Source organism: Caloenas nicobarica, chromosome Z (assembly GCF_036013445.1).
Source record: "Caloenas nicobarica isolate bCalNic1 chromosome Z, bCalNic1.hap1, whole genome shotgun sequence".
Classification (NCBI taxonomy): Eukaryota; Metazoa; Chordata; class Aves; order Columbiformes; family Columbidae; genus Caloenas; species Caloenas nicobarica.
Genome location: NC_088284.1, coordinates 96,777,975 through 96,850,063, shown reverse-complemented (window position 1 = coordinate 96,850,063; position 72,089 = coordinate 96,777,975). Strand labels below are relative to the sequence as shown.

The 72,089-nt window shown below is 39.0% G+C and overlaps 1 protein-coding gene across 1 annotated transcript; it reads right to left on the bottom strand.

Moving 5' to 3' along the window:
- Positions 1-24,242: 24,242 nt before the first annotated feature.
- LOC136002276 (vitellogenin-1-like) lies at positions 24,243-66,255 on the bottom strand. Its single transcript, XM_065657179.1, has 36 exons — positions 66,216-66,255; positions 65,876-65,896; positions 65,500-65,651; positions 62,621-62,872; positions 60,297-60,458; positions 59,458-59,609; positions 56,622-56,772; positions 56,365-56,522; positions 56,086-56,251; positions 54,900-55,022; positions 53,016-53,234; positions 50,681-50,898; positions 50,497-50,594; positions 47,373-47,497; positions 47,185-47,286; positions 46,980-47,099; positions 46,551-46,740; positions 46,369-46,462; positions 46,071-46,256; positions 40,842-40,986; positions 39,064-39,283; positions 38,013-38,182; positions 37,157-37,372; positions 36,527-37,057; positions 36,387-36,443; positions 35,332-35,529; positions 34,057-34,263; positions 33,118-33,260; positions 32,446-32,584; positions 31,128-31,263; positions 30,230-30,416; positions 29,692-29,789; positions 28,967-29,061; positions 28,704-28,863; positions 27,350-27,511; positions 24,243-24,361 (listed from the first exon to the last, which is right to left on the bottom strand). The coding sequence occupies exons 1-36, from the start codon at positions 66,253-66,255 to the stop codon at positions 24,243-24,245; spliced, it is 5,712 nt and encodes a 1,903-aa protein (XP_065513251.1).
- Between the last annotated feature and the right edge of the window lie 5,834 nt (positions 66,256-72,089).

Below are 72,089 nucleotides of genomic sequence, written 5' to 3'. Positions count from 1 at the left end.
GAGGAGATTATTTTCTTTTAGAAAGGGAGGGACCCATGAAGGAAATAATTGATAGTCTTAAATCCTGTACTTTGGAAATTCAAGTTCTTTTTTATAATCTTCACAGAATAGGGAAAATGACTAGCAACTTCACAATACTTAAAGCACACCTGATAATGGAGTAATTATTTTACACAAGAGCACATTCTTTATTGCAAAGATGAGCGTTTAGTTCCATCTATACACAGCTTTGTAATAAAGGTAATAATTTCCACCAGAACATGTATGATTAACTGAGCAACTCAGTATAGAGTTGTCAATCCTGAATGTTCTGGCAGCAAGGAAAGAACAAGGACACCTTGTCTCTGATTATTGTTATTGGGGTGGGCGGAAAGATCTTATGAATAGTATCCCAACTCACCTTAGGTGTATCCTTTATTTCCACGAAATACTGAATATAACCAAGAATGGGGAGTAAGGGGAATAAAGAAGCTAAAATGCCTGCCTGCCTGCTGCTGAACAAAGCTGTCCCTAGGAAAAATCAAACTTGAGGTAGAAGGAAAAGATGGGGGAAATGCATGATCCATACCTGAGAAAAAAAGATATGGGAGTAGAGAGAAAAAATTAGCACAATCCAAAGTTTAGGGGAATAGCATTATCTAAACTAAAATTACAGTGCATTGAAGACAATAAAGAAACTTTAAATCACAAGTTTTCCAGTTATCTGTTGGGGGTTTTTTTCTTTAAAGGAGGAAGAATCAGAAAAGTGAAGTTCTAAGTCATTTTATTGAAAGATGAAGGAAGCAATGTTATTCTTTGTAATGGTATGTGTGAGTGGATTAATGTAACTTTAAAAATACATTGATTCTATTTTTTGCTGCTGCTTAAATGGATAGTTTCATTACTGGCTTATAATCAATTAATGACAATGTTACTTTCATGTATTTTGGGTAAAAGGCACGCTCCAAAAAAATAAAGCATGAGAGATGTGCAGTATAATCTTCAATGTGCTGGGAAAATACTTGAATGGGACATAGTGGAAACGAAAGCAAATTTTTAGGAACAGATATTTGTAATGTACAATTTATGTCAATTCTGTGTCCTTGGAGAGTGTTGTATCACAGCAGCAGGAACTACTGTGCCTATTCAAAGTACTAACCTGGTAGCACCTTTGGAAGGCAACCACTGCAGCGCACTTTGGGTAAGCAGCTTTCTTGAGCCGAGTGCTGCACCTGTCACTGCAGTACAGAAAATAAAAAAAGGTTATTTTTCTCATCCTTGAGGTTTTACTTTGCATGACACGAATTCTGATTAGCTTTTGCTTGCACATTGTGCAAGCAGTGAAACTATCTGGCAGTATTTCAGTGGTTGATGTACTGTGGCATTGAATTCTAGACTGCATTTGCGTAAAGTGGGTATTTTCTCATTTCTTTGATTTTTTTCCTTTTTTTTTTTTTCCTTATTTCTGACTCTCCTGTTATTTCTCACTTTGAACATTAGTTTGGGAAGACAAAAGAGTGTGATCCCTGTTCCCTGAGCTCTGTTGCAACAAGGGAAGTTGTTTTACAGGAACAAAGCACAGGCGGAGGACAAGGACAAGGATGTATTTGTTGGTGAACACACAACTGTAGCAAAACGTCAAGAGCTGTGAGTAGCTGGAATGCCATATCAATATTAAATTTGCTGATTTGCAGTTGTCCAGGTTCTGTCCCCTTGGCTGGGAGAGATGGGACCTGAATGGATGGCGCTTCTCTCTCCATTCTCCTTAGGGCCTCTTGACTTCTGAGGTGTTAGTACTTTGCAACCTATGCTTACAAAGGTGCTTATGTGGTAATTAGCACCTCACAAGTAAAGGAAATATATACATTATATACATATTGAATAGTATTGCTAAGAAGAAACTAGATGTTTCTTAGTACCAGGTGTTCCTAGCATGTAACTTAATGATTACTTATCCAACCTCAGAAGAATTGCTATGGCACGTTTTATTATAAGAAGAGAGGACCAATAATATTTATCTCTATTTAGAGGACCCAAGCTATGTCATAGCACTGTGCCAGTAAAAGAATCAGTACAACCATTCAGTCACCTCCTCATTAGGTTTGAGCTGCTCAAAGATGTTGCCCTCTGTAACATTTATCATGTTACCCATCTGGACTGGGCTGGATGTAAACAAACACATTATCACTACCAGACTGTCAAACCAGGTTAATGCATGTTTGTTCTTTCTTTGCAACTGGCAGTTGTGAAAGCCACCTCATTTTGGGAATCTGTTATTAATTCTCTTATTTTCTGTCCCTTCTAGCTGCTGGTGGTTTCATTTCTCTATTGGAAGGAAACGTACAGATCATCAGGAAGTCCGTGCCAGACCCCAGCACTCACAAACTTGCTTCTGCTCATTCAAAGGTACAGGTAAGTGCTATAAAGCTGTGGATGTGGAGTTTAAAGAAATCTAAGCCCCACAGTGGAAAAACTACCCTGTGGCACAAATACAAAACCCTGATTGCTTCACAGTCCAAAGCTGCAAACCAGTCTGGGATATAACATACTGAAGGAAACTTCCTTAGATATGTACCTTTTTTTGACACAGAGATGGAAGAAATCAAGTGGTGCCCAGATAAATGCCAAACTCTTTCTAAAGAGGATATACTAAATGAAATAGGTACTGTAAGTTATGTGTCAGAGGAAAGCTAAAGAGCCTCCCAGCAAACCTGATGTCCCTAAAACCAGAAAGGATTTGCCATAGCTGTATAGATGCTATGTAGATGTGCAAAGGGCTGGGTTTGAATTTCATACTTGTTAAATCCTGTTATAAATGCATAAGAATGGGCTCTGAACCCTTGAGTTTGTTGGTTCAAAATCTACTTAGATGTTTCGATGTGTATATATGCATAGAATTGGTGACTGAATCTTTAACATTGCTGCTGGACCCTTTCAGCCATCTCAGGGAGAGTTTTTCAACATCCCATTCTCTGATTAGTTAAAGTCTTACTGAAATCCTGTAATTTCTTCAGTGATAATTTTAAGAAGGGATGGGACATAATGAAGCTGATTTTTTTAATCTCCCAGTTTGCTCAGAGTGGAAAAATACACTTCTGTAAATGCAACTTTGCATGAAGAAGCATGATTTTCCAAATAAATACCCCTTAAAAGAAATATTTTTCAAGAAACACTGAGTGAGATCTGTCATCGTATAGTTGAACCCAATGTTTGTTTTTATGAAATCATGTTTGTAGAGGTATTTACAGCACCTATGATGAGCCCGATATATTTTATTCTGAGCAGAGTTACTGCCTTTTTCTTAATTCAAAGTATTTCTGTTTCTATAGCATTGTTGCAGTACTACCAAATGCATAAGTCTACAGAAAGCTGCTCATTGTCCGCTGCAGCTGGTTATGAGAATCTATTATTTTGTTTTCTGTGATTTTGTTTTCCTTGTGTTTTTTGATTCTGCTGATCAGTTGATCCTCTACAGTGAGATAGCTAAAACTTTGTATAAATCAGTTTAGTGAGAAGGACTGAATGACAGACATGCATAAAGAACTTTGAAAATAATTGATTTGGCTTTTCAGGGAACGATTTATAATTTCCTCATTTCAGATAGCGCCGTGTCCAAAGGAACTTGTGGGTCCCTCTTGTTGAGCACAGGGCAGGACTGTACCCGTGATCATGGTCTGGTGGTTGTGTCAAAGCATCCCTAAGATATTAATATTTTCATTTCTTTGGTTAAAATCTCAGCAAGGTGGGAAAATGTTATAAAATTGCTCAGGGAGTTACTCAAGCTAAGGCAATCAGACTCTGAATACATCACTAACTGAGCATTTTAGTGTCATGCCAGAGGCACTGAGGAGTGGTTAGTGGCAACAAGACTAAGGGGCTGAGTGAAGATGCAGTCATCTTGCTGTTTGCAGGATTATTTTCTGCTCCCAGAGGAACTTGTGTTAACTTCAGCAGGAGCCTATGTCCTCAGTTCATAGCAAGGCTTTCAATTTTTTTTTTTTTTTTAGTGTAACATAAAGAAAACTTCAACAAGCAGGGCATGTTATTTATCTATTGGATTTCCCTGTAAATTCATTGAGTTCATTTTTTTCTCTTTCTTACAGAATAATCATTCTATATAAAAGTGCTCTTGAGATAAGAATACATATGCCAATACTTATAGCTTACTATCTTTCTTCCTACATTTTTTCACTTAATTGTTTGGAAAAATATCATTTGAAGGTTTACTGTATAAATCCTTTCTAATTCTGTGCCAAAAATCTCTTTTCTTTCTTCAGATGATAGCTTTGTTGGGTCAATATTTGTGTTCAAAATTATAAGCGATCAGAAAATGGAAAGTAAAATCAGGTTCTCTTTTTAACATGCATGTCTCAGCCACCTGCCTCAGGCTTAGAAATGACAGAAGTGTCAGAGATACTGAGCAGACTTTCAGTGCTGTAAAAACAGTGAGGTGAAATCAGCCACTAACCAGCAGAAAATAACTTTTCTGAATTTCTTCATTCCATGGCAGCAATACTCAGAGTTTCCTATCAGGTGAGAAGTTCCTGGTCTGACGCTCTTCTAGTCTGTATATACGGAAATTCAAAAACGTTTTCCCAAGTTACAACTATATGGCTGAGAGTAGAATGTTCCTTTGGAAATGCTTGTTTGGTTCTGCACATGCCAAGCTAGGAGCCCCCATCCCGCTTTGTCTGTGAGAACTTGGTGCTGAGCTTCAGATAAAGTTCATGCACATAACTGTGGGGAACTCCGTCGAGATGTTAACCACAGCCCTCTCTCTCCATCTGCAGGCTAGGTGCTGAACTTTCGAGTGGCTGTAATGCAAGAAATTAAAACATGCCCTCAACTGCAGAGAAATACAATAAATCAGTCTTTTTTGCGGGTGAAAGCGCACACTCGCTCATCACTGCAACAGAAGTGATTTCAAAACAACAAGTGTTAGGGAGCACTCCATGGCCTACGGTGAACTACAGGTTTATTAGCTTTATATATTTTGTATCATTTTTAATGTGTCTGGATTCAGATTACCCAGGAAATCTTGGAAAGAATATTTTAAATCATCTGGGACTGAGATAATATTGTACATATTTGAGGTAAAGTAGATGCATGGTGCCAGATGAATATTTATTTTTTAGAATCATTATCAAAATTTTGGCTTACTTACAGGTAGGTGACCTAATGATTCAAAGATACCTTTTGGGAATAAGATTAAGAAGTGTGAAAACAGCCTGAGACACTAGTCAGGACTTTGCAGTCTGGGCTAGGCATACCTAACCAAAAAAGGACAGTAACCTTGTTTGCAGGCTCCTTTCACATCTGGCTGAACAGCAAAGATTTATTCTGGCAAAGCTGTCAGTATGGAGAAAGGCAAAGGGCATAGTCAGGGTGCAACAGAAAAATAATTCAAACAAGAAAACCAACAGCTTGTTTGAGTTGGGTCAATCCAAATACCAGTTTATGACACCCATGCAAAAAGAGGAGAAGGCAAGATGGCTAGGAAAATACACAGATAAAATTGCTGTGCTCTTTAAGGGTTGCAATTTGGTGGAATTCCAGAACTTGAGAGGTTTTTCTGACCATAAAAATGTCACCAAAACTGTCTGCTGTATGATCAGTCTTTATGCAAAGTGCTATTTAAAATATGTCTATAACAATTTTATAGGTAATGCAAAAGATAAGTGAGGACATGGATATAGTTTTGTTTCTGCAGGACCGACTAGTCCAATGTTTTTTGATGGCCTTTACCATCCTTGATACAGATAAACAGTCACTCCAAACATGGCGAAGTCCATGAGTCTGTACTGATTTATACCAGTTAAAGATTTGTCTTCCTGTGCTTCTTTCCCTTTATCTGAAAAATGCAGACAAAAACCATTTTCTTCTACGCTTGTTTGTCTTGTGTGTTCCCACTATGGGCCTTGAAGACAAGGACCCACATTTCTGTTTAGGCAGCTCTGTTACCTCAGTAGCCCTGACCTCAGGCTGGTGGTTCCAAGCACCACAGTTAAAGCTGTATCAGTACTAATGTTACCAGTAATAGGCATGGCATCTGACAAGGGAATATATCTGTAAATATTTTTTTTTTCACTTTCCCTTTCAAGAAAAAATAAATATCTCCAAATTACTGGGGTGTAATTTTTTATCTCTTCTTTATAAGAGCAGTGTCCATGGTTATCTTGCTGCTGCCAGTCACACCAACTGTTATTATCAGGGTCTGACTGTTGCAGTCATACATGATAGAAGTGATTGTGTTTATTGAGGTTTTATTAGTCAAAATTATATTTCAGCTGAAAGGTTTACTAAAGATGAAATGGAATTTCACTTTGCATTAAACAGGAAAGAGCACAGAGGAAAAAATCCTATTGCAATAAGAGACAATGCACTGTGTGCAGGTTTATAAATTTGACCCTAATTTTGGAAATGGATCTCTAATCTTGCTGTGCAAGCAACACATGCTGCACAATAATAGCACAGCCATAACATCAGATTTTTAAAACTGCACATTCAATGTGGCAGACTTCCTTAGAAATGTTCTAACTTCCATGGACTGAGAGTCAAAGGCAGGTTAATGTCAAAAAGAGATGTGTTTATTGGGGAAACTGTGGTGACCTACTTTTAGTGTTGCACCACTGTATCTCCTGGTTACTTGCAAGTGTCTGACATTTCTACTGAAACAAATTGCACCGTAGTTAACCCTTGCAACAACTACTCATGACTATTTTTGGGCAATGGGCTTCTCTTGAGAGCTAGCTAAACTAGACTCATGTTCTCCTAGGAGGTCACCTGATTGTCTTTGATACTTGAATCTTAGGTACTTCTCCATCTCCATGGAATCCAAGTGCCTTACAGGTTTAAATGCACCTACGCTCAAACTACTTCAGTTAGACAGGAAATTGCATAGAGTAAAACTGAGGGCTAATTCTCTAAGGAGATACAAGATATTTTATGCTTGGAGTCGAGGTATCTAACTCTTGGGTGCTCTGATAGCCCACAGGATCAAGCAGGGCTCAGGGATGGGATTCATGAAAGCTGCTACGCTCAGAGTCACTTCAACAGACCAGGGGGAAATCCATCGATAGACACTTGACTCTGGCTATAGGCAGAAAGCTTTGTACACGAAAGCCTCCATCCAGGGAGGAGGAATGAGGCAGTGCCTTTTGCATGCTCCCTGGTCTTAGGGTGCTGACCTGCAAATGCAGATGTCCAGCAAATATCATCCCCATTGTAGTGAGGGTGAGATGTGTTAATAAAGACAAGGAGAGATGAATTATAATATCTTACTATTCTTTGTCAAATAATCTTTACTCTGAAATTCTCAAGGATATTTGTTCTAAAATCTTTTGGGGTATTAATTTCTGGGTAGGGGATTCCCAATTTTACTTTCCTTTTTCTTCAATCTGATTAAATATTACTTGAAAAGGGGGGATGATGCCCCAAGTAAATGGATGACTGCTGTAATCATGGAACGTATTTGAAATTAAATGGGAAGAATTCCTGCTCCAGGTGCAGGCAGTCTCATGGATACCGAGGATACATACAGTCTCAATTTAGAAATGCATAATAATAGTGAAGCAGTTGTAGTTATATTAATGTTACTGGCTATTATGTGTAGTGTCTCTCTGACTCAGGGAATGGTAAGGTAGTTTGTACCAAACTGCTTCAATAAAAGATAAGACAGTATGTTTGCGCTGTGCCATGGAGGAGCAGCACAGAGACATACACCTCGGGGCATTCAAGCTCCTGCAGAGCTGAAATAATATAGTCGCATCAGCACGTTGCAAATAAGGTCTGCCAAGAGAACTGGCATCATTATCTAATCTAGTGATTATGGAGCTTGGCCAAGAGTGATGTATTCTTGGTCCCAGTCTCTATGTCCTTGATTATTTCTGGCTTGTATTTGTTTTCCAGTCCAGATGCCATCTAATGTTTGAATGCTTGAACATCCCAGGGAGCAGAAGCTGGGTCCCACATCTCTTCCACTCGGATCCATGTTTGTGCTTCTTTGTAGGCTCTGCCTGGCCCAGTCCCTCCTGCATTTTCCTGCAGGAGGTGGAAGCCATAGTTTCAGCCGTCCTCAGCAGGGAAAAGCCTGGAATCCAGGTCTACCCTTTTCTAAGCAAATACTCTACTGGGGTATTATGCAAAATGCCATGGCTGTGAATAAAAACTTGGCATGCATTAAGACTGCTCAAAGCATACCAAATAAATCAGACTCTTCAGGAGGGACAGCTAGTTTGTAAATCCCAAACAGCCTTTGTTGACAGAGAAGTGCTTATATTGTCAGCTCAGCTTGGATTTTTCAGAAATCTAGTGCAAAATCCCTTTGTGTCTTTGGTTTTCATTACACCCTGAGCTATAAGGCAGAGTATTTGTGTTTGGCATTCAGGATGAGGTGCGTTTCAGCTCTTTGCAAGTCCTGTGCACCTACAGCACCTGTGCACCTGGAACACCTTGACTGTAAGAGGTTTTGTGCCCAGGAAGCAGGAGCAGAGTGAGAGCAGGAGCCGTGCAAGGGCTGTTTGAGGACACAAGCCCGGCAGCGTGCAGGACCCAGTGAATCGGGATTCAGCACAGGAGTCTGGTGAATGTTTCAAGAGGGAAAGCACAAACAGATTCCCCGTCTGCCTGCATGTTCAAAAGCTGCTTCTGAAATAAAAGCAGAAAAAAGGTTGTAGATAAAACAAAGAAGTTAATTTTCAGATAATCGTATGAGCACAAATGGGTGGTTTGAGTTCAGCTCTGAAAGGAAACAGCCTTTTAATACATACTTGAGCAGTTAACGTCTGAACCTTACTGGTTTCTTGAAAAGTGATGCTTATTGCTTGCAAACTGAGTGCTCAGAGTGACTATCCAGAGGCTTTGAATCATACCTAAGCAGTCAGATAACTTAATAACAAGCAATAGCAATTTCTTTTGTGCAGCTATGCTGCACTTGGGTAACCACTCAAGTTGTCCTGGAAAATGATGTCTAGTGTCAACAGCACAGGTGAGACATTTGTGTCTTGGTTCTTGTTTCAGAAATGTGAAATTAGAAAGCTTGACATCACTGTCTTGGGTCACCTCATACGACTCAGAAACTTCTTACTACACTGGCATATCTTTTCCTGGACAGTATTAATTCTCCAGTTATGCTACACAATGGCTTATGTATGCTAAATCTATGTATTCACAGTATAAATCTTGCCAGGCCTTATTTGCGTTTGTGGTTTGTAAAACCTGAACGTGATTTCCTGAATGCATGATGGCGCCATATATTGTCTCCTGATATACTCTGAAAACCAACCTCCTAATGACTTTTAGCTTATTCCTAAGGCGGCTTACAATATTGTAATGTTGTTGAGTTACCTCTAACAGAGCCAGCAGCTCACTACGGAGATTTTATTCCCTTGTGAGATGGCAAAGCAACTCTTTTCCTCAGCTGCGTTAGTTGTCTCACAGCAGATAACTCGGCCCAGATTTGCATAGGTGTTGAATGTCACAGCTGCACATCCCAGTTGCTGCAAAAAGCACTGGGGAGTGCTCAGTGCTTTCTGAAAAGTGAGACTATTCAGATTTCAAATTTACCACTGCAAATTAGAAGAGTGGAAAGTATGAGGCAATGAAGGATGGGATTTCTTTACATTCTCCTGATTCCAGTATGCTGGTGTGACTACTAAATATATTTTGAGATCTCCTGAGTCTTTGAGAGCATGTAATATTTTTGTCTTAACAAGGAAATGAAGAAAATGATGGATGAAATCGGATCATACAAATTTTATTTAAACACCCTGTCATTGATTTGCATTTTATTTCTTGGTCCAACTGGAACTGGTTTTTCAGCTCTGCAAGTTCTATGATTACATGGGAACCCCCTAAAGAGCTGATAAAACAAGTGTGACAACTCAAGATAAATAATTGCTTCTGGCTAATTGTTTCCAAACTACAGATGCAGTCATAGAGTCAAAAATCATCATGGACAGTTCATGGAACAGCTGTTTTGTATAGAAATGCTGTGATTCATTTTGTATTCCTGTCCATTATGTGCTCTTGGTGAATTTAGTGCAATTACATGTAGAAAAAGGTTATTGCTTTTTTGAGGAAGGCATTGGAAGCTGCCATTTTTCAACAGTGTATTTCTGTGCTGTGTTATTCCCCCCGACAAAAAGCAGACAGAAAGGTATATCAGAAAGACAGATTATCTCCAAAAAACCATGAAAGGTGGCAGTCTGGTTTCAACGCTGTTCTGTGTAATTTGTAATTGTTTTCTGTCATGTTAACTATTAACTGTCCTATCTGGTAAAGATGCATGTTGATAGGAAAAAATCCAAATAAGAAGTGACAGGATATTCTGAAGAAAATCGCTAGAGAGAAATTTTGCTGGGCTGTTCCATCTATAGCAATGAATAAACAAACTACGACACAAATAGAAGAGATTCTGCCCAAATTTGGCTCTTCACTCACGGGAAGAGATGTAGAACTGAAGCCACAGTGATCCTGGCTGTTAATTTTCCTGGATGTTTGCTCTGTTATCTCACTTTCCTCCCTGCAAATTGGGATATTAATCCTTCCTTCTTTCAGAGAATTAGTTAGGTTTTGTACAGTCCTTTGGCACTATTAATGAAGGATTTCTTCTGCAATTTAACTCGCCTCTCCCCCTTTGCACAGATAATCCCGACTACACCAGGAACCTTTCTCTGCAGAGTCAGGTTTGCTGTTTTGCATTAGGAGCTGATGAATGTAAAGCCGAGATTTTCCCCAAGAATCTGGAAGAGAAGCTGAAATCGCTTCAGTGAAAAGTGAGCCAGCATGGTGAGTTTTATATCCCTAAATTAGCACTGAAAAGAAGGGGGAAACTTAAGAAGCAATTTCACAGTAAAGCCTCAGTGTGCTGGTGAGTAGGAAAGTAAAGTATTCTTCATCCATGAATCATGCTCGCTCCCGGGGAGGAGAGATGGATACTTATTGCTCTTGCCATTTACCCTCTAGCCAGCTATCTGAAGAAGAGTCATGCACCTATAGCCACATGTTGAAAATATCTTCTCTGCTCTCTTGAGTTGTTATAATGGTTAGAACAGAGAGGAATTGTGAAGGACTTCATTATTCTCACCATTTAATTTTGCAGGATGCCCTTTAGTGCTTCTGCTCTGTGGTAGAGCAGAGTTATCCTGATTGATGTTTACATCTGGTTTACACCAAAATAAGGCTACTGCTACTAAGAAATACCGACTTTTATGTCATGAATTAAAAGAAAAGAAAAAAAAAGTACGAAGACCATTTGGAAATACAAAGTAGCAATGCCTATTTATTTAGCAGCTGTAGCACAGAAGGAGAACACCAAAAAGCAAATAAAAACCCCTTAAAGTATGGGAGTCTAGTGTTAGCGAGCCCCAGTTCAGTCTTATCTCCTATGGATACAGTTGGACACAGCAGCAGGAGTGTTATTTTCTCCCTGCATGATACGAGTCACTTCCACAGGAGACAATATGCAATCCTAAGAGCTAAGCACTAGGTGTTTCATATTTGCTGCATCTCTTGCTTTGAGTCATTGATTTCTTCACATCGAATCTCATCTCTGGCCCAGTTAGTGAGCCATTAAGTGAGGAGTCTACTGTGTTGATGAAATAATAATTCTGTTTACAGAGTGCCTTCTCACCAAGTCACTGTAGGTGCAGCACAGTATCCACTTAATTCGTACTCTTTTAATAATTAAAGCTTTTCTACCTAATGCCTCTGTGAAAAACTGAATTCTCATGCTGTCTTCAACCAGAAGCAATTGCAGAGATGCTGTTTGGGGAGTAGTTCCTAGAAGGCTGCCATTTGTTTGGCACTGGATCATCCTTTCCTCTAGAATGAAGAAAACATTTCCTTCTTTTTAGGACAGTGCTCATGCCATGTACACAGACACATCAACTGAGAAGCAGAATGTGGTGGTACTCCATTTCTGTCATGCTTTTGTCCCATTAGGGATGGCCGTGTTCTGAAAACATAATTCGTGTGACACTTCAAAGTCTTTTTTCTCCTTCTAAAAATTTAAGATGTGCTGAAATTAGACATATCCCTTAAAGAATAAATTGGCTGATGATAGTAGAGAAAGATACCAGAAACTTAGGAAAAGTAAGGACTAGGATGACGTGTTGCTTCCAGCCCAATCCAGAATGGCAGCAGTTCACCCACTCAGCTCAGAATACCCTAGAGGGGAGAAGATCTTGTTTGTACAGTTTCAGACGATCACCTTCTATAGCTGTCACTCTTTTAAAAAATCTTATTTATTAATTTATTTATCAATTTATTTATTAATTTATTTATTAATTTATTTATTTGTTTATTTAGGTATTTATTTATTTTCTCTTGTCTAAGTAGAGGAAGGAAGGAACTGAGGTGTACTGGCTAAGCAGCCAGTGTGCTGTCTCATTCCCTAATGCTTGCACTTTTCTGGCTTAACTGTGAACAGTTCCTCAGTGCTTCACTTAGGAATCCATAGGGGCACTTGCAAAACCTGTCCAGAGATTTGCTTCCCTGGCCCGCGAAAGCACATTTTTTATGCTCAGTGAATCCAACTCAGGAGAGAATAAAGGTTAGTTACAAAGGCAGAAAAAATGCCTTTAACCATAAAGGCTTGGTTCTCCTTTTTTTTTTTTTCACCTGTGAACATTCACAAAGTTTTTGTAAAAAGACATGTTAGGGCTCTTTACATACCTTGTGTAGGTATAAAAATGACACAAAAAAGAAAGATGTAGAGGATCAGCTGTCATAATCCTAAAGTGCCATCACTAGTGATTTGCATCTGTAGACCTCTAACACATAACAATAATTTGGTTATATTGGCTGGATACATCTCTGAAGTGGTGGTCTGCAACATGATGTGAAAATGAAACTGAGAAACCAGTTATGAAATGTGGTGACTCCCGCACCTGCATGACATGGCTTCCCTTTGCCTGTGGGAGGGGATCCTGGAAGCTTGAACTCTTGTAGCAGAGTTTAGGCTTTAGGTCACATCACTGCTTGTGTTTGAAGCACGCTTTGAGCAGGAAGAAAGACTAGCAGGGAAAAGATCACAATCCTTGTTGGCAGGAATGAATTAATTTGCTTCTTGTACCCGTGTGAACATTGGCTTCAGGAAGCAATGTCCGTTCCCACTGCCATGGCATGTCCCTTGGTGGCTGTGCCAGCATACTTGGTACTTTACACTGGTTAAGCTGAAACATCTTGAAAGTGTCCAGCTTTCTCTTAATGTGCTTGTATTTCTGTGCCCTCCCTTCTTAAGTTTGAAGGGTGTCTGCCTAAGGAACTATGTGGAGATAGACACAGTCTTTTTCAATAGGCAGCCATTTCAACTCACTTTGCATAATCCCAGACACTTTTTCTGAAGGTAATAGGCTGTAGTAGAAGACCAACAGTTCTGGTGGTGTTGGCCTGCTTCTGAGTAGTCTCTTTCCTGAAAGCTGTTGTGTGCCGTGGTGTCTGGGTGCTGACAGAGGGCTGGGGCTCATGAGGAAGTGTCACCAGACCCCCAGGAGAGGTGGTGACTGAGAGCAACCTGCCACCGGCCAAACTGCATCCCAGTGGTCCTATTGCTGGTATGAAGGCATGGGAACAACTAAAACCTACCATCTTTCAAACAATGCCTTTGAAAATATTTTCCTGAGATTTTTACTTCTCTTCTGTCACAAAAAGCAAGACTAGAAAATAGTTTGAGAGCTTTTTAAGATAAATCCTTTTGTGCTTTCCTACAGATGCAGGTAATTGCAGAGAGATTTGGGATCTGTCTAAGTCAGATCCTGCCCATTAAAAATATATATCTTGGGGCTGGATTTGACATGCAGTGTTGACATCCTTCTTTCTATGGTAAGGCAGATGATATGTTTAGCAGACAGCTACTTTGACAACTTCCCTTCTGAGGAACTGAAGGAAAATGCTGAAAATTTCCTGTAGCTTTCGATATTTTGTGTGCTTGCTGGGCTAATCTTTATAAAATCCTGATGTGTGGGGGGTGGAGGGGGTCACACTTACTGCTACCAGAGACAGATACAGATACTCGCCAGCTTCTCCTCGTAGTTCAAATTACATCTTGAGTTATTCTCTACTCATTGTGTGTTCTTTACTTTCTTCCTTTCACCATTTTACACTAGGAACTACCTTCTATATCCTAGTGTTGAATAGCTAAATGCCCATATTACGTGATAATGACTAACTCCAGAAACAGACCCTGAAGCCATTATAAAGAGCTGTTGAACGAGACTTGAACTTCCAACGTGCTCCTTCAGAATGAGATGAAAGCCAGGCAAGTGCCTCCTAGACGGAGTCAGTCTAGGTGTTTCATTGTATCACCCCCTCCTGTAATAGGAGGTTCCCAGAGCAGCTTCTCAACAGTTTTCTGGAAACTTTCCAACTGTTACTGTGAATCTAATTTTTTTCAAAATAATTATTTTCCACAAGGTGTAATGTATCTAGTTTGTTTTCACTTGTATTAGTTTGAATCATATTGGAATGTATACCAGATTTTTACTTGGTTATTTGAGAAGAGTGTTTGACTTCAGCATTTATAAAAATTTAGGGCCACGTGCAATGAAGTGGCAATGTGTTTTGGCACAGTTGTAACTGTGAATACTTTTAGAGTGTGTGGTAAAAGATACCATTACTGTACATTTTCTGAAGGTCCAGTTAGAAAAAGAGGCTTCTTCTCACACAATAAGCCATAATTTAAATTGATTAGATATTAAGGGAGAGAGATTTCTTTTGTTACATGACTTGCGCACGTTTTCCCTCTGGTGGCAGTGACTTTGCAAACAAGGGATCCCCAGGAGCCTGGCAAGAAGGGCCCTCTACAGAGAACGTAGTTCTTAATGGATTTTACCTAACCCCTGTTTTTCATTTATGGTTCCATCTATTTATCAGCTTCTACTGTGAGCATACAGGGAAGGCTTCTTCTCAGCTGGAGGTCAGGGTGGAGAGTCAGTAAGCCTGCTTTCCCACTGCTCCGTTCCCTCACCAGCACGGCCACAGAGGAGATCACCAAGTCTCTTACCCAGAAGAAAGCGCAGCAGGAGCAGAGGGGACTACAGTTGGGTTTCCTGGGGTTTTTCTGTAGGAAATTGTTCAGCTTGTTGAGACACACTCGATTATGTAGTGCTTTCATTGCAACCCTGCTTTCTGCCTCTAAGCTCTAAGCTCTACAGATAGTAATGAAGAATTCAGGTAAAGAGAAGAACCTGAAATAGGAAAGGTCTTTTCTTATGAAGGAAATCTTTTGGGGAGGGAAGTGGGTAATGAAACCCAGTAGCTGTGAAATTGCTGTGTGATAACCAAGTAAGCAACCTCTCAGTCTCTCATTCAGAAAAATTATCGCAGTTTTCAGGCTTGAGTCATTGGAATAGTATGGCAGACTATATCACGTGTTTTATTTCTCATACACTGTTTTAAAAGATGTACCAACATTTTTGCAGCAGAAGAAACTTTTTTTTTTTCCCCTAGAGTTCACGTTGATGTGGAGGAAAACGGTGAGGTTCAATTATTTCAGTGCTGTTAGCACAACTATTGAGGAAATGATTGAAATTCAAGGATGATGTAATGTGGAAATTATCAGGTATCTTCCTGAGAGGGCTGACCCTGGGTGATCCCACTTCATCTGTATTCCTAACACCCACTAACTCGAGGTTGTTGGTTTTAGAAAAGTACTATTTTTTACCATATTGATTGCCTTAGGTTGAAATGCTTGTAGAACAGTGGAAGTGTAACAAGAGCCTTATTGGATGAAGGACCTCTCAAGCTAAAATATGAGTTTTGGCAGCTTGGCCAAACAAATATATTACAGCTAGCAGTGGTGAAAATCTCACATTGTCTGCAGCACAGAGGTTATCGGAGATTATGCAAATGTAAACTGTTGTGGCAGTGCAATGCTTATCTCTTGTGCTCAGTATGGAGCTGCAGTTAAAAGGGGACTTGATGACTGGAACAATGGTGAATGGGTGGGCACAATTACAGAACAGATTTCTATTGCCATTTTAAATAGGGCAGTTCAGGCATACAGTGCTGATCACCTAATCTCAAACCAGATCAGTTGCATATATGAATTGTTGAAAAAAAACCCAAGCAACTTTAAATTGACATTTTTAAGGAAGAAGTGTTGTCCAAAAGGATGTTGATGGTAGGGCAATAGTTCAAGAGGAGCAAGACCTTAGAAATTTCAACCACTCTTCAGTGCCATGCCTAAAATGTGCAGGAGGTAAGTGAAGGTGACATTCAAATGTTTGTACCATAAAGGATTTAGCTTTAGAATTGGTGATAGAAGCTTTGAAAGAAATGGTAAATCCTTCTTAATGATATTTATATTTCTATTGATAGGATATAAATCAATATTGTAGTCTGAGCTAGGACTCTGCCTTGGTGTTTGTTCATGTAAAGCTGCAGATTTGGTAGGACTGAATAGCACATACAGCACAGGAATTTTCCTGTGCCAGTAACCTGAACCCTGACCTTTAATTCAGCTGATCTGTGCCTACCCACCGAGAGAAAGCTGGAATGGGATTCTGAATGATGTACAGAAATTTAGTGTTTTGGTCTTCAGATTCTTTGAAAAATACAAACGAACTAGCCCCATCACACCACACCTGAAAGGCTCCTCCATCCACTGTGTGAGTAAAGAAAGTGAGGCAGAGAGCAGTCCATACTCGCTGCAAAAGGGAACTGTGTCCCAGGGGGGTTTTGGGCTTTCATGTTGTGTCTCACTCTGCACAGGAGGGAGATGCCGGCATCCCAGCATTTCTCATGAGTGGAGCAATCCATTTTGTCGATCCACCAGCTGGCCAAAAGGTGGGGGGGATGCCAGGTTCCCTGTCTGCCTGGTGCTAACCAGCTGGCCCTGGGCACGCTCAGGAGCCCGCCGAGCCAAGCTGAAGGCAGGAGGCAGCGCAGGGGAGCTGGCTGGTTGCTGGATGCGGAGCTGGCAACCTTACCCAGCCCAGGAAGCTGTGTAATCCGTAGGGCTGCAGCTGGGGAGCTGAGGACTTGGCAAATGGGGCAAACCGCCTGCCAGATTTATTTTGGTCTGTCAGGCAAGGTCACCAATTAATTCTTCCAGAGTATTTCAGTTTGGTTGCATCAGGATTTTTCCAAAGTGACGCCGTAGAATTGTAGAGGCTGATGCCCAGCTTCACAAAGGAAAGTAAAAGACAGATGCAGTGTAGGTGCTTATACTCAAGACTGAAATCCTTAATGCCCCCTTCTATAAATGTAAATAGCAAATTCTATAGGTGCCTAATTTTTACACTCTGTGCAGCTCTTCAGCATCCTGAAGAGCAGCCTTGCCTCTACTCAGAATTGATGGAAAAGCCCTGGAGCTCAGCCCCTTCTCCCACCTCAGACAGATGAAAAACCCCACAAAAGATGTTTTTCCCTCTGCACCCCTTAATTTCTATCAGTGAGCCCCACAAGAGCACAGTGTCTGTGGTTATGCTCATTCAATGATACTACTGTGATTCCCACTTATTTTCGTACAATGATTTGATGTGCTGAACAATCACCTGAGATATGAGAATTACCCTGGCCCCTCACCCCATTGTGTTTCAGAAGGGGCAAGGTAGCTGCCAGAACATAAAAGATGATTTCAAGTGTGGAAATTCATTCCCAGGGAGCCTGGGGCCCTGGGAAATGGAACGTCTATGATGACCTTTTCAGTGTTTCCTGTTGATTAGTCTAGGGAACTATTAGGCTGGAGAGGGAAGATCCTTCAGATCCCACCTAAGGTACATAACTTTCCTTAATATATGGAAATTAGTACATCATTCCAGGGAGAAGATTGTACTCTGGCTTCAGACATGAAAGTCAAGTCTTGTCATACAGCGAATCATAACATCAGGGACAACTGGGTGACTCATGGTGCGGAGATGTGCAAGTTAGTATCAAATGGAAGTGATAGAACCGCATTTCACAAAGGTGAAACACCATTCACATACCAGCATATCTGCGTTGAGTCTGAAGAAATGTAGACAGGTTAGTGTCACAGTGAGATAAACATTTGACTGTCAGTTCTAGCCCCAGCCTAAGCCTGCATCAGTCTCTTATGCCCATAGTGAATCTAATCTGTACATCATTTGCCAAGTCTCATGCTTGTGAACAGATCTTGAATATTAGTAGTTTTGTTTTGACCACATAAGCAGGAATAGAAGTAGAATTCTTGCATGTTAGCTTATTCAGCACAAATTCTTGGCTCAATTTCTTTGGATATAATTATCTTTTTATCAGCTGGCAAGGAAACGGCATCAAAGCAGCTCTAGTAAGAGTAAATTCTCAACCGCATGAGACACAGATATGACCGTTATTAAATAAGGCACTTAAATATTGTTTCATATAATGTCTATAATGAATGTTGAGTTACTTCTACTTGCAAAGGTTAAGAAGGTACAGGGAGGAAATAATGTAAAAAAATAACGGAGATAGGTTTGAGGCAAGCTAGTCACAACATTTCATGCATTTGTCACCACTTAGTATGTTTTGAAATTCATTTCATTACCAAGAAGAAGATTTTAAGAATCATGAAAGTGCCCTGAAGCCTCAGAACAAAAAGAGACTATAATTGATTTCCCCAGTGAGACAAAACAAAGATGTGGCAAAAGCCTGAGGACTGTAATTTCAGCACCCTAGTTTAGCACTATATTTGTTATAGTGACCCTTGCAGAATTTGTGCAAGGGTTTGTGGGGTTTGATGGTGCAAGTCTTCAACTAGTATTCTTTCTCCAAAGCATTCACTTTTTACATGAAAGCAAAATGCATAGAAGACGATGGAGAAAGTGGGTGTCCAATAACAGGACCCAAGTTTACTTGGACTAACATTATGCAGTTAGCTGCTGCTGTAAAGATTTTGATTTGATTTTGCCTCCATTCCGCAGATGAGAATTGGAGTACTCCAGGATAATCTGTACTGGTCTTGGATGTCCAGACTCCTTCTGGGCCCTGAACTCCAACCTTGCCTACTATAATGTTTGTAATCATAGATGGGTGAAAGATACTGCAGAAGGAAAGCAGAGAGCAAGTTCATAAAGCTCCAAAAGCTTCAGCAGGCTGATGGTTTAACGTGGGGTGCAATGTGAATTTTGAAGCTGCCCGAATAGCTTTTAGATGGGGCCAGCTGTAGGGTAGCCTGCTCCCCCAGAAGGTGGGTGAAGGTGTGCTGAGGTGCCCACGTTTGTCCTGCTGAGAGCTGCTGAACAGGCCAGTGGACACATAAATAGGGAAGAGGAGTGAGGAAGGCGGGAAGAAAGAAGGTACAGATAATGAAGGGAAGTACTGTGATCAGATCTACCTCTGCATGTATATAACTCCTGCTTACCAAACCCCATCTGAAAGTAAACTTAATAATGTTAGGACATGTAAGGGTTTACTGTGCATTACAGTTAAGTGAACTGGAACAGGCTGCCCAGGGAGGTTGTGGAGTCTCCTTCTCTGGGGACATTCAAAACCCGCCTGGGCACATTCCGTGTAGCCTCATCTGGGTGTTTCTGCTCTGGAAGGGGGATTGGACTGGATGATCTTTTGAGGTCCCTTCCAATGCCTAACATTCTGTGATTCTGTGAACTGCAAGGGAAAAGTGGAAGAAAAATAGGTATTTTTTTGTACATTAAAGCATTTTCAGATACCAAAATAACAACCTTTTCACGCCAATTGAGGAAGAACCGTAAGTACTATTTTCAAACAGCTTTGGATTTTCTTAGTAAACTGTTCTCTCAGCCCTGCTTGTGATGTAATTACTGCCTATCCAGCAGTAACAGAAATGAGAATGTCTTAGGCAATGTCTTTTTCCTCTGGAGACAATGTGAAATGGTGTTCAGAAGGCTACAGAATTGTAATGTACTTACAGGAAAAAACCCCACATAGTAATCAAGTGTGGAGGTTAGAGGGGAAAAAATCCACCCCAAACACTGATTAGAATTTTTAGAAAACTGCCTGGAATTTTTCAGACCTATAAATAAACCTGAAGGAAAAAGATTTAAACTATTGTTAGTAAACAAAAAGCCAGTAGATGGCACGAGAGACCTTGAGATTCAACATAAATCTCATATGGCCACTAACAGCTATTCTGTTTTGCAACCTTCTGTGCTGTCTCTGGTTTTAGCCCTAACTACTGTATTTGATAGATTCCCGAGGTTTCTTATTCATCAGCTGCACTTAGATCCACACAGTACATTTATTTTTAGGGACAACTAAAGTTCGTTTAATAACTCGTTCAAACATGCTGAGTAAAAGCCTAGCTCTGAGTTTAACCATTGACTTCAGTGGGGTTAGAATAGAACAAATTTTTTTTTTTTTAATGTTCATGCTGCGGAGCAGGCATTTCATCTCTGGGAGGGGTCTGATATTAATGGTTTTGTCCTTTCCTATCACATTGCAGATCCTTTCTCTGGAGCAGAATGACCATGCTTTCCTGAAAGTCACTGTGTCATTTAAAATTAGTGAATCAAAAGAGCCAGGTCTGATGGACAAAAGGTTTGTTGTCTTTGTCTGGGATACAAAAGACTGTGTCTCCAACAGCCTTTTGCCTATCCCACTATAATAGCAGGATCCAATTCTAGGTTTTTATGAATAATCCACTAAGGCTTAGCCAGAGCTGACCGTGAACAAATTAAGTACATTGTTTTGATTTTTTCCAAATGTGTAGTTATTTTACAGTTGGACGAATCTGAAAATGAAAACCTTCAACTTAGCAATAAAATATACTCATGTGGTTAGGAGATCTAGCGGAAAAATTTACTTTTCATCTCTAGAATCACTGAAGAACTCGCGAAAGACATATGGGACTATAAATTCATAAGCATTTCTGACTCCATCAAGTAGGTAAGTAGTCATATCCTTCTGATGCAGAAAATGAGACACAAAAATCCCCAGCCTCATGCGAAACCACATTACCAAGCTGCAAAGGCAGGATTAGGACTCAAGCCTGGCATATGTTTAGGCCTGCATCTTTTTTTCTGACAGTCATTTTTTTAAACAATACTGGAGTGCTACAACTGCAAGGTCATATTCCTTGATTACTTCAGTGAAGTCCAGAGTTCATTAATTCATATCATTGAGAAGCGCTAGGAATGAAAAGTAGAGTGCATAAAAGCACAGACTGTGAAGTACACATTTTAATACTCGGTAGGCTATATAACTTTGTTTTGCTTTATAAGATAGGACAGGCATGATTTCTAAATGAGGTTTAAATCTGGACTGCAGATATCCTCCCAGATGGGTTGGAAATGTCTATGTTGTGCATTAGAAACTCCAGAAGGGCTTTTTCACACTTGTACTGCTAATGCTCTTAATTCCTTTGGCAAAATGAGCTGGTTCTAAGTGTTTTGCTTTGCCATGCCCACTGCCAACCTCAGGCTTTACTAACTTTCATTATATTTGGATTTTTCAGCTGCAACATCAGTGGAGCCTTTCAGTCAGTCGAAGGCATTCAGCTGTCTCAGCAAGAGGGCACTAATGACCAGGAACTGTACAGAAATGAAAGCTGCCCCTTCGAAATGGCAATAACAGGAGCTGTGTCTCACCCATGCCCTGCACAGACCAGTGAAAGGACCGCGCCTGGGTTCTGCTTTCCCCTCTGGCTGAGCCTGCACCCAAGTCTGGGCTGTGCTGCTGGCCAGGTGATGGTGAGTGGATTCCCTGGCCATGGGGTATTTATTTTTGCTTTTCTTTCCTTGGGTCCAGGAGAGTGCATGAGCTAGGAATTTCCTTAGGACTTTTGGGTTCAAGCTGTTGCATGCAGCATCTTGCTGTTGGGAGATTTATTGCCCGTGAACACCACAGCCAGTGGAAAGTGCTATCAAGGAAGCTTCTGCTAGGGGAAAGGCACGCGTGTGTGGTTTTAGCATGGGCAGGACACCTTCTTCCAGGCATGACAATTTAGCAGAAGGAGACACGTAGCTGTTTTGGTGGCTCCCTTTAACTGGGGCACTGCAGATGACTTCTCGTTGGTGCAGGATCCAAAGTGGGGCTTCAGCAGGGATAGGCCTGACCTGGCACATTGTTTTTTTAATGCTCCACAGTACGTATTATTTTTATATATTGTCGTTGTAGAATAAATTAATTTAGGATTGCTGATCAGTCTCTCCCTTGAAGTTTTTTCCAATGACTTTAACAATCTGTAAATTGTTTCTGGGAGAAGGCATTTGCCTTTATGAGCTGCTTGTATTTTTTTGTACTGTACATCCCAGCTTGATCATTGTTAATTAGTGTCTTGCATCTGTGTAGATGACTGTGTTTTACTGCAAGCAGAATTACTTCACTTCCTAATGGCTCTTGCTGTTGCTAAATTCCTGTTCTAGTAGTTGAGCATGAAAGTTCATTTTTCGTTTGCTACTACATCTCTTCACTACCTTTGTCTTATCTGAAGTGGTTGACTAGCAAAAGTTTCTCTTTTGTAAACAAGCAGATTAAAAAGAAAGGTGTTGGATTAAAGATGACAGTCTGATCCTATGAAAATCAATGGCAGATCTCTCATAAGCCACAGTGAAAACAATACTGTGAAGAAAAGGGCTCTCCAGGTGTAATATTAGTGTGATTTTAAGGGAAAGAGGAATGCAATATTCTTCATTACCCCTCTTGTTTGAGGCTACCCTTTTTTGCAGTGCAGCACTTCTGATGGGTTAGCAAAACACAGCTTTTGTACAGGTGTTAGTTTGAACTAAAAAAGCTATTAAAAAAAAAGCTATTAAATAGAGCACTGGCACATGAAGTTTCTCAAATACAACATACAGACTAAATTCAAGCTGGGGGAAGGGAAAGAGGCAGGTAACCTAAAGGCTGACATTTCAATCTCTAAAAAACCCCTTTTTACCCTCTAGATTGTTCTCAGGTGAGAGGCTTGGGGGCAGAGGCAAACCTACTTACCACAGGGTATGCACCAGGCATCAGCTCACTGAGCCCTGGTTTGAACAAACTCATAAAGGCTTACATTCTTTTGGAGGTAATGAAGTAATTGCAGTACACCGAGGAAAAGCTGGGTCTTTTCAAGTTGGTTGCAAGCTGCAACTTGGAAGAGAGTGAGAGGAGTACTATACATTGCTCATGTTTCTGCTCTTGAAAGAAAAGCACTGAGAAATGTTATTCTGTAATCATTCAGCTATTTAGTCTTCAATAGTCTTTCTGATAGCTCAGTTTTTAGCTAGCATGAAAAGTATTTTCCTTAATGACAGTTTCCTGGCAGCATTTGGGTTCAGTAGTACCTTGCCCATGCTAAGGCTTTTCTTGGAAGAACATGCTGGCTGCTGCTGTTGCCCGTTATGGAAAATGCATCACAGCTCACTGCACAGCTGATTCGTGTACAAGGTGAAGAGATGTTGTGCTGTTGCTCAGGGTTTGAAGGTGCCACCTACTCCCCGTTCCCTGGAGTGGGAGGGAATTGCCTTTCTGCATAGGCCTAGGTGCAAGCTAGCAGATTGACACTTCACTGGTTAAATACAGTAGTCTAACTGTCCTGCTTGTACTTTATTTTAGCTTTATGATGCTATTGATCTTAGATATTTTTCTATATATTACTTTTTGGGGAGTATTTGGAAAGCTACCTAATGTATTATTGTTCCCTGAAGTTTTTGAAGGCATCATTTTCATAGATATACAATAGGAGACGGTAACGAAAAAAGTTCCCGTTCACACTTTTAGCTCATGAAGTAACAGCACATCCATTGAAATTTAAATGAAAATGGGGACTGTGTCACACACTATAGCTCTCTGGAAAGCTACAGTGGGAGTCTAGCAGCCCAATTCATTCCTTTGTAGAATGTACTAAGGCTAATGGTCTTGCTGGGAGTAAAATGTATTTTTTTGCAGAATGGTTCCAAGAACAGACTTTTCTCTTTACCGGAAAACATAAAAGAAAACAAATGCTTACTGTGTCTTTAGTATGCTAAATATGAAATTCTTTGCACAATGGAATGTTAGCAGTAGCCGTAATCGTGTTTTCCTTTCATCACCTAGTGAACATAATTTTCAGAGAGGACTGCTGTAATTATATTTCAGATAAAAGGAAGCAGAATTTCTGGATAATATTATAGTTGGTCTGATTGTTTTGTTGATAGGGAAAAATAAAGAGACAGACCACATGAATACTTATTTAATGAACAACCTATTTATTAAGCAGTGCAGGCTGTACATAATGCATTTGACTTCAGGTACAATGCAGTAGACTTATTTTCTTCAAGCACATTTCTTAATATTTTACTACAGCTATTACCTTCCCTCCTTATGTGTCCAGCTATTCAATTATTTGTATAGTATGTCTATAGCACAACGCTAAAGCGTTTAGCTTAACTACAGTTGCCAGTGCAGGTACAATCAATGTCAGCATCCACACTCTGAACAACATCCTCAGATGCAGATTTCTTATCGCTGCTTCTCTGCCATTCCAGCAGGCTTACAGCAGTATCTGTCAGAAAGGCAAAGCCATTGTTAACTAACATCAAGCAAATTAACACATTTCAAGGAAATACTGTTTTGATGGCTGCCAACTCTCTCATCAAGTAAAGAATGAAATCCTGCCCCTACAACTGACATCTAACTGACTCATTGACTTGGAGCAGGATTTTCATCCATGATGTAATTACTATAATACTTCCCTAAAAACAAAATGAATAACATTTCACGAAGCACAAAGACAACAAGCAGGAGCCTGTAAAAGTGCTGGAGGTAGTCACCTTCAAAGTAAGACCACCACATACCAGTACACATCAGCAATCTCTTTTTATGTTCGTGCTGCCTATCATTGCGTATTTCAGCTGACTATTTGTCGAAGTTCATTCTGAAGGATAAGGCCTTTGGAGAATTTTCAGAGGTTCATAAACTTCTAATTAAAGTTTCCCATATATTGTGAAATCTGGCAGAGCATTGTCAGTTGCAGTATTAACCTTACCACACTGCTTTATCAACAGCAGCTTGCATAAGCCGTATCCCTTAATGCTGAAATAATCTAAATGGAATAATGATATTCATCCTCCCAATAAATATTCTTAGCTAGTTGGAGGTTTATCATTGCATCAGGAAGAATATTAGGACATCCATTTAGATTAAGTTTGTATAATGAGAATGGGTAAAGATTTCATAATTTTACTTTCATTTGTTTTATCCCTCAGTTGGACAATATGTTTATAACATGCCATCTCTCATCACAGGGAAATCTAGAGACTGCTGTGTGGGTTCAGGTTGCATCAGTCACTTATCTCCCGAAATGGTAACACTCTCCCTGGCTAAATTACTGTCCAATTTGAAGCACAGGTTTTGCATAGTAAACTGGGTAATAAATATTTCCTAGAAAGGTGCTGGAGATGCTTTTTAAAAATATGTAATATTTTCAAGCTATGAAATGAGAAATAAAATGTGTGGGTTCTGTTTTTTATATACATTAATTCTTGTTATACCTCTTACTCTTGAGCATGCTGTGGGTCTGATCACATCTGTATGCATATAGGAAACAGTTCCCTTGACAAACTGGATCATGGCTGAGTAACTATGATCCGTATGGGTAGGGTTCGTGGCATGTTTGAGATGTAAACCGATATGTGGACTTAAACTTGGAGCGATGTGTGCCTCAGTCAAGTTCCTAAGACTACAGGCTCACCGATTTGAGGATAACAGGGGAAATTCTGCATCCTTGTACTTCATTTATCTTTGCGCCACTGGTGACAGTGATGGAGTCCCTCTCTTTTGAAATGGCAGACTATCATATTTAAGCTCTTGAATAAAGAGCTGAGAAAAGCTACTTTGTCCAGTGTATGCAAATACATGTTCTCAGCTTGAGAAAGATTGGGATTTTGTTTATGCTGCTTCTCCAAGTCATCAAACAAAGAAAGAAAAAGAACAGTTTTTAATGGCTGGACTTGTATTCCTATTGATCCTTAGCCTGAGGAAAACTAATCATCTTGCTAAAAAAACACAAATGGCATCTTTTCCCTTTGCCCTCCTCTTCCTCTTCCCCCCACACCCCCGCCCCTTCTCTCCTCAGGATAAATAAATAAAAAACCCCCTTCATTAGGAGTGCTGCTAGCAGACTTCCCAGTCTCTGGTTCAGTAAGTGAACCAGAGAAGCCTGCAACTGCTGTAAAAGCATCACTCCCTGCGACAACTAACATATCTTTTTTTTCTGATTTTCCTCTCGTCTCACACATTTTTGTGAGAGAATGAGACAGCTTTATTATAGCCTAATATTCTGAGGCAGTGAGTGGCCCTAGGTGATGACATTTCAGAGATACAGACTTGGACACACAAAAGAAATCTGTGAAACATGGATATGACAAGATTTTGGAAGGGTTTTTTTTTGTTGAGGGTGGGTTTTTCTTTTCATAAAAGGATGCATCTATCCACATCTCAGAGAGTCGTCAGAAAACTATTAGCACTCTCACTGTGAGACTTGTTGAATAGGCTGTTGTAGATGGTTGACTATTATAGAAAGATGCCCATAGCTTTTATGGGCTGATTCAGCACATTAATAACATGGGCAAACTACAAAGTTCTACACAGATGTTGTTTAAAATCAGACATAAAATACTCTTGTTTCTCTCCAGTATTAATCAACACAGGGATCCATTCGCTTCAGTGAAACTACACTGGATTATCCCAGTTTACAATGGATTTGGCCAACAATGGTTAACACAGAGAACAGACCACTTTAAGTAGATACTCTCTAATGGTAGGGTTCCCTCTAAGGTATGTATGTACTGTATAATTCACTGAAAGATTTAGGAAAGACTGCACCAGAAATATCTGTAGTTTCCAGGCTGGTTTCTCCTCTCATGCTTATATAAATTTAGTGTGAACCTGTGTTAGACAATGCATTGGGTCTGTGACAAATTGGTATAAGTGAAAGGAGAAAAAGGCCCTGTATTTTTAAAAATCTGGGACACGAGGGTATGCATATAAAATACCTTCAAATACAAACTATTTTTTGGAACAATCTAGAGAACATTTCAGCAATGTGTTTTTTGCTGATGTATTGCACAGTGGCACAGCATGGCAGCCTAATCACAGCAGTCATGTCATACTATTTGACTGACTTTCAATTGCCTTGCTTACCCTGGTCTACACAAAATTGCAGGCTGTAATGTGCATAAAAGGACTCATTGTTGCTTATCTCAACTTCATGGAGATCCTGAAAATGTGGAAAAAAAATTATCGATCGCTGCTGCCCCTTTTACCACCTCAAATGTTTTTCTCAGATGATGCTACCTGCCATCATCCAAACTAGCTTTTAGCTGGCCAGTACTGTCAGTGGTTATAGCAAATACTACTGGGATTAAAAGCAGCAGCTCAGAGAGGAGCCAGAGCAATACAAGTCTGTGCGTGGCTGTGCTGTGTTTTGTTCTTTTGAGTGCTCTGACAGAGCTCCTGCAGTACATGACATGGAGAGAGAAAAATATCATACCTTTTGGGAAACAGTGGAAGCCAACCTTAACTGAAGTTTTTTCTATTGGAGTACAGTCTTTCATACATTTCAGTACCGGGTCAACAGAGTAGCATGTAGATTCCTCTCCATCAATAGTAGGATTTCGATTCAGCCTCACATAACTGCGCTGCAACTTGCACCCTAAGAGGAAAGGGAAAGGTAGTTAAAATTGTAGAAATAAATCCCAATTGATCCCTGCAATAATAAAGGTCCATATTTCCTCTACAGCTTTTATTAAAACACAGGTGCCTGACAAACCATTTTCACAGTAGCGAGGTTATCGAGATAGAATGATAATAAGTTGGGTGATAGAGGAAAGAGTCTGAAAAGGGACCTATTTTTAAGATCTAATTGCACAATATAACCCAAATGGAATCATGTATACCCAGTTTTTTTAGAACTACATAATACACAGAAAATAACCTCTCGTGTCTGAAAGCTATTAAGAATAGATACTGCAAGCACAATGGCTACTTCATTGCATTAGGAAAAATGTCAACTGTAGTGAATGGATTTTAAAAAAAGGCAGCATTTATATAATAACATCAAGGATAATTTTTGTATTGGATGATTTTTATAATGCTCCAATTATCTCACTAGAAAGGTATAATGTAACTTAACAGGATCCCAGCTATGACTCTGTTTCCTGACACACAGATAAGTACAATTCTGCTGCCACTGAAGTCAAGGAGAAAACAACCATTAACTTCAATAAAGTTATCTCAGGTCCAAGGTAAATGGAGACCTACAGAACAAAACTGTATTGATGTTATGGGAGACCATCATTATTTCTCCAGCTACATGAGAGAGGAAGCTCTCTTACTTTAGGAATATTTGTAAATATTTCCCTGAGATTGCACCCTCAGATGGTGCAGAACAAAAATGAAATTTTGTGCACTCTGAAAATGTACATAAACTTAAGATCTGACACAGAATTTGTAGCCTGCAACTTGTTTAATTAAATTAAGTCTGCAGATAACAGCTGAAACTGCTTTGATTCAGTAGTAAAAATCACACTTACTTTGGTGGGAGGAAGATTAGGCCTGATTTCCCTCTCCAAGAAAAAAGCTACTCGATGTAAGAAATTATAGTAGAATCAACTACTTAGCACTGAACTGCACATGAGATAAAGACTTTTCTCTAGCATATATTCTCTGTATTCACAGGCAATGTTTTAAACAGTGGTTAATGAAATTAAAATGGATCTATATTGCTATTGTCTTTTCTAAGTAAAAGATTTCTGCTACTTATAAAAAAATATTTTCTAGCTACTGGCAGAGGAAAAGTGAAATTGTATTCTCCCCAAGCATAAATTGTTTTCAGATCTACTCACCACCAGAACAGGTTTCTTCTAGCAATACCCATGAATGAACAAAAGCAGAACAGCTGTGTGCCAGTTTATGATTTGGCATTAGGAGTTCATTGTGTGTTTCTCTGTCATTATTTCCACAAACTCCACAGGTCTTTCCTCTCATCCATGAAGCAACGGTAACCTATAAAATAGCACATCTTTGTAGTGAATGCTCAAGTGTTGGTCTGTTACATTGCCAAGGCACTAAACAGAAAAATTAGTAACCTTGAAAGTAAGCCCAATACCTTAAGGATCACACCATCGAAAGTCACATTCTTCAGACCATGCATTGGAGCTTCTACAATAACTGTTGTTCCATTTTTAAAAATTTTAACATTGTCTGTAAAAAGACAGTGAATCGTAAGGCGATCTGCTTAATTTCAAATTAATGGAGAAACTAAGTAGCACAAAATAAACCATAATGCATTATTTCTTCACGAGGATCATTTTGCTGCTACAATTGGATTTTTTTTTTTGTTTTGTTTTGTGGAGAGAGAAAGCAGAACCAGAATAAATTACCTGTTTGTAAAAATATTCTACTGCTGTTCCATATAGTTGGAACTGACTTTTGTATCCAGTCTTCTAAGTCTTGAAATAATAATGTCATTGATGGTGCTTCAGTTAAATACCTGACCCAAAGCATGTAATTGTGACTTCAAGAAGCACTTTTTTCCTAAACAATCACCAGCCGGACATAACATACATATACATACATACATATATATATATATGAAAGGGCTTTATTTACCTGTCAGTTATGATGGGGGAAAGTAAGAGTGTATATACTATAGAAAACACAAGAATGTAAGTCAATCCAAACATTAAGAAAATAAACTCTCTATTTTTAATTTGAATTCATCTTGCTTGTGTTCTCTTTACATTGAAAAGTTTCTGAGAAATTTATAAAAACAGAGTCTTGAAGATATTTAATTTTCAGGTCAGTCCTGGAAAAGTGGGTGTCACATCTTACCTTTTTCATACTCAGAAACTCCACTGTGTGATAATAGTGGTTCTTCATTGCATGCTACAAGGAGAGATGAATTTGCCACAGGATGGATTGTGATGTTCCTTCAGGGAAAAATAAACAAATAAACAAAAAAATGGAAGAAGAAACTAGTGGTTAATTAAAAATATGAAAAGCAGAGATACTTGTGATCAAAGCCAGCAGAGAGCCAATTTGAACATCTGGATTTTGAATGAATGAATGAGCTGTTTTCTTTCCAAAATGCAAAATTAATTGGGACTTCAGACTTTGAGATTAAATCTTTAAAGAAAAAACAGGGTGGGGATTTACTGAGCAGGTTATCAGATAGTGGTGGCTGTGAAATGGAAGACAAGAGCAGCTAAACCAATGAGTCTCAGATGAGGATTGCATCTGAAACCCTGTCTTTCCCCAAATATCTGATTGCAAACTAGTTTCACCTAGGAGCTAGACATCTGCCCTTCCCAGACTAACTCCCAGAAATGTTATACCTAATTCCTGAGCCCTCAGGATAAACCACACTTACGCTGAGGTTGTGTTTATGTGAACCTCTCTTGAGAAAGACTGAGGATCAACCTTTCTTGTAGTAATGATGAATTTTGGGTGTTCAGTACAGTCTTGGGCCACTATCAGGTTGCAGCTTTTATTGAAAAAATATGTACAGCTCACATGATCGAATGTTTTGAAATCTCCCTCACTGACTTCACATGTGGCTGCAAAACAAAACCAGAAAGGAAATGGCAGATGTGACAATGGCATGCAAGCTCCTGCGAAGTATAGAAGGCCACCTCTGTAAAATTGAACTACCCAGCAAACAGGAAAGAAACTTCAACATTTCCTTTGCAGATGCTTTCAATGCTGTCAGTCTCTAAGGGCAGGATAGCACCACAGAATGACTGCCACTTATAGACTACACTAGTGTTGATTTTGATTACATGCTAAACACAAAACCCGAGGTAACAAGGACTAAAATGTACCAAATTCTTGAGAAATCAAAAATAATAACCATTATAAAAATTAGTTCCCATATCCCACAGAAGTGCTATGCACCAACCAGCTAACACTCACAACTCCTTTTTGAAGAAAATAAACAGGGCAGAAAATACACGATCTATCTTGTACCCATCACCTCATGCCTCTCAATGCAGAGAAGGCACATTCTTAGATGAAGCAAAAGACAACCTCTACTCTTTGCAGTCAGGAGTGATTCCTGAATTCTGAATATTTACATCAGTTTGAAGTATCTTCATTCACCTGTCAACAAACATTCTTTTAAGTGAAGGCGTGAACTGCTGAGAAGGCAGGGTTAGAGACGCTATGCTTCCCTAGAAGACAACTACAAGGAAAGAAAAGGCCCAGTCATGGCAGTGGATGGATCTACAAACATTGCTTATTCATGAGTCAGGCATATAAGTAATATTTACATTGATCTTCTTGTGCTATTTGTGAAGCTATTTGAGGAAATAAATTCCAGGCAGTGATATCTTGAGTCTCGTAAGGTGGAGTTGGGCCTAAAGGCAGAGTGAAAGGCATTCGGAGTGCCTGACAGTAAAGTGTTACCTGAAAAAGCAAAAATTAAAATGCATCAAGATAAACTGAACAATATATGACTACAAACAAAAAAAAGACTCTAGTGAGAAAAAAATCTTGAAGATGTATATATACTACTATATATATACACTACTGCAGTTGTGTTAGTCTCCCCAGGATGCATTCAAACTTCATCTATGTCAGTTACTTTCCAATGTCCTCAACAATTTCTCAAGAAGTCAAGAAATGTGACTATAAAACAATGATTCCTCACAAAAGCTTAAGGTTTAAGTGTTAAGTAACTTCTTAAAAAATAAGGTAACAAGTTAAGTAAATGAGTAAATTGATGAATATGTCTGGAAAAGTGAACAGCATACATTACAGGCTGAAAGCTGGCATGATGAGCTTTGGGGTAAGATCCCTCAATATAGCTAAAATTATACTTACCAAGAGAATCAAATTAATGTCTAGCTTGCCTACTTTTTCAGATATATTAAAGATACTGCAATACTGAAGCGCTATGGAAGGTTAAAGACACACTAGTTTAACTGTGTATGAGTAGCTAGCTGTTATTAATTTGCCAGAGATCTATAGGGGAAGTTTTTCAAAGCCGTGCATAGGAGTTTGGTGTACAAGAACTAATTAATCAGTAGGATTCTGTAGATCCAGCCTGTGTGATCTACTCTGAGAATGTAACTGCCTGTCTTGGTTTGGTTAAGGCCAGCTGTATTTGTGGCTGTCATAACTTGCTTGGACCTGACTCATCAAGTGTGGTTGCTGCAGATGTGGTACTTGAGTGCCAACAGAGACAGATGCCATACGTGCTTGCAATGGACTGCAAGGTCTTCTCAAGGCCTCCATTATCTGCTCTGAGACCCCTATACATCCCACAGAACTAGTCACACTAGGTAAAATGAATAAAGGTGTGAGTGTAGAGCAGTCATACTCGAGGCAATTTTGGCTTAAGAGCTGTCCTCAGTATGGAAATAAGGTATTTGACTAGAGAGTCTGATTTTCAGCTTATCGTTACACTGCATCAAAGCAGCACAAAATCAAGAACACTCTTGTATGTGTTTCAAGACCCATGTGATATACTCACGTATATAGCAGCTTCTCTAAAACAGAATGTTTTTCTTTTTTTTTCTTTAAGTATCAAAATGTTATTAGTTGAAAATCCATTCAAGGTAAGGAAAATAAAAAATTGACACGTACCCCAGGAGCTTTAATTACTATATCAATTGTTCGTGGAGATGTTGCAGCTGCCCTTACTATAAATTCATGAGATGGATTTCTCTGATGTGCTTCTGAGAAGCCCAACACGAGTGCTGCACCAGGAACGTATTGCATGAATCTAGAGATAAACAAGATGTGACAAAATCAGGTACATGAGCAAAAGCAGACATAGCAGGAGAAGGAGGAAGACTACTGGAAGTTCTGAAAAATCAGAGTAACAACAGAAAAACTGAAAAGTCAAGGAAATAATACTTTGTGTCAAATTAAATGGTTGATTTTATCCAGGGGAAATGCATTGGTTTTATTTTGCTCATTTTACCTGGATATTTTTTTTAAGACTGAATAGAAGAACATTAAAAAAATTAAAAAAGCATTTTGAACTGAAATATCAAATAATTTAATATGGAAAATAAAATTAAACTTGTCAAGTTTTTAAACATTTGGGGGATATCTTTTAACATGAAACATGTAAAGGAAGTGGTATGCATTTACAAAATACTTTTGTGCCATTTAACTTGTGTTTTCTATAAAAAAAATAAATCGCAGACATGTTTGGGTTGAAAACTTTCATTCTGTTCTTTCAGTGTTTTTATAAAGCAAACTAGTGTAAGCAATGCAACATAACAACTTAGGAAAGGGCAAGTTACATACTCTGTGCTTGTCTTTTTTATCCAGGATGGAAGGTTTCCCCACTGGACCTTCAGCTGCATGGCTGGCTTCTTTGCCAGTTGGCCTGTGGTAGCCATGGCTGCTATCCTGTAGTCCTGGCACTCCTTGCCCCATCTCAGTCTGGCCTTTAACAACAGAAACAGTCACCCCAGTAACAGAAAAGAACCACAGAACCCCCTCAACCCTTTCAAAATGTGAGTTTTTCCTCTTTCCTGCAACTTCACGTTGATTCTTTACGTTCGCAGGTCTTGGGGTTCATAATCAATTCTTTTTCTATAAAGAATAGTGAAATATCAGGCTGAATTTGTTAATTGCAGCAGCAAAAAGCAGAGGTCTATAAATTCTTATGCAAAGATCTCTTGCATTAAAAGGCACATGAGAAGCGCAGCAGCAGGAGACGCAAAAAAAGATAAGTAAAGACCTGTTCCTTTGTTTATGATGCTCTGTCAGGCATCAACCCATTACCCAACTTTACTTTTTTGCAGTTTTTCATATAAATCCTAAGAAATACAACATTTCAAATGCATTTGAGTTATAAGTCTTCTGAAATGAATTATACAGAGAAAAACAGCTAGATTGCCAGGCAAGAAAACTCATAGCGGAGCGAATAATAAAAAGCTAGTAATGAAGCAGTCAATTTTTCAAATATTTATTCTATTTCTACTGGTCATATTTTGATGCATCTTGAAAGTCAATATCTCTTTTTGCCAGATTTTGACATGGCTGATTTTTTTTTTTTTTTTAAATTCAAAAGAACGGTGAAAGATGCGAGCACCTACAGAAATTTCTCAAACTTTATGAAACATGTCAAAATATGTATGCTTTTCTTGTTTGGTTCTCCTAATAAGCAGGTGCTCTGTGCTTATTTAAAAAACTGGGCTTTTTAGATGTCTCTCTTGGCAATGCTGCCTGTGTGCTTACCTGTGCTTTCAGAGGCAGTATTACAGCATCAGCACACGCTTTCCAATTGGTTTCAGCCAGCTGAACCACAACTAGTTGCACATCAACTTTGGCAGCATTAGAACGAACATATGCTGTAGCTTGATAACCTTGATTTCTGTTGTCACTTCTTACTGCCTGTGCCACAATCGTAATGCCAGGTGGAATTACGTCTCCCAGGAAGTTGCGCTGAAAAACAACCCCCAACCATCTGTGCTTAAGTATTTCTGTGTATTCACTGGAGACCCTACAGTCCAGTTTATATACACTGATAGCAGGAAGCAGCCCTCATCCTTCGTCAGTTTAGTTTGTGATACATATTTCTGTATGCCAAATATCTGAGGATAAGTTTGGTTGGAATCTTGGTTATTTCATTACCACCAGGAATTTTCAAAGATGTGATTGTTTTGACATGGGATCCAAGACTCTTTCAAACTATCTTTATGCACTTAGTAAGATTTTGTGTGTTATTTTAATATTTCAAATAGCCCCCTACAATATGTACTAGATAACTTCACAGCAGTGTACACATTGACAATATATTTTAGTATACTGCAGCTCTTTCAAGCCAATTGATTATTTTGAAATCCTTCTCAGTATCAGAGTTCCCATAGACATTGTGTGCATTTGCAGATCTCTTTGTTCTCTTATTACGTAGATACCTTTACTTAGTACAATTACAGAATACTGAGTGTGTAATAAAGATGAAAACAATCTGTGCTTAATGGGACTTTACATTTAGCAATCAGTAATGACCATAGAGACTATGATTTTAGTTATACTCGGCATGCACTTCTGACCTCCGTCCACATCTAAAAATAATTATGCGGACTTAAGTTAAAAAAATCTTTGAAGAAAACTTATTTATTTCCTCCCCATTTTTACTTTAATGCAATTTATTTTGCATTTTGGATTTCATAGGAAAAAGAAAATTCTTTCCCCTTCAATTTACAACCCATTCCCTTCAATTTTTAAAATTTCCAAATCCAGGCTTTCATAAACTGCAAACACTTTTAGAAATAAGGAAACTATACCCAAGAAACCAGCAAACAAAACCCCGAAGCCAAGGGAATTTGGAAAAAGACCTTTTCATGGGGCAAAATATCTCAACGGATTTTGACTTTCCATTTACAAACTTGACTTGAAGGGTCCTTCCTGAGCCTAATCCCACCCCTCAGCTGGTGAGATGCCCCCACAGCCACAGTCCCGGCCCCGCAGCTAGCAGAGCTCGGCTTGTGTGTCCCACACAGTCAGTACCTCGCGGGCCAGGCTGGAGCCGTGGCTGTGGTGGATGCCGACTCCTCTGCCCATGTGGCTTCTCCTTGAGTTGTGGCCAGCGTTTTCTCTGTGGCGGTGGCTGCTGCTCCTACTGCTGCTGCTGCTGCTGTTGCTGTGGCTGCTTTGCGACTCTGAGGAAGATGACGATGAACTGCTTGATATCTTCCGATCTGGATGCTGTGAAACAAAAACAGTTTACAAAGCTAGGTCATGGCCTCTAGTTTTACAGCGTGGACATCAAAATCAGAGCTATCAGCCTCTCTCTAGAGGTAACAGGCTTAGACATATCTAGAGTGTTATTTTTATTATCATAATGCAGGCATTAAATATGTTGGGTAGGAATGTGCCTCGGATGCAGCTGGACCTCTCCGCTGATAGGAAGGCTGTGTAGACAGTGATTGTAAATTGCAACATCACATTGTCCAGCTCTAATGTTACGGAAAATAAAAACTGACAATAAATGGTCAAACATATCCATATTGTTTAGAAATGAAAAAAGAGATTACAACTTAATTAAAAACACTGAAAATCATCTTCCTCTGTCATAAGCAGGATACATAACAACTTTACAGGTAACGCCTACAAAAGCCACCGCATTATCATCCTTCTAACATTCACTTAAAATACCTCTGTGCCATAATGCATACTGAACTGGTTTCTGATACAATCCACATACATGATGATTTTACCATGGCCCAAAAGCTGTGGACACAGCTATTCCTATATATATATATATATATATATTTATAATTCCCCCATGGTCTTTGTTATCTTAGCTTTGGCTGCATTGTACAGCCTCTAGCCCAAAGGTGTCTTGACTAAAATTTGAGGATTGCAAGTGCTGCAACAACAGAAGGATGTAGCACATTAGTTGGTATTTTAGTAATAAATATGCTTATTTTGGCCATCATCAATGCTGATATTGGACATTATGGAAAGCTCAAGTGAAATAAACCAAACAGAGCCCTTCAGTAATATGTTTGATCATATCAACTGTAGCCACCACAGGAATGTGCAATGAATTAGGGACCTACCCAATGGACATGAGCAGACCTGAAATGGAGCCGGTATACTTTTGGAAGGTGATATTCCTGCAAAATTCCAAAAGAAGTTATTACATATAGCTCAGTAAGGATCACCTCCTAGCAGAAGACAAAGCATTGGAAAAATTTACCCATTCTGTAGAAACGTCATTACTACTTCGATTGTTAAATTGGGACTTGACATGTTTCTGCTCAGCTTTTCTCTCATATTTGCTGTGGTGACGCGAAACACCAATGCTTCCGCTGCTGCTGCTGCTACTCTGTGTTTTATGCTTCTGCTCACGGACGCTTCTCTCTCCTTCAGCAGCTCTGGCATGTGGCAATGATGTGGTCTTGGACTGCTTCTTAGCCTTATGCTTTAGACCAGATGCTTTGCTACTGCTGCTGATACTCTTGCTTTTGCTGCTGCTACTACTGCTGCTGCCCTTGCTGCTGCTGCTACTGCTGCTGCTACTACTACTGCTTTTGCTGCTGCTGCTGCTACTGCTTTTTCTGCTACTGCTACTACTGCTTTTGCTGCTGCTGCTACTACTGCTTTTGCTGCTGCTGCTACTACTGCTTTTGCTGCTACTGCTACTACTGCTTTTGCTGCTACTGCTACTACTGCTTTTGCTGCTACTGCTACTACTGCTGCTTTTGCTGCTACTGCTACTACTGCTGCTTTTGCTGCTGCTACTATCAGTACTACTGCTGCTACTATCACTACTACTGCTGCTACTACTACTGCTTTTGCTGCTGCTACTATCACTACTACTGCTGCTACTACTACCACTACTACTACTGCTACTACTGCTGTCCCCAAAGGGGTAGAATTTCTTTTCTTTGGCTTTGGACTGTCTAGTTTTCAGATTTATCTGAGTTCCTCCCTGTGATGCCCTGTTGTTGGAGTCACTGCTGGAGGGGCTGCTCGTTGTACTCTCGGCACTTCTACTGGTGCTGATGGCACTGGACGATGAGCTTCTGGATTTCCTGGTCCCCTAGTTAATGGTGTCATTGGAAAAACAAAATTATTTTTCTGTATTCCTACAAATGGCTTTAAGTAAAATCAGCTACAGAGAGCTATGAATCTCTCTGCTGCCTTAGAAGACAAAATGTATGCCTGATAGCACTCTTGCAATACATTACAACAAGGCAAATTCATAATAATGTATTAAAAGCACACATAAGTAGAACAATACCCCAAATCTTTTTGTCATAATGAAAATGTATAGAAATTGTTGATCATACAATTACACATAACTAATGTTGGTAATGACAGTTCTGCAGCTGTGACTCAGAGCAAGTTGTGTAGGGAGGTGTCGGATATTTTCGCTACAGTTGCAGCAGCTGGAAAGAACAGATTACGTTTCGGGCACACAACACTTATTTTATGTCTTACAAGAGATTTACAGAAAAACTTAAAAAACCAACTTGCTTTTCCTAACATCCTTCACTTGCAAAAGAGATGAATGCGAATACAAGACCTGCAGAAAGACCTATGTACCCAAAAGCCTGTCCGTATTTTCCAGTTTTTACATACTATCTAATCAAAGGAGGTTACTTAGTAAAAGAAATATAAATAACTAGACTTAATGTAATATCTCCTGCAAATCTAGAAGTAGATTTTTACAGAAGTACCTGATTATCAGTATCATCAAGGATTTTCTTCACTCTTTTAATCATTTCTTTGGTGGAAGATACTTGTGCTGCTGGATCTTCAAATGTTACTAAACGTACCATTTTAGTAGGAGCTCGGTCTCCTGCTTGAAGTGTGACTTGTATTTTTTCAATTGGTGCCTCTGTGTAAACTGAAATTGCGTGACAATTAGTATGAATGTTAGTATTAGCAACTGAATAATAGAATAAGCCGATTTTTTGCTACAGTTTATTTATGCATTCTTCTCCAAATGAAAGTCTAAATGTTCATTGATAATTTTTTGTATTGAGCAACTTTGTGAAAAAATTTCTCTAATAACTAAAGCACATACTAACAATAATGAAATTTTAAAATATTAGCATGATACTAGATTATTTTCAAGTCAATAAACAGAATGATCAGCAGGTTTAAGTCAAGTGAATGGGATTGCTTAACTAGATAACACAATGGGAATTAGAGAATTAGGCATCAGAGAGTAATTGAGGCTCAATGTTTGAATTGTAAAGAATGGCCCAATGGTTAGGCCATTAGTCTGATACTTAGGAGACCTAGATTCAATAGCCTGCTGTGCTTTTACTTCTTATGATCATGGATTAAGACATTAAGGACTAGATCCTGGCAGGGTTAATCCATAATTCCCTTTAAGAGTCTGGGTTTTTAGAGTGTAGCTACAGGACACTGCATCAGATCTGTTGCCCATGTCCAATTGCTCTGTGCTTGCATCCCAAATCCAATGATTCAGGATGCATCAGACACGCTCCGCAGGCACAGATCAGCTCTGCTTGATGCTGGCCATGCTGAGTGGCATCGCTGGGAGAGCTGGGAAACCCCTGCTCAGATGAGTGGGGGAGAAATGGATTCCTGCCACAGATGTAGTCTGTTGACAATACTGGCAGGGCTGGGAGGTCTAATGGTAGTTTTAGTAGTAGTTAAGATACAAAAGATATATATGCACATATACAAATATGTAGTTATATATATGCACACTCCTACCCACTCATTACTTTCTTTTTTATGCACAGTTGTATTTACCTGGCTTGAAGCTCATTCTGAGGGCGTGCTCTCCAACTAGGTAATATAAAGGCACATTTTTGATAAATGCTGCATGTACGCTTTTCCTCTCAATGCACACTTGAACCCCAAATGTACTTGCATTGGAGCACATGGACTGAACAAATGGCTCTTTTCGGGAAGAAGAGTGTCCGAAGGGAAAGTAGTTTTCTGAGGAAACATCTTCTGCAGACTGTCTGTCCTATTAGATAATACAAATGTAAAGTTAAACTAGACAACAGTAAGAGGAATATTTGCATGTTATGAATCCTGTTTCAGTAATAGTTACATGTGTTCTGCAGGAGGAATTAACTCGTTCATTTGAGATAGCAAGGACCTGACATAGGACAACTTGGTTTTCAGTTTGACAAAATTAACAACTGAATGGCTTGATCAGACTATCTAGTATAAAAAGAGCTTCAGGCTATAAGAATGGAAAATTATATCACAAATTAATTATATATATATATTTTTTTCCTGGCGTATTAGACGTGTTAACAGGTTCTTGATAAATCTGAGTGTGCTCTAGACTGACTGGAGTTCTTTTCTTTGGTTTACGATTGGGTCAAACAACAGAACCTTATCTACATCCATGAAAACTCTGTCTCAGTTGAGGTCTGACATGAATGAGAGACTTCATCAACTAGGTGGTCAAAGCATATCAGATGTTAGAAATTTCCACTCAAAACTATGTAATTTACATGTGCTAAGCAATGCTTGCAGAAGAACAAATTAAAATTAATTAAAATTAGAATAAAAGCCATGAAATGAAAACAATGATTTCCCGGGGCAAGAAAGCAAATAGCTAAAGACACATAATCATAAGCTTTCATTTCACCTGTAATACAAGTTTGAAATTATTTTTTTACTCAGTTTACAAACTTGTACGAACCCCACTGAAAAACTGGAATTTTAGTGCTATTATTTTATTTCCAAAGGAAATTCTAATGATACTGGGAAATTCTCCAGTTAGTGACATTTTTCAGTTGCTGTTCATTTAAGACTAACTAAAGGGTAATGAGTTTTTAAGAAGGGCAGTGCAGAGGCACAAGCAGAACAACTTTGCTTCTTCTAGGATATTAGAAACTGTTCTCGCTGACAGTACATTTGCCTATTGAGTTCTCCACAGGGAAGTACAGTACTCACCCTCTGTTCGCCTCTAATCTGAAAACCTGTCAGAGTCGCAGGACAACAATGAAACCAGATCAGAATAGTGTGTTCCTCACCTCCGTCAGTCTTTCACTGAATGAATTGTCACAGTGATGCATTCACAACTCTGCCCATCACAGAAAGCCCCTACTGGCTTTTACGGAAAACTGTAGCTCAGGAAGTCATTTGACTTGACGCGCAAACTGCCATCCAACTTTGAATCAGGATGTTTATAGGCATTAAATTTGGCTCTACAAGTTGAGCGATGGAGTGTCTCATGGAACATTTGTGGCTGCCCCAGGAACGTGATGCTTGCATAATGGTTGCAAAGTATTTTAAAGATTGCGGGCCTATCCTGTAGATGGCACTGTAAAATTAATTACTAAAGAAAATGCTTTTGCTTTTGAAAGTGTTGCAAGTCTGATGAATTACACTCCAGATTTTAAAATAATATTACTATAGGGCTATTTGTGTTATTAGATTGAACCTGACTTATTTTGAGTGAAGCAGCATGGGTCAGAGATGAATTGTTCATTTTTCTAAAGAGAAAATAAATGGTCTCCCACTGACTAAAAGCCCAAAAAAGAAGAGTCAGACACTACATCATTTACCCTGATATTATCAGTCTCTCCTGATGCAGAATCTGAATCGAAGGACATCTTCATTATGTCAGGAACTGCTTCAGGTAGAAGAACTGGAATCATCTTACTAGAAGCCAAATCTCCAATATTTCGTGTAACAGCAAATGTCTTAGACCTGCAGAATAAACATTAGAGTAAACCTGTATCAATAAAGCACTGCTGAAGAAAATACCTGAATAATGCCTTGTAGCACGTACTCAGCAACAAGTATCATACCTTGCAAATTGCTTTATATATATTTACAGCACCTTCCCTCTTGTATTTTCAAGGATTGCTAAGAGGGAATAAAGACATGGACCAGTATCAGGGGCAGATAGCTCAGTTGGGCTTTTAGAATCACGTGTAAAGGTTAAAAGCATTGCAGCTGATGATGTCTCTGTATGCCTAATAACTTGAAGAACAGCCCACTTACTTAGAGACCTGGCTGTGGATTATATTATTAATTTTGTGAGTCTCCTATTTTGATCTTCTGAACTTTTAAATTTTTAAACTCATCTTCTGTGTCTTTACTGCTAAACTTAATTCTCATTTCCTTTGACATTATATTTGGGAAAATACTGCCATAACTTCAAAAGCCTAAGCTGGGGACTGGTGGCTACTGCATGCTGCTTATTGTGCAATGTTTGTTAAAGTAGAATTAAAGAACGGAGCCTGAAATCACCAAAGTGCGTCCAGCTTGATCTAAATTGACTGGTACTCATGGCTTGGCAAGACATCACAGAGAGATGTGTGGGAAGCTTAAGAGCCTATTTACATAAATGTTTTCAGTAAATTGTTTCCAGCATTGTGGACTCTAAGAGTATTAGTTAGGATCCAGGATGAGTGATATAGGGTGCAGCACACGACTGAGATTCTCGCGGCTAAATGTCCTGATCCCCTGGCTCTGCACCCCACCTTCTTCATAGAAGTTGTTACAGTGCTGTGATAACTTTGAGTTTTGTCTCGGGTCAGAGAAACATCTTGAATACTGAATACTTTTGAGAGATGAAAATCTATTTCCCTCAGCTATTAGCATTGTGCTATCTCTACCTTTTTAGCCATTTATCAGCACTAACATCCAGCTCAAAATTCCCCATGTGCTGTTTCTCAAGTATGAAGCTGATCTGCTTGCCCTGGGGCTTTTGTGGTCTGCCAGTGGAGGTGGCCTTTGTGACAGTGAAAGGAAAGATCATCTGAAAAATGGTCTCTGTTCTAATATGGTCCACACTGTACTAGCCTGGGCAATTCCAATCTATTTGAAAGAAGAATTTGTATTCATTTGATAGTCCTCTCTTCCTCTTGAAGGCTCCTACTGCGCTGTATGCACTGTAAAGCACACAATTGCACTTCATGTGGAACACCTCAATAAAACGTGTGTCACCTGTGGGCTTTGTTTTCTTTTCCATCTCTCTCTCTCTCTCTCTTTTTTTTTTTTTTTTTTTTTTTTTTTTTTAGATAAGGACATGACAGCAACGCTCCATGCTGGGTGATAGGAGAACCTCGAAGAAAGAAATCTGAAATAAAATATTCTCCCTAACAAGCTGAAGAGATAAAAGAAAATACAAATCAACTTGCATTTCAGATGGCTCATCTGGGTAAAGGGACAAAAAGGGAAATAGTTTTTATTTTAATCCTATTCAATAATTCAAATGACCACTGAACTGCAGGCTGAGTCTCCAAGCAGAAAGCCCTAGGGTTTCTTTTCCAAATTTTTTAGTATTTTTTATGCCAATAGTCTACTCCTGCCACCTAATGAAAGCGGAGGATCGATTTCTTCCTGTTGAGCACAGAGCGCCGACAAATGTAACTGCATCACAGGTGACACATGTCAATGTCTGCAGAATCACACGACACAGTAAAAATAGGCTACAAGAGCCAGCTCTGGTGCTTTAACAAGAAAAACAGTCACAAAGAAGGCCTAAAGCTATGGTATGAAAGAATCTGTTCTCTCTGATCCCACACAAGGGAGAAAAAATAAAAGGGAGATTTTCCAATATGTATTAGTGTATTTTTTGGATGAGAGAAGAAGCTGTGCTATAGTATAAGCCAAATTCTCTGCAGGGGTAAGGGACAAGCAATTCAGCTGTGTTGGGTCCACTGATATTTCAGTGAGTGTGGCCTTACATACATCCCTAACATGAGGACAGAAGAGCTCAATGTCTGTTTAAAACAAAGAAAATCAACGAAAAACTATTTTCCCAGGTTTCAAAGCACAGCATGACATCGTATCTAAATAAATGAGAAGCAAGAGACAATCCTCAAACCAGATCTTACCTCTCTTTCCACTGTGGTGAAATGAAAAATTTTGCCTTTCTTATGTATCATCCTTCTGACCTTGGTGCAAAGGTGTTATAAAAACAGACTTGGAGTGCCGGTCATGTCCCTTCTCTGTTCCCAAACACCCCGCGCTGCCTCGCGAGCTCACAGTATACACTGGCTCTTCTGCATTTTCTGCTACACTTACTGTATACATATTGTATACAGTGTCATAATTTTGTAATTCATCTTATAAATAAGATGCCCATGTCAAGCAATTTCTGCTTATCCTACAGTTAAAACAAGCAAAAAAGCCCTATGACAGAAGCTCTATTCAAGATTATGTATATACTTCAGTAGGCTGTCATTATGAATATATGATATATCTGCAAAGTGCATTCTCTGGCAGCTCTCCATATTTATACTTTAATCACAGGGCTCTAATTTTTCTCTGAAATTTATTTGACTTTTACTCCTTCCTTTACATTTGGTTTAAAAGTATGTTTAAGTAGCCATCTGTAGTATAGCAAATAATTATGTTAAAAGAGCTTTAAAAATAACTATTATTTTTAATTAAATTTAACTTTGATTGGACTGAATTGAGACACATGCTATATATTCTCTCTGTGGTGTGGTTAATTATTTTGCTCTGATTTTTGCTATAAAGAAAGTCAAGTCTGTACTGTACTGATTTGTCTTGGGAATGCATTCTTTCTATCCAGAAAGTTTTCATTATTTTTTTCTTTAGAGTCTGTAATTGCTCACCTGAGTTTCTTTTTGGCTCCTGAAAATTTATATAAATCCCACAGCTGTGACAGGTTATAACCTGTATAGTGTGTAGGATATAACTGAACTTAATGCTATTGAAGACTGTTTGCTTCCTGAGTCTGGGTGTGAAAGATGAAGGGGAAAATAATATCACATCCTGACTAGCTTTAATGACAGGTACTATAGAAAGTAACCCACTGACCATCACAACAAAGTGCCTAATACTAAAATGTTTTGAACAGAGCTCACAAACAAGTGAAAGAGCAAAGCTTTCTAGAACCATTTCTTTAAATGGGCAATTTAAAGCTAACAAGGGAAGGTGTCAGAATTTCTCTAAAATATTGAATTCAATTGGTTCTTTATTCTTTGGTGGATCTATGCAAAAGTAAGGGATAATCTATTTTAAACTAAAATTTTTGACTCATTCTATATAGAATATATGTATTCTTTCTCTATCGTGCCTGCTTGTTTCTCTTTGTACCTTTAAGATTTTACTTTGCTTGGTCTTTGACCTCCTCAGTGATATGGTTCAATGTCACATTCTCTAGTTATTGCTTTGCCTTCACTTGTACTCATTGCTTTTTCATTGCTCTTTGTGGTTTCCACTAACCATTTGTTTTGTAACAGTGAATGGGAATGCTTTTTGGAGAAAAATTGATGGTGCTAAAAGTTAGCTAGTGAGTATTAGCTTTCTCATACACTTGGCATTATAGAGCTATTTCCGACTGACTACTTCATTTTATAAATGATAATGCTGCAGGGTCTAGAGCAGGGCTTGGACTGGAACTCATGGACTCCTCTGCTATAATCCCCTGCCTCTGATACCGACTTGCTTTATGCTTTCTGGCAATGCATTTAACCCTTTTCGTGTTTGGTTTTATTTCCCTCTAAGTCAAAGGAGGAAAATATTTTTTATTTTGCTTTGCAGGGAGGACCCTTCTGCTAACATTTCCAGCTCTGCCTGAGACTCTGAACTCCGTATCTGTGTCCCATACTCTCATTTCAGTTCATCATCCTTATTGTATTCATTAACATCTGCCTCACCCTCTTCAACTGTGAGAGCTTGTGCCTACTGACCTTGATGACCTTGGGAGCAGATTGCCCTGCTCTTCACAAGAAACTGAATAAAACCTTTGGGCTGTGGTGCCCCAGCAACTCACATACAGCTCACCGATGCTCTGTGAACTGCCAAAACCTTCCTTCTGCATGGAGAACCTGGTTACAGTCACTTTTGATGGAGTGGAGGAATTGTCTTAGGGAGGAGGGTGTGATGTCAAATGCCTACTAGGATGGTCTGTGACCACTGAAGGGCAAGGTAGAATAATGATTAGCCTAACTGGTGGCTAAACTGAGGAGACCTGCAGTGCTTCTCTGGGCCAGCAGCCATGAATGCTAATTGCAACCGGATCAAGCAACTAAGCTCTTTTGTTATGGCTGTATTCCTAGACCAGAAACTTGTTAACATTTCCGTGCATTGTATAATAGCTGATTTCTGTTGTCAGTGATGCTTTTTCCTTTGTGACGAATTTTCAGCTTGTCTTTCTCAGTATTTTTTCATGTGTGTGTATGAATGTTTTCTAAGCTTTGGTCTACTGCTTTGATTCCTTGGACATACTCTTTCTATTTCTTCCATCTTTTTGTACTTGTATTTCCATCTGTTTTCTTTTGTTTGGCATCTGGCGACAACAGTTTTCCATAGTGTATTGTAATTGCATGCATTGATAATAAATCAAGTAGATCTAAGAGGCAAGAAAACCAAATGGCAGCCACAGGGAAACAAGGTAAAAATACAAGAAACACCAAATCCTCTATGCTTCAAGGCATCAAATGCAAATATATGTGAGTTATCTGTTATAACTGATAGGATTCAGGGGCTTATACCTTAGCTAGTGTCTCCAGTCAAAATGTATGTATTGAGATTGAAATTTTATGCCATTTGTGTTTCAGATAGCTTACGGGTCTCAACAAGTGAGAAGTGGTCCTAAAGAGGATTTTCAGGTGAAGGCCACAGAAAGTAACACATATTTTCAAGCAAAGCTTTGGTACATGTCACTTAATTTAAAATAAATAAACTGCACCAATCATTGCCAGTTACCCAGGCTGTCAGTGAAAGACAAGATCCCTAAGCAAACACTCTGTTTTATGTGGGAAGACTCTGCATTGCTACATAGGAAGATGGTAAGTGCTATGTCTTACCTTACACTAAATATGTTAATCTCATCTTTACATGGTGGAATTTCAATTTTGATATTTTTTTCCTTCATATGGACAGTGGCAACAACATTCACAGGTACATGAGCATTCATTTTGGTGTGTGCTTCCAGTCCTGCCTGGACCATCTGTGTGTTGATCCCCATTACAAAGGTCATCTCCTTAGCCATGCTGAAAACATAGAAAGAGGGTAAAAATACGTTCAGACAGCAAAGAGCTGGTCAATTTTGATGGCCTCTATCACTTGGAAATATAATTTTTTTATTTGATACTAAATATTTACCTTAGACTCATTTTGGATCGCAACCTAATGTTGGCATTTAGCAACTCAGTCAATCTGAAATCAGACTTTGGAGAAGGTGTAATCTGTGCTTGAACTATTACAAAGAAAGCAAAAAAAGAGTTAAAAATCCCTCCCAATCCTGACAAGCATGTTTATGTTGCTCAAGTCTTGAAATACGTTACCGTTTCCTGCCACTTTTGTGACAGAAGAATAATAGAAGCTGGTCTCTGTTGGGAACCCAGTGCAGGTGGGCACGATATGACGGATCTCAGAGGATAGTAAAGCCTTGGTCCATTGCCTCCCTACACCACTCTGAAGGTTACTGATTATTCTCCTTATCGAAGGGATTTTTTCATCAGGTCCGTACCATGCCTGCAATTACAGAGTTCAACTTGTCTAAATAAGCAGAACTTGAATATCATGATCTGTGCCTCAGGGGAAAGTTTGCCAGCAATTATTACAGCTGATCAAAGCTTGACCTTATTTGCCTTGGTTAATACTAAAGACAAAAACTCTCTTGAATTAATGAGTTAAAAAAGGGGAGAGAATGTGCGAAAAAACCAGTACTATAAAGCTTTTGAAGCTTGGGTGGTTGTGTTTTGAAATGATACCTGCAATGTATTTTGGATGGCATTTTTGTCCAGTCCACCAAAGAACAACTCTTGGCCAAACATCTTCAAGTAAGCTGATGCAAAAGGTTTGTCACTGGAGAATGCCTTCCAGTCAGAGAGCTGCATGAGAAGATGAAGAAAGCCTGATTCTTCGTAACATTTGGGGAAGAAGTACCTTAGAGATTTTCCTTCCCCAAGAATTTACCATTTTCAGGACTCCCTTGAAGTTGTAGCCAGCCTCCCAGTCTTTGTCAGGAGAGTAACCTTTAGCAAACATCTCCTGCAGTCCTTCAACTGTTATTCCCACCTATGGGAAGCAGCGAACTGTAAATGCCAGTTGGATGATGGTTGTAAGAAGGGACGAGAGGGCAAACTGCAGGTAGACCCAATTACCTCCAAGGGATCAGCCACTCTTCCGAGGAAATGTGTCCGCAGCTGGGACATTGCCATTGCTGGAATTAAGCTGCCTGCATTATTCAATACCAAATATTTAGCTGCCAGTCCGCTCATAAGGAACTCTGAAGAGAAACAGGCAGTAAAACACAGGTAGTTTTTTAAAGCCACAGTGTGCAGATTGTATCAATTTACTAATTGCATAATTCAACTGATAAAGCATGATATGAGAAAGGCCAGAAAATCCAGCTATAAAACTGATGTTATAAAGCAGTGATAAAAAGAATATTCTGCATTTTTGAACTATTAATGGGCAAAATTACAAGCTCCCGCTCATTGCATGGTGGTTATGCAATTTTTCCAATTGCTTATGCTGTATCATTTACATCTAGTCACATGCTGCAACATCAGCTTCTCAAATGCTTTTATGAGACATCATTGAGGGCAACTTGAAAACAGATCTGCCATTCTTTACTAATTGTTTAGGGGAAGTTATATAGATGTCCTATAAGGACAGATGGTGAGGTGTAGATTTGTCTCAAATGACTCAGATGCAATTTAGTACATTTGGTTCCAAATGCTCTAACTCCTAACATGAAATGCACTGATCGTTAAGTACTTGTTAACTACTGAGTGAACTTTAAGCAAGCAGAATTTGTGTCTATTTATTTTCTCTACTTTAGATATATCATCTATAATGTTCTTAGATACAGATAATCAGTGCAGAGCACAGTTATGTATTCCTCCCGATCTTGGCGCAGGTCTATACAGTCCTGTTTTCTGAGTTAAAGTAATCCCACAGCTTTTTTAAGTTTCCTCAGGTTTCAAGAGGAACAAGGCTGACATGATATGTAGACATCATGGTACTTACTGATACTTAATAAGAAATGTTGCTCATAAATGATTAAATCATTATATAGAATTCACTGACTTGAAGAGAGCAGAGATATTTTCCATACCTCAGGCATTACATAGTGCTAATGCTCTACAAAAATATTTACCAATGAAAAATCCTACTGACAGTCAGATGAGGCATAGCAGCCACTTCATTGTGAGAGTGTGAGGGCTCCTGCATGTATCTAAATGTCTTGCCCCAAGGAAGAGGGAAAGAAAAATCAGTGGTCAAAGAAAGTAATCTTCGGTACTTATGAACATTAGTACAAATAATTATACGAATCTGTGCATATTGAAAGTCAGATTCTCTCAGTCTTCACATTGAGCAGAACTGAGGTTGTCCTTCTGATTTCAGTAGCAGTGTGTAGAGCATGAAGCACTATGTGTGGTGGCCATGTGTGACAGATTCCAGATTAGAGATAGATTCAGCTGACATTATTGCCTGTCATTAAAAATTCAGCATCTAGCACCACAAGGATCTGTAATGCTGAGGGCACATTTTTGTTTTTAGGAAGGAAATAGGTACTGCATTACAGCCGTCACTATGGTAACTCTTACCGAATGGGCTCGCTGAAACACATTTCACCTGTGGCTAGTGGTGACAAATCAGCTCAGAAAGCTGGGAGATGGAACCTTCTCCCACACCAGTGTAATAGGGGATTGACTTCATTTAACTAGCCAAGTTATTCAAGTCTAAGATTAGCATGTGTGAGAAAGGATCTTGTTCCTTATTTTTCAGGATGAGAAGTTTAAATATTACATATGCACGGTAACTAAATTTCTGACACTGGTCTTCACCAAGAAGTAACAGCAACTCACTGATGTGCTGCATCTCCAGGCTACAGCCAGAACAAAGTAATCCATTTCACGTAACTCTCTGTCAGCTGCCCTCATACATACTGAACCCTGTGTTCTCACTGTGCAAAAATTCAGATAGCTTCATTTTGAAACCAAAAATAAGAAGAGAAAATGAGTACCTAAAACTCAAAACACAAATCTGCGTATTACTGGAAAATGTCTCTCTCCTTGAATGCATTTTGAATGGTACAAAAGTTCACACAGTGCATATGAGCGACTGTATTTCTTTGGGCACTCTCCCTCTCTAAGGCAGCAAGCATGTGTATCATATATTGCTGTGGTTGTTGTGGTATGTATTATATTTACTTTTATTATAGAACAGATTAAATAGTCATGTAAAAATCATGGAATGGGCAGGGCAACAATAAGGTCTTTCAAATCACTCCCTCCCTCCAAAAACAAGGCAAAAGTATAGTACACTTAGCACTGTGGATTTCAGATGTTTCAGAGTCTCTTTTTCTATTGATTACTTTGAAAATAATTGTTGCATGTACCAGTGAATAATAGAAGTGCTAAGAACATCCAAGTCCTCCTAGATAAACAACATGTGTGAGGAGACTGTGTTTGTGGATATAATCTCATAGTCTGCCAGCTACATATGCCAAATCGCTGAGGCTGTCATGGTTATTTACATAGGGGAGTTGCTTAAAAAAGTCTCTACTGAGAAAAATACATACATGGAAAATGGAAATAGCTAGAATTTGGTCCAGCAAGAGCTGTCTTCTAATCTGGTCCTCCCCACTCTGACTACATTTTCATGTGCAACAACCACTGAAGTAACTGGTCAGCCTCCAGCAGTAAAGAATCCTGATAGGAAGGTGCAAGAAAAATCTTTAGACCTTAAGCCTGAGGTAGCTGTTCATGGGTGCAAAGAATTGTCACGTTCAAATGTTTTCAGGGTTTACTGTCTCACTGGGCACTACTGTTGGGGTGAAGAGTATTTAACATCACATTGGAATTCAGAAAGAGTTGCAGGTGTTCAGCACCAGCAGAAATTAATCCACTTCAGCAGTAATTTAGGTCCCTTCTGTTTGTTTGGTGTTGAACAATGGTATGAAATTGTTAAGCACCACTGAGACTACAGCATTTGATACAGGAGCATGTGCCTCACCGGATAATGAAAATGGAGGGTTAGAGCCCCACAAGCCCTCTGGTAATTTCATGCTGGCAATGTACAATGCAAAACACACAGGGACCTACACACTCTCCAAATGGTGAGACTGAGATTTTTTTTTTTTCACTGAACATACGAGAATATGGAGGAACAACATGCAGCTAACCAGCTGGCTAGGAGAATTGGGTTCTTATACCGCACCATTTTTTTCAGACATCGACCTGTATATATTTCTTTACAAAGTCTTCTGAATCTTACCTTTAAACATACTGAAGCGGAAAACCTTGCTGAACTGATATCCAGATCTGTCAAACTTGGGACTTAATGCTCTGACAGCCATTCTGCAGGCAGAAGCCCTGAAAAAAATTCAGTGGGCACATTAACACCTCAATTAGTTTGCAACAAGTTTTTAATCTAAGGAAGGGATCTGGATTTTCCTTACATCACTTGAAGATCCGGAGCCATACTCCTACCCAGGGCCCTCAGGTGAGAGTAGATGAAACTTGCCACTTGCATGCTAGGTTCCTTCAGCACAGCATCAACTAATGTCATAAGTATTGGAAGACCTGGCTTGGTTTCAAGCAAAACCATGGCAGCTAACATTCGGACCCGAGGATGAATTTTGTGATTCAAGAAAATCTCAAGGGTGATAGCCTGGACCTGCAAATAATTGATACATTCAAATTTATAGTATGTTTGAACGTTTTGGTAATAACCATTCATCACTGGTGAATGATCTCTTCACCACTAGTGCAGTAAAAAATGGTATTATCTAATGGCAGGGGGGTTGGACTAGATGATCTTTTGAGGTCCCTTCCAATCCCTAACATTCTGTGATTCTGTAATTATTATGGCAACAATGTAGTCTGGCTTCCCACACAGTCAAAGTCAAGGAACTTTGTTGGATAACTTCTACATCAAATATATTATCTCTTTTTGAGCTATAGCAAAAATATATCTGTAGCATAACCACTCTAGGTAAAAGAGATCTCATGGATCCATCACATACCTGAGAAGTGGTTCCAGTGATCACTCATCCCTACCCATAAAGGCATGCCTTATTTCTAATCGCTTGATCTCCTGGAGCTCTTTCTGTTAGAATAAAAACTAGTTTTCTACCAGAAATCTCTGTGTCATGTAGGCAGTTTAAAACTGAAAGTTTATGCAACAAGTGTAATTTCCATGTTACTACTTGTGACCAATGTGTTTGACCCCAGCAATATTCAGTATCCAGACTAATTTTATACTGGAACCTTCCCAGTTTCCATGAGCTGCACTGAAGCCTTTGTCTCGAACTTAAAAATGGAAATGGATGGTGGAACACTGTTCTGGCAGCCCCCGCTGCGCAGCCCTGTCCTGCCTGGTACAGCACGTGTTCTCACTTGCTAAGTAAAAGTCTCATCCAGAAAACTTCAATGAACTTTGGAAGCATGCTGATTGGTTTTATATGTTTATATGTTTTTTGTATATTGGTTTTGCATATCTTGGTTATCAAATACCAAGGTAAAAGTGGTGACAAGGATGCAGTAGCCACTTTGTAAATGTAACTACCTTTTCAAACTAAACAATAAAAAAGACAGACCATGTATTAAGTCTGTTTAATACAAATATGGGTGTGTAGCTAGCTGCAAACCAGGCATGAAACTGGTTTTTGAACAATGAAAAATATGGCCAAAATAATTAACTTGGTCCAGATTTTCTCCAAAAGAAATGCATACAAAATGGGTGGTCTTGGTTCCCATATGGAAAGCCAGGCCAAAGGGCAAGCAGAGACACAGCATTGTTGTCAAATACCAAATTGGCTTTTTTCTTCCGCAGAAAATACCCTAACTCCTTGCCATTCTCTCCTCCCACTCTGCTTTTCCCCATCTAGCTCCTGCACTCTAGTAAATTGTTTCTTTATTCTTTTGCTTAAAAGCCTACCCTGGCACACTGTTGTCTGTGGATGAATACGTGCACTCTAACTGGGACTCATGCAAAAAATGAGTGTAATGGAAAAACTGATACAGATTAGTAGGAAAACAGTTAATGAAAGCTTTTATTTTACTTTTTATATTAAGTCTTATATAAAACAAACAAACAAAAATACATCAGGAAAAAAATCTTGCAAATGCAAGGTTTCCTTTTAGAGCAGATTGCTTTAAGGTGAAAATGATTGTAAAGTGATATCTGTGGTGGATGAGAATATGCCTGTGTAACCAATGTGCGTGATATTTAATAATTATCTTGTTCAGGGACAAAAGTCACATTTAGTAAATGTTCTGTTTATGACTTAAACTCACACAATGTCTGTGAATTTGTAATTAGGATGCAAACCTCTAGTATCTTTTTACAATAAGATCTGGTCCTGAATTACGATTAGATACGACACTCAGTATTAAATGTCAATTCTCTGAAAACCTTGTTTTCTGGTTCTCTCACATACCAAACCTGAAGTAGGACTAAACACATTTTGGTCAATAATTTAGCTTTCTGTCTAATGCCCTTGGAAAATAAATGTTTGCAAAGGAAATACTGATTTGTCTTCAACAAAAGGGTGATGAATGCATCCTTTTAATGGGATTTTTGTTGCAGCTGGAAATACTAGAGGTTAATGTCAAAAGGAATAAGACATACCAACTAAGGAATGGTTAAGTGTTTTAAAACCAAACCAAACCAAAGCATATTACAGCTATATTTGAAAAAAAGAGGTATGCTTCCCCCTCATCACGCATCATCGATTAGCAGCCTTGGGTTGGGTTATCATAAGTGCAAAGGAGGCAGCTTTGTTTCCTTACCATTTTGGGGTCTTTCATGCCAATGTTTTTCAGGGCCATCACAGCAGTCGCATGGACATTGAGTGGCAGATCTGAGGCACTGGCTGCATATCCTGGCAAACATTTCTTGATGTGCTTGATGCTGGCTGGATGTCCTACATTCCCAAGGGCTTTCAAAGCCAGGCAAATTTCTTCTGTGTTAGACTTGCTCAATGCCTCTCCTGCAAAGCCATGAAGTAGCTGAAAATAGAAAACAAATCTTCTGTTGAGTTCAATTCCAGCTCTTATCTCTATGCCATCCCCCAGCCTATTCTGAGGTTTGACTTTGGTAATTTCAGTTTGTTCAAATCACTTATTTTAAATATTTTCAAATTATTTTTGACCTCATGAATAGGACATTTTATTCATAGAACAAGCACAGACAAGAAAGCTGCAATGAACAGCTTCTTCAGCGCTATGCCTTAAAGTTATCAAGTAAGATTTTTAAAGGAAAAAGTAATGACTAGGAGCTAGTTTCCATTGCCTTTCAGGGTGAGTTGGGAACCCTGCAATAATGCTATTTGACTATCTCTGTCTAATATTTGAAGACAGGCGTGAAAATGCAGATACTGCTAAATTCTTCAGACCCTTAAATGAGATTCCTTAAGATATGACTGTAATGTTCCTGCGCAGTGCAGGGGGATTGGACTAGATGACCTTTGAAGGTCCCTTCCAACCCAAACTATTCTATGATTCTACAATTCTATGACTAGTGCTGGTGCCCTTAACTTCAGCTGTGTCAGCCTCCTTTTAGTGTGGATTAACAGCTGGCAATGCAATCATCAGGTCATTTTACAGCCTTCATCGTAATCAACTGGATCACACTTACATTTACGTAGCAAGATTAGAAATAGTGGTCTGAAGGCTGACTATGAGAAAAGAACTAAATCCTGACAGAAAAATGTTTTCAATGCTAAAAAATGGCTCTGAAAAAGAAACCCTGAGATGTTATAGCATAATTTCAATACAGTTCCAATGCTTTAAAATATCACATTTGAGATCCATTGATGATGTAGAAACAGTCCATTTGATATTACTAATTGAATGAATGGATATTTGAACTGTATTGAATAAGCCAATACAATCCTTTGCTTTGGGAAAGAATTCCCATTCCCTGGCACTGGGCTTCTCAGATTTAATTAGCTTAAGCGCATTGGTGGTGATTGTAATACAGGAGACACAATGTAGGAATGTTGGCCATGCCCATGTACTACAGGAAAACAACTAAAACAGGTACACAATGTATTGGGAACATCCTGCTTTTACTGGGGATGGTGGACTGAGCAGTGTCAAAGACCGAAAACATCTATTGCTCTTTCCCTCTCTATTACTGGCTGAGTGGCCAACCTCTGTAAATCATGACATGCACCTGTAGAATGGGGAAATGTTATTTACCGCCTATTTAGTTTTCATGCCTGCTGATTAAAAGCAGTGCAAAACAGGGAGGATATTACCATTATTAAAAGCTAATAGTATATGTGGATGACTGGGCTCTGCTTCTAGCTGAGAAATGGCTGGACTACATGACTTTGGGCAAAAACCTGGGCTTTTGTGTTGCTTAGTTTATTTATAACTGTGTATAAGTATCTATATTTGAAGTGTTTCAGAGCAGTGCCATGCAGCTTCATTAATAATTGGCAATAAAACACTCAGAGATACTCAGATAGAAAGTGCTATGAATTATATTCTTCTTCCTCTCATTCTCTTTTGTGCATTAATCTAAAGAGAAAAATGCTGTATTTAACCAACTGGGGTTCCTTTCCCCAAAGGAAACACTGTAGTGAAGTGAAATACACGTTTCTGAATAATGAAGAAAGAACTCAAGGCTTAATTTTTCTTTTAAACAATAAATAACAATGTGGTTACCTGGAGACATTCAGAGCAGGAGTCTGATGAAGAGCACTGTTTGTGGCACAGTGACGCGTAGCTGAGATGGCAAACCTTCCCAAGTACAGTACTTGAACGTGGGCAATGTTTTTTCACGATGAGCTGGGAAGAAAGCAGTTATTCGTTACCACCATTAATGAAGAGCAACAATATTAAAAAATGTGTTTCTGCCAAATGCAAGGCAAAACCAGGCTTTTGATGTTTTTGTATCGATGGATTTATAGTTAATCAGTGGATATTACTGTATTTGACAATGCAACCTTAAAGTAATTCCAAGTAACATCTGGAAGGCAGATCTGTTGCTTTTATAGTGTTTCAGATTTAAATTTGGCATCGTCTATAATCCGAAGGGAGGAAATCACCCAGTTATGGAATGGAAAAACACACTTTATTCAAGAAACATTCATCATTGTTTTATAATTGCCTCACCTATAGGTTCAAAAAACTTGGGATACATTGTGAAAGGACCGTAGTACTTTGGGCAGAGAGGAATATTTCGTATAAATGTAGGAGCTGAGAGGAGGCACCAGCCCACTGTTTCCTTGAGTGGGAAGCAGAGCATTGCTGAACAGTAACAGCTGTGCTGTCATGGCTCTTAGAAAGGGCAAAACTCTAGTCTGACATCTGCGGTCTCAACCTAGGGTAGGCAGTTCCTGCATCTGAGGCTTGAATTAGATCCTGCAGAAGAGGAAAAAACTGTGAAAATCAGTAGATCTTCTCCTATGCGGGCTCCGCATCGACATAATTCCCTTGATTTTGATAGATTTGCTCTGATTTATATCCATCCTGCTAGGTCACAAATACAGGATATAACAAATATGTATTTCTTACTCCCTAGTCTTTGCAGACACTCAGAGATCTAATCTGATGTAACCATAAAGTACATTTAGACAAAGGTAGACTAGAAACCACTGTTTGCAGCAATAACCTCTGTCACTGAGAGGTAGTTTAGTCTTTCTTTCCTGTTTCTTTCTGGATTCATTTTTGCCCTTTTGATTTGCATTCTCCTTTCCTTAAGACACTCAGGAAATAAACTCTTTTTCAAGCTCACTAGGGGATAGAAAACCTTTACATTTTCAAAGCCTTTGCAATCTTGTCAAAGGAATAAATATGACAGATGTTAAAATTAGTAAAGAGCAATTCAAGAGTGTTTACGGAATCCTACCGTTGCTTCCTCCATCACGTCCTGAGTTGGTGTGCTTGAGTGCAGAGCCACCAGCATCGTCTGAGCCGCTTCCCAGTTGGTGATTTCTTGTCTTTCCATTTTATGCCTCAAGAACCTGAGTGCACGGTGACTGGCAACTGCAGGAATTATATCCAAAATGTAGCGCCTGTAATGGGAAAGGCAAGGACCATTTTCCAAATATGCATTTGAACATAGTCATTCCAGATGGTCTCCAACAGAGTTTATCAGCAGAAGAATCACCACTTGTATTGCTTGTACCTGTACACTGGCCGACTGGAGAACTGCTTCCACACTGACTCATAATTCTCCTCATTTGCTGCACGGAAGAGGTGCATAAGCTTGAGGACTTTTGCTGGTGCATCACTGGGAAGCTGTTCAGTTGTGGTCTCTACTAGGTCTTGCAGGCTTTCCTCTATCTACAGGAAGATTAAAATGCACAAAGCTCACACACATTGTTTTCCACATGCATGAATTCCAGCCTCCAACAAAGAGTCTGTCCAGTGGCTGAAGTTTACCTGGCTTTCCACATTTTTTATTCTGAATAAGTGGACAGGAAGCTGAAGCAATTCACTGCCAAACTGGTACTGAAGTGACCCACGATTCTGGAATTTTTTTGGTGGGACCTCTGCCATGTCCTTTTGCACATCAGTCAAAGCAAGTTTCTGCCTGGAATGGAGGAACCCAGGAAGATAACATCACAAGATGCAGGGTACAAACTGAACAAAGAACCGTGTTTCTGCCTCTCTTCATCACAACGTGACTACAATTGTTTCCAAAGGGTTTTGTTATTGAGGGGCAAAGGTATTTACGAACAGATACATTTGGACATGATGCTCAGAACTGTACTCTGAGAAGATGTGTGCTTACACAGCAAGGCTCAGATCAGAGCCAGCCTTTGCCTCCCTTTGGGAATAGCATGGCTTGAGAATTGAGGGAAGAAGTGGGAGGTGAGAGGCTGTGGCCCGAAGATCACAGGAATTGTGTGTTGTGTCTTAAGGAGTAATTTAAGGATTAGAGAAAAATAACTAATGGGAAACTTTTTTTAGAATTTATCACTTAATTTAAAATTTTTAAGAAGTTCATTAAAGCTCTTATGTGTCTATGCCTCCTGGAAGCTTCAAAAGGAATTGAAAGTTGTTAGATACAATAGGAAATGCTACAATCTTTTTACTTGCACTATTACAATTCTCTCCCCATTTTGCCTGGCAAGATGAATGTCCTGGGTAGTGCAGAGATAAAAGATTCTCATGAAGTTTCAAATTGTATTTCCCAAACAAAAAGGGCCAGATAAATTCAGGATTAGTCTTTGGAAAAGTACTCAAGTTTTTCGAAACTTTTCAAGGAGTAACAAACCTTCATCCTTGTTATTAAGAATAATTCCAAAGAGACACTCTCTTTGTAAATATTTTCTATCTTTGCTACATTTTCAGCTATAGAGATGCATCCTGTTCCATCAATTATGTTTACAACAGGTCCATTTAGGACACCATAATAAAGCTAGGCATTTGTACTGAACAACTAAAAACATTACAAAAGCAATATTGTTGCACTGCACAGTGTCTCAAAATCTCTGTAGAAAACTGATGTGTTTATTTTGGAATCTCTATGATGATCTTCTGTATCATTTCTATCCACTCCTTCCATGTGGATTGCAGAGAACTGCTGTGGAAAATAGCATGTAACTGCTTTTCAGACAAGTCACTGGAAGCTGAATAGAAATCGCTACAGAATCGGCAGAGATTTTTTTTATCTCTTGAAATTTTATACAATATTATTGAAAGGGCATTTGGGTCGGAAAGTGTAACATCAGGTACACGTGGATGGATTTAACTCCCCCTTCCAGAACATGATGTATCTATTATGTCTTCATCTCCATCATTCTGGGAAGAGATATATCTGCCTAGAATAGATGGGAAAATGTTATACTCTGAAGAGAAAAGCAAATGAATACTAAAGATGGGATTAAAATGGCGAAACAATAGTAAAACCTCTCTTGGATTTGAAAGGTGCTGCAAGAGGCTTATGCTGAACAGATCTGAAAACTCAGCTCCAAATATTTTAGATCCTTGATGTTAATTTTTTCCCCCCTTTTTTCTCACAGAAAGTGCATTGTAGAAATAACTTCAGAAGACTTGGGTGACATATTGACATCTTATCAGCTGTCTTATATTTGACCCCGTCTGCTGGGCAATGCAAGAGAAAATGGGGAAAAGTAAAGGCACTGGGAGCACAATACCTGAGAGAGAACAGTAAGGAAGACAGCGTATGCATGCTTGCAGGAAGAGAGATTAAATCAGCAAAATTCCATTGGCTTCAGACTAACGGTCACTCGCAACACCTTGGTTGCATGAGATAGTAAAGCCACTTTCACCTTTACTAATTTTTTTTTAATCCAGACTGAACATGTTCATCATATTAATGAAGTTAATCAGTGATTTATTGACATGAACTTTCTGATGTTGCAGTTTCCAAAACTGTATATTATACCATTAGATTCTTGCAGAAGCTAATGGAGCAATGCAAGATTAGAGCAGCTGGAGTGGGACTGAGGTATATCTTCTGTACAATGACATTTCTGCAAAAAGCCTCCCTCTTCAGTAGGGCACTGCTGTCTACAGGGTCCATCACTAAAGCAGCTAACTAAATATTTGTCAACAGGTGATTCTGAAGCAGATAAAAAATTTCAGACACTGAATGTTTGGGGGCTTGAGCTAAAAATATGCAGGGGTTTCATTTCTTACACAACCATATTCTCATTTTGCCCCAAACTTGTTTAAGAAATACACAAAATTTTCTGTGGAAAAGCAAATACATTTTATATGCTTTGAGCTCAATCTTTTTGCAATAAAACCCAATTTCCTATCAAGAAACTGTTTGGATGAGAGATGTGCAAGCAGCCCACTGTACTTAGGAAGTGTATCAGAATCCAAAGTCCTATCTAGGTTTCTTGTGAACTAGTCTCCAGGGTTTCTTACTGCATTATTATTTTCCAGGGAACTCTCTTTCAGTGAGTAACTGTCTTTCAAAGTATTGTACTGCAGATATATTAGTTTACATTTTTTCAGATGCAATTACATTTGTTTTGGCTTTTATAACATAAATCAAATATCCCTGAGAAATATAATAGTCAAACCCTGCCAAGTCGAGCTAACAAAATTTGGATAGTGATGTGCATGTTTCAGATTTACAACTAACAGTGAAGGTTGTTTTTATGAACTGTTTGGGATTTTGTGTAATTAAATACTGGCAAACAATAGGCTGTGGAAGTAAAGGATTTCTTTCAGTTATGAAGTTTGACCAGATTACTGAGATGCTGAGTTAGTTGCTGAATTAAAGGCATATGTACAGTACCTTGCTTCTACGATTGCATTTCCTCCTGTTATCTCGTTGAAGGGTGCAAACTGGTGGATTTCCTCAACATCAGCTTGTGTAATTACAGCTTCATCACGTGTATATTTAATTTTGTAATTGTAAGTAGCAGTCGCCTGGGAATTCTTATTTCTCTGTATAATACAGAAAAGCAAAGCAAGAAAGAAAACAGAAAGTCATTGAACTTCTAAAATCTGGACTAGAAACTATTACATCACCGACTTCAACCCACTTATTTTCCAGTGCTGTTTTGTTCATTGTCCATATGAGCACTTTATGTGAATTCTGCGTGCACACTTCCACAGGAGAGGTCATGCACGCTGCCTGGCTCTGTTACTTTTGCTGCTAAGAAGTGTTAGCTGTTTTTTCCCTTTCCCCAATATAAGTAATTGGTTATTCCCTTGAGAAGGAGGTATATTTTTCTGAGGAGAGCAGCAGTATAAGCCACACGATTTCTTATTTCAAAGACAGGATTATAATAAGATGCAGCAGTACCTACCTCAAACTGCAGTAACTGGACATTGTGACTATCTTTTTCCTCAACAGAGTAGGTAAATTAACTCATGTTGATAATTAATGGTTTCCAAGCCAGCTAGTTTAAGCTAGTTGAAGTGTGTCTGCAGCACATGACAGTCTGCAGCACAGACCTCTACGGCTCTGTGGATCTGATTTTCATACAGAAAGAAAATGCTGATAACTAGATACAGAAGATCCAACTTTTCTTTCATTTAAAATGTAACAAAGCAATAGGTAACGTGGATGCCAAATGACTCCCTGTATATGAGTATAAAATATGTATACATAATATCACTCCAATTTACCTGCTGGCAGGTGTGGCATGGTTGAGTATATGCTGAACCTGTTACCATTTGAACTTTCTCTTCACAACTGTTCAAGTCCTTGGATTTGGTCACATAGACTAAGTTTGCCCTCTTGTTTTCCTGGATTGCATATGTTGTGTTGCAAATACCTCCGATCCCAGCCTGTCAAAAATGAGAACGTGATCAGAGAAGTTCACTCTTACACAAAGTTTCACCAGTTCCCCACAAGGGCTTTCCTCTTTAATTCTGTATTTTCAAAATTCCTGATAGAAATTATTTTTAATTTATGGTAATCTCCAGAAAAAAAATTGGGATGACTCTTACTTTCATCTTTTTTTTAAATGTACAGGTTTTCAGTAAGGCAAATTGGAGTTTCACTGAGAGAACTAAAATTCTCAAGAGTTTCACTGAGATAATATTTGGAGCCTCAGAAAAGGTGAGTAACAATTCCCAGTTAGAGCTGTCAATTATGAAATATGATTTAAAGAATAGTAATAAAAAGTGCCAAAATAATTTGATCAGGCAGAATAAAATCTCAACAGTGAAGTATTTTAAGGTAGGAGGTGACATTCTGCCCTTAAAATTTGCTTTTATAGACAGCTTATAAATGCCTACGGAACAGGCCTCACAGTATCAGATGATCTGTCACAATGTGAATAGCAATAATTAAAAAGAATATCAGGATAGCAGAGTTTTGATTGTGGGTTTTCTTGAGTTTGCAGTTTTAGCTCAGATCTTCAATAATATTTCAAGCATATATATTTATAAGAGCTCTTAAATCTCCTCAGTCAGTGAGGAGATTTTTGGAGAGGAAAATATTTGATTGCATTTTAGGAGGAAGGGTTATTTTCATGATTTTATTATTGTTATTGATAGCATAGCCACTCCAGAGAGCAGCTCTGGGCTATGTCAGAACAGCAAAATGGTCATGTGGTGGTTGGGAGGCAAGACATACCCACTTCATCTTTAGCTTAACAGTGTTCCTGAAGACACTGTGGCTTTGGTAATGGCTGGAAAAAAGAATTGCTCAAGCTTTCTGAAAGACTTGTACTCTGCAAATACAGGTGTGGGGCTCCTCTGCAGACTGCAGGGTGTGGTGGAGGCATCTAGACTTTCAATGGGAATGTCCAGCCCACTGGGCTCGGTGGGATGAAGTAGCCTCCTGCCTAGCTGGACTTCCCAGCTGTGTGCAGTCCATGGCTGGGTCAGATACCCTTACCCGACACCCTGCATCAGGTGATGTAGGCTTTCCCAGGTTAGTCCTTTAAACCTCCCTGCAGCTCAGATTTTGGGACTAGTAACATTTATCTTCCTTTACAGAGTGACTTGAGATTGTCATTAATCAGTTGTTGACTGAGAAAAGCAAAGAAAACTTGAAAATTATTCTAGGAGGTGAAGTCACGTATATTGCTCAGCAGCGAGAGTAGGACATATTGCTAACTGAATTAGAAAGAAGATGCAAAACAAAATATGAGAAAATAGCGCTGCAGAATATGCGACACCACCACCCAGGTTTTTATGTGCAACAAACAGTGTGAAAATATTAAATCATGTAATTCCTTTCCCAGAAACAGCTCTACTTACATAAAACCAAATTTTTTAAAAAGTTAAAGTTACTCCGGTCTGCATTTTCAATAAAAATAATATGAAAGTATAATAATTTCAAAGTTTTTGCCAGTCTCTGAATCAAATGCAGTCTAATCAATGTAAATATGGTTTTGCAAAAACTAAACACATCGCAATTTCTGTGGTGAATAGTAATATCAGATGATTTACCTTGACTAAGATATTAAAACCTGAAAAACAGCGGAAATTCCAATAGAGCATCAACTGCATCTGTCAAAGCTATTACAGTAATGTCATGGCATATATACAGTTTTCCTCCTAAAAGAGGAGTTAGAAGAGATTGAAGTATAAATGATTGGTAAAAAAGTCAAATTACTGTTATTTTATCTTTAATCTTGTGCTTTATGTTTAAGCTTTTTTAATAGAGTATTCAAATTTTATGTAGACTCCAGCTTTCACAGGAGTTTACTTTCTCTAGAATCACAAGCCAGATTTTCTAAGGGTCTAATCCTGTAAATGCATTTTCTGAAATATTTTGATCAGCCAAATTAAAATCCTGCTGTTCTGTTGTCCTGTTTAGCTACAGCTCCATCAAATGTTGTCCCATGAGAACAACTTAATCATGATTTCCCAAGCTTAGGTGTTTCTTTTTAGTGAAGTCTATGTCAAGAATGAATTCAGAAAATGCAGTAGAAGAATCTGAAGAGAAGGCTTATTTATTTATAAAGTGACCATGATGGCCAAAACAAAAAGCTCACCTCCTGTAAGCTGTATGAATGCTGCATCTTCTTTATACTTAGCTCCAGCACATTCAGAATCCCTCTGTAGATGTTCAGACTGTCATCCGAGACAGAGTCAGGAGCCATAAGGTTTCCAACATGGCCATTGCTGTACTCAAACTTGATGGGATTACTCAGTTGCCCAGTTAGCACCTGAGTCAGTTTGAGTGATCGAGAGAATGAGCTTGTAGGCCAAACGCCGTTATACTCTGCTGCTTCGATAGAGTGAATCTAGAACAAAGGAATATAATTCCTCTTTTATTTTTTCAGGTAACTTTTTTTTCAATGCACCTAAGCATCTAGAGCAGGGGTGTCAAACTCATTTTCACCGCAGGCCACATCAGCCTCGTAGTTGCCTTCAAAGGGCCAAATGTAACTACCCCTACATTTATATAGTCCTAAAATGACATTCGGCCCTTTGAAGGCTACCACGAGGCTGATGTGGTCCCTGGTGAAAATGAGTTTGATCTAGAGCTTTACTCATATCAAAAATACATTTTTAAATAATGAAAAGCCTCTACAAAGGGAAAACTTTAAAGTTGTCATTTAACACAGCTAGTGTTGATAAACGTATTTCCATATAGAAAAGGAAAGAGAGTAATGCAAATGACGCTGATATTTCCACAGTAACTGCCCTTTGTTCTGTTTTGCAAATAGTCCATATTGCCAAAGGTTGACTTGTATGGAGAAATGAGGCAGAGAAGAGACGCATGAAGCAGGTTGCTACACAAACGTAGTATGGAAGATCTGCAGGAAATTGCAGGAGAAAGTTAATGTTGCATAAAGCATCATTAGCTCCTGTCGTGAACTCTGTTGTCTCCCTCGCTGGGGCCACAGAGCACAGACAGCAGTCAGAAGCTAACAACAACATGGCTGCTGGGCCAGCCAGACAGTCATAATTAGTCTGAGCAGTGGAGAGCAGATTACAAAAATTGTCCTTCCCTCCACGTTTTGCTGCGGAGCTGAAGGCTCGGGCACTGCCCCCAGTCCCACTCTGCGCTTCGCACTCCAGCTTCAACCTGGGCCACATCCAAGCAAGTATAAAGTTGTGCTAAACTCTGCATAACTCGAATGATTTCTACCCCATGGGAATGGGGCATGTTTAGCTTAGTTTCTCAGAGGACCCTTCCCTTCTATATGTTTTGACAATTTAAAGAGACTTTTCTCCGACACCTCAGGCTGGTGATGTGATGCAAGATGCGGATTAATGTCTCAGAAAGCCACACAAACTAAAACCTCATACGGCAAATCGCTGGAGACTGCACTTTCATATTTATTTGTGTTGATGGAGATCACTGCCAACCCCAGTAACTGAAGCTTACAGAGGAGGCTGTTAACAGAGCAAATCCCTCATGCTGCCTCTTGGACATGCTTCTGGCATATCGCATATGGGCAGGTTTGGGACTGCTCTGCAGGGTCAGGACGACATAGTTTTCCCCAGCCCTCAGGGCCCAGGCAGGACTTTGGCTGTGTGCTGGGTTTTGAACACAGCTGGCAATTCTTACTTGTGGGTTTGCGATGAAAAAATTGTCAGCTGGAAACCGCCCAGGGAACACAGCTATTTGCTTGGGCTGAATGTGAACTAGTAGGCTACAGATGAAAGATTAATTCCCTGAACAAACCCTCCGAACTGCCTAATTTAAATATAACAGCAGCAAAATAAACTTTACCCAGAGCAGAAGGGAATAAATGTATCGTTACCTTTTGCTTCGAACTTGCCCCAAAATATTATGATTTATTTCTTTTAATTTTCCCTCATTTTTCTTGCGTGAATTTCTTTCTGTACTTAATTTTGAAAATGAAACTTTTCCTCAAATGCATGAGGGCAGGTGAAATGGTGTTGGAAGGTTTTAGGGAACAGTAGTCAATTTTAGATGAAGACGCACCCTGGCACATCGAGAGCTCTTTAAGCAGGAATGGGGTAGGTTGTGGGGTGAAGACAAGACTGCTACTGCCTCCTCTCTGCCAGGGAAGCCTTCTACTCACCAGTGCAGATGTGTGGGTCTTATTTCCTTGGTTTTTGCAAAAAGAATCCAGCCATTTGCAAAGGTCATGGAAAAGCAGTATTTCCTGTCTGGATCTATTATAATTTGAACTTAGAAAAATACCTAGTAACAGAAGGCTCATTCAGGCTGGAAGGCTACAGTATTTACAAGCATTTATCAGACAGTCACCAGTGTTTTTAATCTGCAGTTTGCAATTTGTGAAAGAAAAGCTTTTAAAAAGATCATTATTCTTCCATATATACAGAAGAATAAGTGGAGTTTGTGTAAAGCAATTGAGGGCTGCGTTTCAATACATTCATTAGAAGCATGTATAAGCTTCTGTTAAAGCCGAAAGTGTTTTCCACGTAATCAGAACTCTTAGTAATTACTCAGCATGCAGTAAAAATATACAATTGAAGATGACAAAGAATGTCATTTGGGACTCTGCAGAAAAAGAAGCCACCAGATGACATTAATTATGCTAAATATTGAATCACATCCAGCTACTGTTGCATGTTTTATTGCCTTTCATTTGCTGGTTACGAAATCAGTTGATTAAATAATCCTAGGTTGTACAGTTTGGAACAATTGGATTGATCCAGTAAATAAATTATCGTGCATTTCAAATTACATTCCATTGTCTCCCTGACCACAAAGCAGAAGAAATCCTTCAAGCCCAAGGTTGGCTTGAGCTGAGAATTACCTGGCAAAGTGCAAATAGAATTTAGGGTACTGCATAAAAAATAATAGTGTTAGTTACATTCTCCCTGAGTAAGCACAACACATGATGAAACTTAATGACTTCCCAAAAGCTTAAAAAAGAAGTTAAGTATGAAGAGAATTTTACCTTTCAAACTGAATACATTTTCTTACCCTAATAAGACAAAGTTTTGGCCCAATGCCACTAATTTCCACTTTACTTTTTATTCTCATTCCAGCTCTTGCAAGTCCTTTCTCTGGAAGTCCACTGAGAAGTGTGCTTTCATAATTAAATGTATAAACCTTGTTTTCACTGAAATCAGGTTCTGCAAAGAAATGGTTCCCATAAAACATTGTACGGACTGTACAGAACATATTAAAGTACATGTATTAGAATGTGTGGAACAAAAAAGATGGATTTGTTAATTTTTGTATTGCACCTGAACGAAATTAGCTGTTGTAAAATTATATTAAACATTGATATACTTTTCAGATTCTATTTTGAATTTCACTCATTATAATTATATTAGCTGATAGGAAAATTACTTACGGTAATTAAGATGCTGGCTCCCTGAAAGAGAAGGAAAAAAAAGAGTAATGAAATGACAAAGAAAAAAACCCAAAAAACAACCAACCAAATATTAATGTATTTTAGTATGAAAAGCTATATCTCATCTTGTACATATGGCATAACTCTTTCTAATTAACTTTACTTCTAGTTCAGTACATAGCCAAAAGCCCTTTTCCCCTAAACAACAAAAAAAATTGTCATTAAATAATTTTTTCTATAAAATGTTGAAGTTTATGTTTGTAAGTGAACTATATTTAGATTCTGAAACCTTTTCCTGAATGTATTATTTTAAATTTGTCAAAGCAGATGAGTTACTTACCCACCAAGGTTAAAACCAGGGCTAATATCAAACCCCTCATGATGGGGATAAAGTAAAGGTGAACATGCTAGGATCTCTTTTATAAAGGCATGTGCTATCACATGTTTCTTTTGGAATGTCGGTTTGACAAACAGACATATTTTAGAATGCGTATTGATCAATCAAAAAATAAACATTTCTGAGGTCATGAATGTTGACAACTTCAAATCACCTCATGATTTCAACTGACTTCCTATGAGAAACAGAGATTTCATTTTCAAAATATCTTGCTTGCTGCTTTTCTGCTGTTTTTCCACATTGTAGTTATATAGTAAAAGAATAATTAAAATTTAACATGAAATGAAAATAGTTCCTCAATCATAACTGAAATAATTATTCTCCAATCATGTCTTCGGTCTCCTGATTATTTGCTCTTGCTAACAGTCACAGCTTTGGAGACATACCTTGCTCTGTCACGTTGAAACTCTACTTTTAGAGAAGAATTTGTGACTGATTTCACACAATTAAGACAGAGATACCTTAGAGCTCATAGACATGCAACGATAAACTGTCTTTCTGTAGTATCTACCATGGTTGTCTTTCCAAGTGTATCCTGTTACCCACATCTGGGAAGACGAAGCTTGGCAGTCTGACCTTCACATTAGCTTCGGGCTAATGGTCAGTGTTTCTATTACGAAAACAGGAGGGAAATTAATACGTGAGCTGGGAGCATCAAGTCCTTCACAGTGGGTTCTCATGGGGCTTTGGCTGCTGCCCCTCTTGGGAAAATAGATTCAGAGTTTCCCACTTGTAGTAATAACATTTAGAACAATCCTCAGCAAAACTAAGGCAAGAGTGAGTTTGTTCCATAACCTCAGTTATGTATACTTTGTTTGCAAGCGTTTAACATTTACTTTGAATTTAAGCTTGTCTTTCGGTCAAATGGTAAATTAAATATCATGAAAAAAACACCTGGGTACAAGGATTACTGAAGGGGCAGGAAGGAAAGCTCAGGAATGTATATCTAGTATTTCCTTGGGGCTACGAAAGGTACAACATACTTGCAAATAATGCACATAGGCAGGCAGCTAGACTTTGTCCTTCAGGAGGAGAACAAGGTTTTCTTGGCTGTTGCTATTCATCAGAGAGAAGAAGGGTGAAACCTGAGCTTGGGTCCTGAGGCCTCTGCCATTGGGCCTGAGAATATATTTACTGTAGGTCCCTTTACACCATTACTTCATTTACTTGGAGTGATGCCACCTGACTGAGGAATAGTGAAGTTTATTATTGCAGTGCCAGTACACCTGAGCTGGAGGCAGGGATGCAGCTGAGTGGTCCCTCTGCTCTGCCCCAGTTCCTTGCAGCTGTGCTGGATGGACAAGCAGGGGAAAAGCAAAAGTCAAATGAGGGCTGTTTGGGCACCTTCACTACCCATTCCTCCAGAAATCTTGACAATTTTAATATTGCAGCTTTCTTTCATAAAGGGAAATATACGCAATTGGCTGAGCAGTCAGATCTTCCTTGAAATGAAGTGTGTGTCTAGTAAAATATTTTAAAATATTGATAGACAGGTGAACCGTTACAAGAGATTCATAATTGAGGTGTTGGTTCGCTGTGTGTTCAGATGGTGAAATATTAAGTGCTGTTTTCTTCTAGGGTACTAACTGGTGTGAGATACGATGAGACACACCATGCTTGAGGGCCCTGTGAAATTCAGTGCCATCCCTTGTCTGGTATATAAGCACTGTCAAATGTAGTTAGAAATGCTTTACAAACAGTCACATTTTTTGCAGCCAGAATGGAAGTAAACACGCAGCAGCAGTGTGGTACTGTAAGCAATACCACGCCAAACTCTCCTACTTGGGTCACCCAGCTGTTATAGCATCGCTTGTCAGTGTCGTAGCTTGACCTCTGCAGCAATATTGTGCTGTCGTGCTCAGCTAGCCACATTTCCACAGGACAGAACATACAAGAATGTTTATATCTAATTTACAGGACTACATAAGCTAGACTATGAATTTAAGCATCGTTATTAAGAGTATGCTAAAATAATGTCTAAGGGACACATACATATCAAATCGGAGCTGTAACATTTTTCGAATTTCATAAAAGGCTTTATAATTGAAGTGTAACATGAATAGATTTGTGCTAACTTGGTAGCGAAAATACTTAATTTCTTTTTTTAATGGGGAACACTGATTCTAAGCTCACAACCAGCATGTAGACAGGTGGTTGCTAGATAGTCAGCTAAAATAACCACACAATAAATTGCACAGGCTGCCATGTTCTCTTCACCTGTAGCATGTCCTCTCTTTTTTTAATAACTCCTCTCTACCCAGACTTATTTTCTTGGGAGTGAGGAGAAAGTGATCTCAGAATTGTTGTGCCCATTATTACTTTAAAGGGACAACCTAATAAATTCAGTAAGTGGAGAGAAGACACAGCTAGAGTTTGAGGGTCACAGCCCTGGGCTCTAATCCTTTCTCCAAAGCAGACGTCCTTCCAGCTAGCTCTGAGGGAATAAACAGGCAATCTATCACTTTAAGGAAACAGTTAAAAGGAGGAAAGTTGAAAGCCACACTTTTTATAGCCAATATTATTTTTCTTAAACATTCAACATGTTGTGTTAGTGAGCAAGAAAATACACGAAAAATAAATAAAATGCAATTAAACAGGCCCTCCACAAGCAACATAAAAGTGCCTAATTCGTTTGCAGAGGAAGGAACTTTAATATGTGCTTTGCTTGGGCTTTATACACCACCAGTATCATCTTTTTTTTTTTTTTTTTTAAGCCATAGACAATGAAGAAAAGGAATTCTTAAAAAGAGATGAGGAATACCTTGGGATTTTTTTTATTTTAAGGAAGAAAATATATGATGTTGAGTGTTACAGGGAGCATGACGGCTGTACAAGGAGTACAGTAAGATGAGATAGACTGCTTTGAATTTACAGGGCACTTGCACCATAAATGAAACATGAATACAGCCTAATTAACCTGATTAGAGCTATTGCTTCTACACTGCAATTGTCTTTACACAACACATTCTGCTTGAGTAACAGAGTCTTATTATCTGCTGTTGTACTGCTGCCGATAGCTCTGCACTCTCCTTGTTCTGTATTCATATTGTTGAATTATGGTGCAGTGATGCCATTTCCATCCTGCTAATATATAGCCTAATGACAAAGAAGGGATTAGCAAAACAGCTCCCAAGCAATCATAGCAGGTTAAAATAGATATAATCAGTTGGCTAAGCGAAGTGATTTTTAGCCTTCAGTTTTCCTCATTTATAAAGATGAAGAAATCTTACTTAATAATATATATATATGAAAAAAAAAAAAATCACACCTATTTCATATTTAACATTCAATCCCGGAATTTTTTTTTCCTCAAAATACTCAGCATTTGCTCTTGTAGCATAGCCACCAAGATAATGTTTGATATTCTCTTCAGAGACTCTGGACATTGTCTAATGAATAAGAATGTGTTCTGGGTTGGGCTAAATTGCCATATGCTCATTCTCATACATTCACAAAGGGATTTTGTTACATTAGCTTGCTTTAAAAGGTGTTTTTTGGACTTCCTTTTACTAGAAAGAAAATAACAGGCCAAATTCCCTGCTGTTATGCCAGTTTGATGCTGGCACACCACCAATGTGGTGATAACTGTGGGAATTGAATTCCAGGTTTGCAAAATGAAAGATGTAGAAATGCTATTTATATTTCGTCTAGCTTTCGGAGTATGCATAGTTTGAAAGATGCTGTTGGTCTAGACTTATGATATAGCTGTAGAGTTTTGTTTCAATAAATTTGTTTTTTGTTAATATATACTGTTAAGCCAAAGCCACCTTTGTGCATTTCAGTGAAGTAGTCAGTTGGACTGTTCCTAATGCCTGGCATGGATTTGCCTGTCATTTCCAGAGAAAAGAATGAATTTAAGAAAAAGAGAGGAAGTGTGTGGAATCCATCTCTGACATTCTCAATCTGAAAACAGATTGTTTTGATACATCTTAGCTTTACTAAGATGTTCAAAGGGTTTTATTTTCATTCAAATATGGAAAACACATTCTGAAGCCTGACAGTCCACCGTCATCATTATCATCATTGGTTCACCAGCCAGCATACTGATTAAGTAGCTTCAGGATTTTAACCCCCTTTCAGTATATATTATTTCCCAAGTCATTTAGCAGGGTTAAATGTTAGACAGCCTGCCATCTGGGATTTGAGTCACGTCATATTTGAGGACTGGTGTTTGCTATGTAATTCTATTGCACTAGAAGATAATTTCTCCAAGTTCATCATAACCCTAACTTAGACTTCCTGGTCACAGAGTGATTAGCTGCTGTGGCATTGGTACCAACAGGAAATCAGGTAGCCCTGATATTTAGCCTTGTCATGTCTCCACCTCAGTCATTTCAGGGATGAAATGGTGACTGAACATATAGGACACCCAAGAGCTCTTGTGCTGCATTAAGTGTTGTTCTACAGCTGAGCTACTCCTTCTAATTGCATGCTTGGTTAGAACTATCATGGCTATTAACTTATCCAGGGGGAAAAAGTACTTGTGTAGTTTTAAGACAAGAGGAAATGGCCTCAGGTTGCTCCAGGGAAGGCTCAGACTGGATATTAGGAAAAAACTCTCCAGGGAAACAGTTGCAAAGCATGGGAACAGGGTGCCCAGGGAAGCGGTGGAGTTGCCATCCCTGGAGGTGTTTAAAAGACCTATAGATGAGGTTCTAAGGGACATGGTTTAGTGCCAGAATTAGGTTATGGTTGGACTCAATGATCTTAACAGTCTCTTCCAAGCAAAATGATTCTCCGATTCCATGATTTTATAACGTTTATTCCGATGTAGTCCAACTGCATGAAATATGGGTAATGCTGCAGGGAGGGAAGATGATCGCAGGCCATCCCATGTGCCTTAGGATAGACTGTAGGAAGAAGGAGCACACCTGATTTAGCAGACTTGGCATCAACAGCCCTTTTGCAGGAGGCACTGTGAGCACATTAAAAAGTTGCCACTTCAGAAAGAGACCCATGATCGTCTGTAATCCTGCACAAAGATACTTATCTGTTCTCGGAGGAACAAGGTCTAAGTCATTGGTGTGAGAATCTTAGAAATAAGAAAATTCTCAAGTTGTTGGTTTTGTTTTGTTTGTTTGTTTGTTTTTGGTTTGTTTGGGGTTTTTTTTTGTTTGTTTTTTTCCTTCTTTACATCAGGCCAAGTCTATTAGGGCTGCAGAACTTCAGACTCTCCAAAGAAAAGAATTGGACTTATTATATATAAAGTGTGGACTTGTACAAGTATATAACATATTCTCAAAATTGTTACTTATTTTGTGGTTCCACCCAAAATGTGCAAGATTCTTTATGAATGACGGGGGAAGCACTAACTTTTTTCCCCAGAAGCCAATATTATCAGGTAAAAGGATGATTATTTTACTACTCCGTAGACTTTCATCTTGGTGACTTCTTCCCTTGTAGTACAGAACCACTGCAAGTACATGATGGCTCCAGATCATCACTTTCTAGTGTCAGAGTATAAGATAAGTTCATGGTATCGGATAAGTTTATGGTATCAGGAGGAAGCTCAGCATGAACTTACTCTCGGTACAGAATATACGAGGTGTGTGATACCTTAGTTTCACAGCACTGGGTCACTGTGACATTAGGTCATGGGTTAGATAAGATAAGCAGTGTATTATTCCCAAGGAAGGAATAGATAATACTCTGCCAGTTCAAACAAGAGACATCGACTTTACTCAAAGCAAAAAACCAAAACAAAACAAAAACAAAAACAGAAAAAAAAAAATAACCCCACAAAATCACCTACCAGTATTTAATCAATGACTGTGACTTCCAAAGATTAAAAGACCTAATCATATAAAAATAAGAACA

Coding starts and splice junctions, on each gene's coding strand:
- LOC136002276 (XM_065657179.1), bottom strand. CDS start 66,255: ATGAGGGGTTTGATATTAGCCCTGGTTTTAACCTTGGTGG. Junction 59,610..60,296: donor CATGCCACACCTGCCAGCAG/GTAAATTGGAGT, acceptor TGTATTATACAG/AGAAATAAGAATTCCCAGGC. Junction 29,790..30,229: donor CACATAAACACAACCTCAGC/GTAAGTGTGGTT, acceptor TTTTCCCTGAAG/GAACATCACAATCCATCCTG.